At 37.9% G+C, this 72,089-nt stretch overlaps 2 protein-coding genes across 2 annotated transcripts; one reads left to right on the top strand and one right to left on the bottom strand.

Moving 5' to 3' along the window:
• Positions 1-32,989: 32,989 nt before the first annotated feature.
• LOC132059733 (protein neprosin-like) lies at positions 32,990-38,154 on the top strand. The gene is made up of 7 exons (XM_059452477.1): positions 32,990-33,700; positions 33,790-33,876; positions 34,365-34,580; positions 36,145-36,309; positions 36,479-36,532; positions 36,657-36,803; positions 37,567-38,154. Exons 1-7 carry the CDS (start codon positions 33,509-33,511, stop codon positions 37,942-37,944), a joined length of 1,239 nt encoding a protein of 412 aa, XP_059308460.1. The 5' UTR covers positions 32,990-33,508; the 3' UTR covers positions 37,945-38,154.
• Positions 38,155-39,573: 1,419 nt separating this feature from the next.
• Positions 39,574-55,272, bottom strand: LOC132059732 (AP-1 complex subunit mu-2). Its single transcript, XM_059452476.1, has 11 exons — positions 54,947-55,272; positions 52,783-52,923; positions 46,468-46,530; positions 46,190-46,366; positions 46,015-46,118; positions 41,711-41,818; positions 41,271-41,367; positions 41,087-41,184; positions 40,816-40,957; positions 40,591-40,713; positions 39,574-40,007 (listed from the first exon to the last, which is right to left on the bottom strand). The coding sequence occupies exons 1-11, from the start codon at positions 55,073-55,075 to the stop codon at positions 39,909-39,911; spliced, it is 1,281 nt and encodes a 426-aa protein (XP_059308459.1). The 5' UTR covers positions 55,076-55,272; the 3' UTR covers positions 39,574-39,908.
• Between the last annotated feature and the right edge of the window lie 16,817 nt (positions 55,273-72,089).

Below are 72,089 nucleotides of genomic sequence, written 5' to 3'. Positions count from 1 at the left end.
TCCGAGTGGCTCCCCTCCGAAAATTGATGTCGGTGCTGACCCCATTGTTAGTGTTCCGGTCAAACCTCAGGCACGCAATGTTTTGCCTTTGCAGTACCATTTTGATGTCAAGTTCATGGTCGAGAAGCCTTCGATGGTATCCGACCGAGGCTTCGACGTCAGGCTCTACCCCTCCTCGATCAAGAAGGCGAATATTACGCGAGTTCGTTTTGATTGCAGCTGGACGACTAGACTCTCTGAGATCGTAGTCCCGGGCTCGGATAATGACGTGACAACTTACAAGGAAGGGCACTCGAATGTTAACACCTATCCCTTTACACTCAACCTCGAGCCCCCCGTCGATCAAGTCATCGTTGATATGTGCAAGACGTACAACTTGTGTCTTGCACAAATTAGTCTGAATGTCTGGTGGATCGTCACTTGTCTTTGCTTTTTGGTGAATAATGTCAATGCGAATTTTACTTTGCATCATTTGATCCGACTGTACAGCCCACAGGTTTTGCGCTATCACGACCCTACTAGAGGCCGTGACGGGTACCCGATACTACTATACCGGGCACCTCTTATCTCGCATTCTATTCTTACTACTGAGTGGGCCATATGGATGATACAGTCATATTCTACTCAGCACAGTCATCAATAGCATACTCGTAAACAAATGTAAATAAGCTTTACCAACATATTATACAACAACAAGGGCGAACAAGATTGTGAAACATCTGACTGTACACGTCTGTCTACGAGCCTCTAGATAAGATACATATATTCACAAGGAGGGGTCGGGTTCTACCGTGCCCAAATATGTACACAAAAGTAGTACCGATAAACTGAAGCTCCGGAACAACTGGAGCGCTCTCAATGTGCCGCTGGTGGAGCTCCTAGGGATCAGACGCGTCTACCTGTTTACCTGCGGGCATGAACGCAGCGTCCACAAGAAGGGACGTCAGTACGAGTAATGTACCGAGTATGTAAGGCATGAATAATAACATAGTAAGGGATACAAAGCATGAATAATAACAGAATGGAAATATAGAGCATATCGTAAGTTAAAAGGGTGACCTGTACATATGAGTGCCTCTTAGGGCAGATGCCATGCATGCTTAGCTTTCTTTGAAAAGCATTTCTTGTTCATGTATACATAAAATAAAACATATCATGTTGCTGAGGCGTCGGCTCCGATCCATTTAACCACATATGTCCCGCATCCGGGCATCCCGCGTCCGGGATGATATCATGTCATATTTTACCAACTAATCAGGTGGCCATGCGTCTATAATGCCTCGCCCTTTTTCCCATATTCCCTATATATATATATATATATATATAATATTCATACATCATATAAGCAGCATGCATGAGAGCCCAAGAAAAGCTATAACTCTATCAGAGTGACGTAAGGTCGGTAACCTCCGATTATATTATGGAATAATCATGGTCGCTTTGTCTCACCTTAAAGGAACAATTATTATAAGGTGGGATTATCAATGAAGAATAACATCAACAGAAAACATAGAATAGGATCATAAATCTCATAAGGCATCAATTCATATACTTTGGAATCTTTAAAAATGGTCATCATCCATGAATAAAATTGAGAAATCAAGAAATAGCTCAACATTTTCATATCGTCATTGAAATCGTAAACTTGAAACCTTTAAACACGGAATCATCATCATCATAATCATTGTAGGAAAATATTCCCATCTTTGACATCATCATTATGATTGTGAAAACAGGTTCATCGTTGTTATCATAAGAGCTGGAGCCATAAATCTACGATTTAGAAAATACGAACATTTTGGAAAACATTTATGAATTATTAGGGAAGGAATTATGCCTTGGAGTCATATAAACATCTAACTTTTGAAAACAAGGAAGATATGGAAACATTTATGAAGTCATAACATCGGAATCATGCCTTTGAAAGAAAGGGACGAGCCTTAACCTACCTGCTCGACCTCCTATTGGATATCCTTATCCGCCCGAGCTCGTAAATCTACATTCGAGTAGATTTACACTAATGCTAGACCCTTTATCGCACACTTTTTCCAAGTTTTGAAATCAAACTATTTTATATTCTGCCAAAAATCGGGCAGCATCTCCCCTGTTTATATGCCTAGCCCGAATTCTCAATTCAACAACCAACCAACAACAACAACAACAATACCAACATCAATAACATCATTTCCAACACCAAAGTATTCCATAAAACAGCCCACACGCTGTTTTTCAACTTCCATAACTAACCAACTTACTATACAATTATTTAACCATTCTATCTTCGCGAATAAACCGGTATTAACGTAATTAGAAGGAGATTCATACCTTATTCTCATTGAAATAGCAATATCTTCAATACCCACTTTGAATCCACGCTAGAATCCACCACACAACAATACTAGAATCACGACCACGCGCTATCCGAACCTAAACTAATACTCCGTCGCTTAAAAATCACTCAATTTTATGATAGGCTTGCCTCCCTCATATGTTTTCTGGGTTTTTCTGGAAAAATTTGAGCAGAGTCTGGTGAAAAAAAGGGGTTTTTACCCTTTATATAGCTGTCAAATTCGGGGGTCACCGTAGCGATCTTCGTAGCAAGTCAATTCTCGTAGCGATCGTAGCACGCATTTCTACTTTGTCAGCTGAGCTTGTAACGTCCATAATTCTCTACTCCGATGTCCTATCGATGAGCGATTTATTGTGTTGGAAACTAGACTCGACGAACTTCATTTTAGGCCTTTGAAATGCCTAAAAACTCCTAATATACTAGGAGATATACCCCTCTAAAGTTGATTAAAAATCTGCCCAAAATTCTGCCAACTTTTTTTTTCCAATTTTTTTTTCGTTAAATCTATTTTCTTCGATTTGCTTGGTCCTGGAACCTTTAGGCATTTGCTTGACTCTTGTTAAGAGTATTCATTAACCTTATAAGGGTTCCATGACCTCTCCGAGCTTACTTTAGTTTACTTACGACGCAAATGACGCGAAATTTTTTTTGAGGTGTAACATTCCTCCCCCCTTAGGAACATTCGTCTTCGAATGTTAAGCTCTTAGGGAATTCTACGAAAATTTCACCAGAGTTTCCCCTGTAATTGTACCACTACCATCCTGTTACTACAACCCAAAACATATAATCGCCTCACCGGGCTAGAACATCAATATCCATATTGGCCACACACAACCAAGAAATCACTTTAGAGAAGCATTACATACCTGAGGGTGCTGATGGCCCTGTCTGCACGTCTTCTGGGGGTGGGAATAAATGCGGGTATCTAGATTTCATGTCATCCTCAACTTCCCAGGTTTTCTCTTCCCTGTTATTATTTCTGCATAGGACTTTGACTGAAGCTACGTCCTTGGTTCTAAGCCTTCGGACTTGCGTATCCAGTATAGCAACAGGTACTTCCTCATAGGACAGTTTCTCAGTGACTTATACATCGTCTGTAGGCACAATCCTAGAAGGGTCTCCAACACATTTGCGAAGCAAGGACACGTGAAACACTGGGTGGACAGATTCCAACTCTGAAGGCAAATCTAGTTCATAAGCTACTTGGCCTACCTTGCGCACAATCTTATAAGGTCCAACGTACCGAGGACTAAGCTTCCCTTTCTTGCCAAATCTCATCACGCCTTTCATCGGTGATACTTTCAAGAATACCTAGTCGTTAACTTTGAATTCCAAGTTTCACCGACGATTGTCTGCATAGGATTTCTGACGACTTTGAGCTATTAATAGTCGACCCTGAATAAGCCTAACCTTCTCTACTGCTTGCTGAATCAAGTCTGGGCCCACTAATTTTGTCTCTCCCACTTCGAACCATCCAATAGGCGATCTACACTTCCTCCTATACAGAGCCTCATATGGGGCCATCTGAATACTAGAGTGATAACTATTGTTATACATAAATTCAATAAGTGGCAAGTGATCATCCCAATTGCCTCCAAAATCTTGCACACATGCCCTCAGCATATCTTCAAGGGTTTGGATAGTGCGCTCCGCCTGCCCGTCAGTTTGCGGGTGGAATGCTGTACTAAGTTTCACTTGTGTTCCCAACCCCTCTTAGAAGGACCTTCAAAAATTAGCCGTAAAATGTGCTCCTCGATCAGTGATAATGGATACTGGTACACCGTGAAGTCGCACTATCTCTTTGATATATAACTTTGCATAATCTTCTGCTGAGTACGTCATTCGTGACTGCGTAAAACGGGCCGACTTTGTGAGTCTATCCACTATCACCCATATAGAATCATACTTACGCGGGAACGAGGCAAGCTCGTAATGAAGTCCATATTAATCGCCTCTCATTTCCAAGTTGGGATCTCTATAGCTTGCAGTAATCCTCCGGGCTTCTGATGCTCCATCTTGACCTGTTGACAATTAGGACATTGGGCCACGAACTCCGCTATATCCTTCTTCATGCCATCCCACCAGTATATAGATTTAAGATCATGGTACATCTTTGTCGCTCCTGTATGGGCGGAATAACGAGAATAATGGGCTTCCTCCAAGATCTGCTGATGTAGCCCTACAACATTAGGAACACATAATCTTCCTCGATATCTGAGGATTCCATCCGCAGGGACGTCAAATTATGACTTCTCCTTCTGGGAAATCACATCCCTATAATGAACTAACACAGGGTCTTCGTATTGGCGCTTCTTTACTTTCTCTATTAAGAATGAAACAACCAAGTCCTGAACAGTGACTCCCGCACTGCCTGAGTCCGTCAAGCGAACTCCTAGGCTGGCTAGTTGTTAAAGTTCCCGAGCTAGCTCTCTCTTTTTTTGCTGCACATCACATAGACTACCCATGGATTTGCGGCTGAGAGCGTCAGCTACCACATTCGCTTTCCCTGGATGGTATAGGATGTCAACATCATAATCCTTTAGCAGCTCTAGCCACCGTCTTTGGCGTAAATTCAGCTCCTTCTGTTTGAAGATATATTGTAGGCTCTTATGATCTGTATAAATGTCCACATGGACACCATATAAATAGTGCCTCCATATCTTTAATGCGTGAATAACCGCAGCCAATTCCAAGTCATGGGCTGGATAATTCTTCTCGTGTTTTCGTAACTGCCGTGAGGCATAAGCAATTACTTTGTCATGCTGCATCAACACACAACCTAGTCCGACACCTAAAGCATCACAGTAAATAACAAAGCCCTCTGATCCTTCGGGGAGTGTCAAGACTGGGGCCGAAGTCAACTTATTTTTCAATTCCTGAAAACTGCGCTCACACGCATCCGTCCACTGAAACTTAGCCGCTTTCTGAGTCAGCTTCGTTAATGGTGCTACGATGGAAGAAAATCCTTCTACAAACCTTCTATAGTAACCGGCCAAACCCAAGAAACTACGGACCTCTGTAGGCCTTGGCCAATCCTTCACAGCTTCAATCTTCTGCGTATCTACCCGAATACCATCAGCGGAAATAATGTGACCCAGAAAAGTCATAGAATTCAGCCAAAATTCACATTTTGAGAATTTGGCAATAACTCCCGAGCTCGAAGGATTCCAAGAACAATATGCAAATGGTCTGCATGCTCCGCCTCTGATCGAAAATACACCAAAATGTCATCAATGAACACGATCATGAACAAATCTAGGAAAGGCCTTAATACATTATTCATCAAGTTTATGAATATCGCCGGAGCGTTGGTCAGGACAAATGACATTACCCGAAACTCATAATGGCCGTATCTCGTTCTAAAAGCTGTCTTTGGAATGTCTTCTTCCTTTACCCTCACTTGATTGTACCCTGATCTTAGATCTATCTTCGAGAACCATTTGGCACCTTGTTGGTCAAATAAATTGTCGATCCTTGGAAGGGGGTACTTATTCTTTATGGTCACCTTGTTTAATTGCCTATAATCGATACACATTCTTAAGGAACCATCTTTCTTTCTCACGAATAACACAGGCGCTCCCCATGGCGATGAGCTTGGCCTAATAAAGCCTTTTTCGAGCAAATCCTTCAATTGCGCTTTTAACTCCTTTAATTCTGCAGGGGCCATTCGATATGGGGGAATAGATATGGGCTTAGTATCAGGCAACACATCAATAGTGAACTCAATCTCCCGCTCTGGCGGTAAACCTGGAAGCTCGTCTGGGAACACGTCTGGAAATTCATTCACTACAGGGACGGATTGAAGGGTTGGTGGTTTTGCTTCTATGTCTTGAACCCGAACCAAATGATAAATGTAGCCTTTGGCAATCATCTTTCTCGCTTTGAGGTAGCAGATAAATCAACCCCTCGGAGACGCCGTATTGCCTTTCCATTCTAACACTGGTTCCCCCGGAAACTGGAATCGGATCGCCTTTGTTCTACAATCAACGTTAGCGTAACAAGAGGCTAGCCAGTCCATTCCCATAATGATGTCAAAATCTAGCATCTCTAGCTCGTGTAGATCAACAGTAGTACGACGATCACAAACTATTATCACGCAATCCCTATATACCCGCCTGGCTATTACTGGGTCTCCTAAAGATGTGGCCACCTCAAACGGTGTAATTGGCTCCGGTTTCATCCCAATGCGATTAGCAACATAAGGAGTAATATATGATAGAGTATAACCTGGATCAATCAACGCATACACATCATAGGAGAATACCGATAATATACCTGTAACCACCTCTGGGGAAGATTCAAGATCTTGCCGTCCTGCCAGTGCATAGATACGGTTCTGAGGGCCGCTTGAACTGGGTGTTCCTCCTCTGCCTCAGCCACGGCCTGCCAGAGTCTGGGAAGTTTGTCCAAGAGGGCGCACAGACGATGATAAACCAATTTCCAATTCGGCGGGTTGAGCCTTGTCTCCATCCTTCCTCAGTGGACAATCCCGCATCAAATGGCCCATTCGACCACAGGCAAAATAAGCACCTGTATCTAGGTGAAACTGTCCAAAGTGTGGCCTGCCACACCGAGTACATCGTGGTAGGGGTGGTCTCGTCCTGCTAGAATCAGCTCTATACTGGGGCCCTGAAGCTTTAGACCTCTGGCCTGGTCCTGAATAGATAGGACGATCAAATCTTTTACTCGGGAATCGAGGAGGTGCGCGCGGCCACCGGTGGCCGAATACCGGAATTTTGTTGTGTCTGTCCTCCTCTATACTCACGGTTAGCTCCGAAAGATCTGGCCCTTTTTCTGCCCCCCCCCCCCCCTATCAGAATCACGTTACCTCTCTGCAGCTGCTGCTGTTCCTCCAGGTTTTGGGCATGAGCCTGAATATGAGCGATATCCATCCCATCTTGGAGTGAAGCCGTCAAGCAATCCTTAACTAAATGTGGTCCCAACCCACTCACGAATCGATACACATGATCCCCCATGTCAGCCACTATGGCTGGGGCATACCTGGCTAAAGAATTAAAATGGAGACTATATTTCCGGGCGCTCATATTCCCCTACTTCAGATTCAGAAACTTATCGGCTCGGCCCCGTCGAACCTCCGGTGGTAAGTAATGTCGCAGGAATGCTTCGGTGAACTCTTGCCAAACTGGGAGAGGTGCATTTGCTCCCCTCAAAGATATCCAAGCATTATACCACTGGACAGCTACATCCTGTAATCTATACGAAGCCAACTCTACTGACTCCGTATCCGAAGCATGTATTATCCGCAACATCCTCAGCATCTCGTCTATGAAGCCTTGCGGGTCTTCATCGGGTTTCGACCCATAAAACTCTGGAGGATTCAGACTGATAAAATCAGGGGCTCTTGCACTCACCGCCCTGTCACCTTGGCCCGCACCATGCCGCTGAGCTTGCGCGGCAACTAAATGGATCAGCAACTGAATAGCTTCTATTATTTGCTGGCCCGGAGCTGCTGGCGATGGAACTGGAGGTACTGGAGCTGAAACTCTTTCCTGCTCTGCTGACACGGGTGGAGCATAAGAAGTCCGAGGAGGGACTTAATTATGAGACTCGCCCTCTTCTACCTCCACCGGTGGCTCCCGTTCAACTCTTCTTCTAGCTACCGTCTTGCCCTTTTAGGCCGTCGTAGCTTTTCTCTTCACAGGCATTGCTGAAATCATATCACACGATTAAAAAAAGAATAGGAAAACCTGGTAACATGGCTCTATCGCACGATCTAGAGTACAAAGAAGGTCAGTTATTCCTAAATACCCTGCAGCCTCCTGTTTATAAGTGTGGCGCGCTTCACACCCATAAACAGGACTCTACTGGACACGGCTCGTAGACAATCCCTAGGACGAACTGCTCTGATACCACTTTTGTCACGACCCCACTAGAGGCCGTGACGGGTACCCGATACTACTATACCGGGCACCTCTTATCTCGCATTCTATTCTTACTACTGAGTGAGCCATATGGATGATACAGTTATATTCTACTCAGCATAGTCATCAATAGCATACTCGTAAATAAATGTAAATAAGCTTTACCAACATATTATACAACAACAAGGGCGAACAAGATTATGAAACATCTGACTATACACATCTGTCTACGAGCCTCTAGATAAGATACATATATTCACAAGGAGGGGACGGGTTCTACCGTGCCCAAATATGTACACAAAAGTAGTACCGATAAACTGAAGCTCCGGAACAACTGGGGCTCTCTCAATGTGCCGCTGGTGAAGCTCCTAGGGATCAGACGCGTCTACCTACTTACCTGCGGGCATGAACGCAGCGTCCACAAGAAGGGACGTCAGTACGAGTAATGTACCAAGTATGTAAGGCATGAACAATAACATAGTAAGGGATACAAAGCATGAATAATAACAGAATGGAAATATAGAGCATATCGTAAGATAAAAGGGTGACCTGTACATATGAGTGCCTCTTAGGGCGGATGCCATGCATGCTTAGCTTTCTTTGAAAAACATTTCTTGTTCATGTATACATAAAATAAAACATATCTTGTTGCCGAGGCGTCGGCTCCGATCCATTTAACCACATATGTCCCGCGTCCGGGCATCTCGCGTCCGGGATGATATCATGTCATATTATACCAACTGATCAGGTGGCCATGCGTCTATAGCGCCTCACCCTTTTTCCCATATTCCCTATATATATATATATATCAGGTGGCCATGCGTCTATAGCGCCTCGCCCTTTTTCCCATATTCCCTATATATATATATATATATATGTGTGTGTGTGTGTGTGTGTATGTATATCATATTCATATATCATATAAGCAGCATGCATGAGAGCCTAAGAAAAGCTATAACTCTATCGGAGTGACGTAAGGTCAGTAACCTCCGATTATATTATGGAATAATCATGGTCGCTTTGTCTCACCTTGAAGGAACAATTATTATAAGGTAGGACTATCAATGAAGAATAACATCAACAGAAAACATAGAACAGGATCATAAATCTCATATGGCATCAATTCATATACTTTGGAATCTTTAAAAATGGTCATCATCCATGAATAAAATTGAGAAATCAAGAAATAGCTCAACATTCTCATATCGTCATTGAAATCGTAAACTTGAAACCTTTAAACACGGAATCTTCATCATCATAATCATCGTAGGAAAATATTCCAATCTTTGACATCATCATTATGATTGTGAAAACAGGTTCATCGTTGTTATCATAAGAGCTCACGGAGCCATAAATCTCTGATTTAGAAAATACGAACGTTTTGAAAAACATTTATGAATTATTAGGAAAGGAATTATGCCTTGTAGTCATAAACATATAACTTTTGAAAACAAGGAAGATATGGAAACATTTATGAAGTCATAACATCGGAATCATGCCTTTGAAAGAAAGGGACGAGCCTTAACATACCTGCTCGACCTCCTATTGGCTATGTTTATCTGCCCGAGCTCGTAAATCTACATTCGAGAAGATTTACACTAACGTTAGACTCTTTATCGCACACTTGTTCCAAGTTTTAAAATCAAACTATTATATATTTTGCCGAAAATCGGGCAGCATCTCCCCTGTTTACATGCCTAGCCCGAATTCTCAATTCAACAACCAACCAACAACAATAACAACAATACCAACATCAATAACATCATTTCCAACACCAAAGTATTCCATAAAATAGCCCACACGCTGTTTTCCAACTTCCATAACTAACCAACTTACTATACAATTATTTAACCATTCTATCTTCGCAAATAAACCGGTATTAACGTAATTAAAAGGAGATTCATACCTTATTCTCGTTGAAATAGCAATATCTCCAATACCCACTTTGAATCCACGCTAGAATCCACCATACAACAATACTAGAATCACGATCACGCGCTATCCGAACCTAAACTAATACTCCGTCGCTTAAAAATCACTCAATTTTATGATAGGCTCGCCTCCCTCATCTGTTTTCTGGGTTTTTCTGGAAAAATCTGAGCAGAATTTGGTGAAAAAAAGGGGTTTTTACCCTTTATATAGGGGTCAAATTCGGGTCGGGGTAACTGTAGCAGTACTGTAGCAAGTCGGTACTGTAGCAGTACTGTAGCACGCGTTTCTGCTTTGTCAGCTAAACTTGTAACTATCATAATTCTCTACTCCGATATCCTATCGACAAGCGGTTTATTGCGTTGAAAACTAGACTCGACGAAATTCATTTTAGGCTTTTGAAACACCTAAAAACTCCTAATATACTAGGATATATACCCCTCCAAAGTTGACTAAAAATCTGCCCAAAATTCTGCCAACTTTTTTTTTTTCCAAATTTTTTTTCGACAAATTTATTTTCTTCGATTTGCTTGGTCCCGGAACCTTTAGGCATTTGCTTGACTCTTGTTAAGAATATTCATTAACCTTATAAGGGTTCCATGACCTCTCCGAGCTTACTTTAGTTTACTTACGACGCGAAAGTTTTTTTGAGGTGTAACATGCCCGCTGAGACCATAAAGCTTGCAAAGCTAGAAAAACTTCCGATACTTTCCAATGTGGATGAAAATAGAGATCGCGGTTGGCCAGAATGTTTTGTCCGGGTTAAAATCGCAGAGTTAGTCCTTGCAAGTTCCATGCCTTTCCCCAAACGAACGACAAACGTAAGTACCTTGGCACTTCTGACTTCGTTTTGTAATGACTCGTCCGGTCGTTATTTAATATTTCGCGAACCCATGCCCAATCTAGGTCGAGAGTCATTAATAATAAGCCCCATGATGTGTTTTAAGGGTTAAGAGTGGGAAAAATTAATTTCGAAAAGAATTAAAAATTGCGGGCCAGGGAAAAGTAGTGGACCGCTACAGCGGCATACCGACTGCCGCAGCGGTCCACACGGGGCAGTGGCCTCCTTTTCTATTACTTAGTTTATTTTCTCTCCTTTTCCTATAGGAAACTCCCAAGAGCTTCTCCTAGGGTTCCACATGAAAGAAAAACCCTTGACACTGAGAAAAAGAAACCTCTCTAATTTTCTCCCCACCAATCCCCACGAATATTTGCGCTCTTGGATTCAGATGAAGGCTAAGAAGATGAGAAATTCATGGAGATTCGATTAGCTGTTCGTCAACAAGGTAGGTTATGGTTTACTTGAGTTAGACTTTGATTAGCGAATCGTATATAGACTTTGATTAGCGAATCGTATAAACTTTTAGAGTTGATGGGAGACTATATGATTAGGTCTTCGGACATAGAGTTTGGATGGACATACTCTTTAATGTGACTAAAATATTATGTAAATGATAGCTAGGGTAATAATGAGTTATTATTGATAGAAAGTGTTGTTATCACTGAGGGGCACTTCGTGGTTAATTTATGCAACCCTAGAAGTGGGTAATTTTCGTCATTATACCCGATTGTGTTGAATATTCACATGGTTGTCTTCCTTGGAAACAAGAGATTTGTATTGAAAGAACTATATTGAGTTGGATTGGCATTACGCCCATCAAGGACAGGATGTATAATTGGTTTGATATATGGCGTCGTTGCGTTGCATTGCATGGTATATAAGGAAATACTTGTAGTAGACAAGGCTGAGTATAGGCTTTGTGTTGTCTGGTCTTGTGGTCGTTGGGTTGAATACGTGGAATATACACATATGATTTGGATCTGCGTCTAAGGTTTGTTCCAGAGCAGAGGTTTATGCTCGGATTCGAGGAGTGAATCCGGAACGAGTGGTACATGGACACCATGGGTCCCCTGCAAATCATGACTACTGAGCAATGACATCAGATAACATATATGTACAGTGTGTTTGGGACCTTGTATTTCACTACATCTCATATTTCTATGATATACATGCGTGTACTACTGTCTTAATATTGTATATTCATCTTTATGTTTTCGTTGAGAGTCTGGGTGGAGAGGGGATTAATATAAGATAGGTATAGTAGCAGATTGTCATATAGTGATCCGTTTTCCTAGGTGAATCGTATTGTAGTAAGTAATTTGAGTAGGTGAACTCTAAGACCATAAAGCGTAGAATCTAGAGTATACGATGAGCGCGGAGACAAGAGTGAATAGGTTGGATGGAAGGGAGGGAATGATTGTGAGTAAGTAGATGCCCGTAATTCTTGGAAATAAAAGAAGTGAATAGCGAGAGTGGGAAGGCAAGTTATGAGGATGTAATAACCTTTATTTAGAATCTTGAGTTTCATTGACTGATCTGCTTGTCTTATTGACTTTATATTGTGTTACGTGAACTAATCTTAGTCGACCTATGATGCTTACCAGTACGTGTGGTCTACTGATACTACTCTTGCTACGCTTTTTCTGGTTGTAGATGTGTTGCAGGTCTTACTTATCTCACTCCCGGCGAAGGCTATGTCATTTATTTTATCTTCCTGTACTATAGGAGCTCTTGTACCTGTCTAGACTAGATCCCGAAAATTTCTTTTCAGCTTTATTGTATTTTAAAATAGTCTGTACGAAGTTTTTACTTTAATTTTGTAATTTTTAAATGATGGTTGTTGTAATGGTTTAAATGTTGGGTTTGGTGGTAAGGGTTCGCCTACTAGGTTAGTAATATGGTAGGTGCACGCATGACCCGTGGGTTGGGTCGTGACATTTTCATTCTATATTCCTTCAACTATTCGTTTTAATTCTTTGTATTTGAGCCGCAGCATGGGTATCGAACAAGATAGCCAATTTCTCTAAGTGGGTAGAGGATATCAAGGCCCAATATCCTTATGAGCTTCGTACTTCGAAGGATCTAGCTGAGGGCAGGTGGGCAGCAAAAAACCATGGTAAGCCTTTTGCCTATCTCTCTTCGCATTTTTCCTCTCTTATCCACTCAATATTTTTCTTAACTTCGGTAATGCCTTTCGAAGGTCAGCCGAAGGGAAAGTCCACACCGAGGCCTATACCAGCGGTTGGTCCTCTCATGCCAGATTCGATATTTGACCCAGCGAACTCAGCAAAGGTTATCGCTGAGGCAAGAAAGAAGAAAAAACAAAGCAAGTCTTCCAGGCCCTTCGAGTGGTCAAAAAAGAAAGAGAAAATTCAAGGCTGCTTGTAGCTTCTCTCCGATTTGGGGTTGAAAAGACACCCCCGAGCACGATATTATTATAGCGGTAGTCCATCCTGATGTTGCCGCTACTACTACTGCCGAGACAGAGCCTACTTTGGTCAATAGGGTAGAGAAAAATGTGACAGGCATGACCGAACCCATGGGTGGGGATATGCCCGAAAACATATCGATCCCCAACTTAGAGTCCGTACCAGATTTTGGCCCATTATGAATTTTCACTCCCGAAGGCACCATTTTAGTTGAAGTCACCTCGCCTTCAGGTGAAGAGCCTATGGCCAAGAGGGCCAGGCAAGCCAAGGCAACTCCTTCTACCTCCTTCGAGCAGAAAGACTACGACAATATGCTTCTCGGGGAAGGAGTTGTTTCCATGTCTGCTATTATGGCGGATGCCTCGGGGTTTGGCCATCTTGCTATACCGCAACGGTTAAGGAGGTCCCCGAGGGTTACTAGGTCTGGCTCGCAAGACTATCTTGTGGATACTTTTCCAGTTCCGAGCAGAGCAAGATAAGGTCGGTCACTATTACTGTCTCAGAGGATACCCATTTCATATCCCGACCTGTCGGAGTGGCCAGCTATCTTCGACCTCTTGTGTCTGACTTCGACAAGGAGGAGATGGAGCAAATATCCTGGCAATGTCTCTTTGACGAGAGCATGCATGCCTCCAATCGGGTAAGCATTCTATTCTCTTTTATTTATCCCATATAATTTTTGCGGATTATTGATTCTCCTTTTGTGTTCTTTTTTTCCAGTCTGTTGTATTGTTGAATGAGGGCTTTGTTAGGGCCATGAAGGAGAATGAGGATTTGCAGGGTCAATTGGATGCCCAAAGCCCTGCAGCAGAAGGAAGACTAGCTGCAATGGATTGGTGACCCCTTGGCCCTTAAGGATGAACTTGATGCAGCTAAGGGGGGGGGCCCTCTGCTCCAAAAATGACCTTGAAGAATAGGCTGGAAAATATGCGACTCTCGAGGCTGATAAGGAGAGGCTTATCGAGGCTGAAGATTTTGCCAAACTATCCAAGGAGAAGGTAGCGGCCATTATTGAATTGAGGCAAGAGTTAGATTCTTTTAAAGTCGAGGCTATTAACCTTGCCGACAAATATGGTCGGATCGAAGCTGAGCGAGCCTCCGAGAAGGAAGCCTTGAGAGTGGCCCAAGAGAAGGCTGATAGACAGGCTACAAACCTTGAGGAGCTTACAGTCCAGTTCGAGGATGCTACCCCAGACCTCGATGGCCTGGGTCATATAAATGCCAAGCTGACGACCTAACTGCCCTTAACCGAGCGGGACCAGGCCTAAGCCGATGCTGAAGCTGCTGATGCCCGCTCTATATTGAAGGCTGAGTATGTGAAGTGGAATACCCTGAGGCACACTCTGGAAGAAATTCAGGGAGGGATCGAAGGTATTACCACGAAGATTGAGCCGACTGAGGTAGTCGAGGCTGAGGCTCGAAAAGCATTCCTCGGGGATAGCTCGAAAGATGATCCCAAGGGTCCTGGCTCTGATGATTTGGGTTCTTCTTCGAAGGACTAGATAGGCCCTTGGGCAAATTTATTTTGTTTTGTCTGTTGTAATTTAGCTAAGGTCAGTTTTCCCTGCTTTCTGTATATATGTAATAAAGGTTTTACTTTTTCAATCGTGTGTCCGCTTTCGACACTTAATCAATTTTTGATAGTCAATATTTAATCGAAGGGAGATGAATTGACTTGGACCAGTGTTTTGTCCAAATATTAATTGAGCTCGACCTTGAGTAAACTTTTAATAAGCTTTTCCTTTAATGGAACCAACTTTTAAGTTAAAATAGGTTCGCCATGCACCGAGCCTTTTCCTGCCGGTGATCATATATAAAGGCCTCATCTTTATGCTTGTGAATTCAGACGTCTCTGAATCACTTCAGGAATATGGGTTGAAGTTTTCAACCTTTTTAGAATTGGAAGTTTCTAGACTTGGTATTTAAATTAAGCTTAGTTCACTTGAAACTTTAACGCCTTTGTTTTGTTTGTCTGTTTCGTGACGGTAGTCCCTATTCGAGGGTAGCTCGTGAGTTTCGAAGATCAAATAACTCATACATGTGACGTATATATTCATGCAATGTTATAATTTACACGAGATTAAACTGAAGTGCTCTTCTTGTTACATACACTTGTATCGTACAAATGATCGAGGGGCAACCAATTTGTTTTTCTATTTTTGCCATAGCAAATAAACTAACCAGACATGATTCATTTGATCGTTTGGCCCTTACAATAGATCCTAGTGCAAAAATGTCAAAAAATACAAAAGATTTGGCCTCGCTGAGCTATCTCGACTCTCTCGAGGGTATGATAGTCCCCTAGTGTTTGTGTTCGAAGTATGAGAAGAAAAACACTATTCGTTAATCTTTGGGTAGTCCCCAGTGCCCAGCGCTTTGCTATTCTTCGACATGAAAGTTACACGCTGTACATTGTTGCCTCATTAAAAACCTTGCCGGAAAACCCACTTCGGGACAAAACTGAGCTAAGGGAAAAAGAGTGCAATACGTGTTTTCAGACATAATTCTAACCTTTTTAGCTTTTCTACGGTTTGTTCGTGCAAGGGTTAAGTGAGATTTTAAAGAATTCACGGAGGGTGAGCGATTCATACCTTAGCAATAGTATCCTTTCAGGTGCGCCACGTTCCAATTGTTTTCTAGCTATTGGCCATCTTCTGATTCTAGTTGGTACGAGCCTTTATCGATTACCTTGGTTACTCTGCATGGTCCCTCCCAGTTCGGACCTAGATTTCCCCCGTAAGGATTCTTGGTGTGTAAGGTGACCTTCCGTAGGACTAAGTCCCCAACTTGGAAGTGTCAAAGCTTTGCTTTCTGGTTATAATATCTTCCCATCCATTGCTTCTGTGCTACTAAACGAACCAACGCATTCTCGTGAAGTTCATCCGTTAAGTCAAGCTTCACGGCTATGGCCTAGTTGTTAATTCTTCCATTGCATACTGAAATATCAAACTCGGCTACCCAACTTCGACTGGAACTAAGCCTTCGTAGTGCTCGACCTCGAAGTCATTCTGTAAACCCAAAGTACTTCCGGCAAAACTTCTTTCCACCTTCCCTTGGACTCATCCAACCGTTTCCTTAGTTTCTGGATGATTATTTTTTTAGTTGGCTCCTCTTGCCTGTTCGCAGTTGGATGATACGGAGTATGGTCCCAGATAAAGTTAATGACCTCCTTTTCTTTGACTTTTCGAAAGCCTGTGCTTCAACTCACATAGAAAAGTAGTCAGTCATAAACAATATGAAATAAGTCTTACCTGGTGCCCAAGGTAAAGGGCCGACAATGTCCATCCCCTATTTCATGAACGACCATGGAGATAATACCGGATGAAACAATTCCCCCGATTGATGGATCATCGGAGCGTGCCTTTGGCATTCATTGCACTTCCAAACAAAGTTCTTTGCATTCTCTTCCATATGATCCCATAATAACCATCCCGAACCAATTGTTCCGCTCCGGAGTGGTCACCACAAGTCCCTCTATAGACTTCGCGCATGACGTAATCGGTTTCTCCGGGCCCCAAATATCTAGCCAAAGAGATGTAAATGATCCTCGATACAATTTTCCTTTGACCAAGCAATACCTTGCCGCTTTGGTCCGAAGAACCTTAGATTCCCTAGGATCCATGGGCAGTTTCCCATCTTCGAGATAATCAGTGTACTTGTTGCGCCAGTCCCAAATCACGCTAGTTGTGTTTACCTCGGCATGGCTGCTTTCTACCGCTGAGTTCATCAGTTGAACAACTGTTCCCGAATTAAAGTCCTTCGCCGTATCAATGAACCCAAGTTGGTTAATGCATCGGCATCGGTGTTCTGCTCCCTAGGCTCGTTTTGCATAGTCCATTCTTTGAATCGATGTAAAATCACTTGGATTTTCTCCAAGTACTTCTGCATTCTTTCGTCTTTCACTTCGAAGACCCCGTTTACTTGATTGACGACCAAAAGTGAGTCACATTTTGCTTCGATGATTTCAGCTCCCAAGCTTCTAGCCAGCTCTAAACCTGCAATCATAGCCTCATACTCGGCTTCATTGTTAGTCAATTTTAAAGTTCTTATGGACTGTCGAATAATATCGCCCGCAGGGGCTTTAAGCACTATTCCAAGTCCGGACCCTTTCACGTTCGATGCTCCATCCGTGTGGATGGTTCATGATGCTCCATCCGTGTGTAGGGTCCATGACTGCACAAAAAGAACACAAAAGCAAAATCGATAATCCGCGAAAATTCTATGGGATAAATAAAAGAGAATAGAATGCTTAACCGATTGGAGGCACGCATGCTCTCATTAAAGAGACATTGCCAGGATACTTGCTCCATCTTCTCTTTGTCGGAGTCGGACACAAGAGGTCGGAGATAGTTGTCCACTCCGACAGGTCGAGACATGAAATGGGTATCTTTCGGGATAGTGATCATGACCGACTTGTCTTGCTCGGGTCTGCGCTCGGAGCTGGAAAAGTATCCACAAGATAGGCTCGCGAGCCAGACCTAGTAACCCTCGGGGACCTCCTTGGCCGTTGTGGTATAGCAAGATGGCCAAACCCCGAGGCATCCACCATAATAGCAGATGTGGAAACAACTCCTTCCCCCGAGAAGCCTATTGCCGAAGTCTTCCTGCTCGAAGGAGGCAGAAGGAGTTTCCTTGGCTTGCCTGGCCTGGCCCTCTTGGCAGCAGGCTCTTCACCCAAAGGCCAGGTGTCTTCAACTAAAATGGTGCCCTCGGGAGCGACTATTGACACCTAATTTTTGACCTCCCGTAATTTATTTTAAGTACTCAGATTCCTTGGACAATAAATAAAATAAGTTGTGCACCCTGAAGGGTCTAATATTTCACCCCTTTAAATTGATAAAGAGATTTTTAGGATATTTTGAATTGTGTGAAAATTAATTAGGGTTTTATGACACTTAGGGGAAATTTTATTGGAATTAATCAAAGGTAAAAAAAAAAATGAATATTTATTTATTTAATTTATTAAATCAAGGAAAATCAGATTAATGAGTAATTTATTCTATTTATTGTCTAAGGCAATTGGAGTAATTGAAAGAATTGACCATTTTACCCCTCAAACTCCGATTCTGTGTGTCTACATAGTTGTTTAATTAATAAATTATCTTGATAATTAATTTGGTGAATTATTGGGGCCATGTCTGCAAAATGATTTTTAACAAGTCATGTTTTAAAACTAATTGAGTCCTGATAGGCTAATAATTGGTTTTCTTTATTTGGGACATTTATCTTCGACCCTCCATACATATATATAGACACCATGTATATACAAATATACATTGTGCATATATATATGTATATATACCAGGCCCATTGTTCTTCTTTTTTTAAAAAAAAAAAAAAAAAGACCAGGCCCAGTCAATAATGGACCAGACCTGGTCCATTAAACGTTTTAAGGAGGGGAAAGGCGTATATCCCTTCCCCATTTTATTTCAGACCCTAGGAGGATCTTATGTGCAAAGAGGAAAAGGGGAGGCGGCTACGGGCAAAACCCTAGCGCTGCCTCCACTGCCACACTCCACCTCCCGCCTGTTTTCGTAATGTCCTATCGCGTTTTTGAGCATGTAATATGGGAGAGGACGAAGCATTAATGGCTTCATCCTTTTCTCCATGAAATCATGTCAAACGACCATTTAAGATACAACTTACTTTTTTTTTTTGTGATTTACGTCGATTGCAGTAGTATAGGAGTGAATTGAACTGTTGATTTTGTTTTGCTTTTAATCTGGGCTGTGTATTGATGTTTTCAAGTGAAGACTTATGGAAATCCACAAGTCCCACATTGTTATTTTGAACAATAAGATGGGTTATGGGGTTCTATAAATAGAGCCCCATTTTCACTGAAAAATAGAGAGAGGTGGGAACACTTTTAAAAGCTTGAACTTCGATTTTGTTCAAGATTTAAGTTCCATCAGTTGTATTTAAGCTTTGACTGAAAGGTTTAAAGTTCCCTCAGTTTTAAAATTTTTTGTTTTTCTTATTTGTCGCTTGGTTAGTGGCTGAGTTTGGTATTGGAAGCAAGAAGGCATCCAAGTCCATTTCTTGCCCCCGGTTGCACTTAAAAAAAGGTAATTACTTATTAGTTTATTGCTTCCATTTAACTTCTTGTACATATTAGTGATAGTTTGATGTAATTAAGTGTCTTATGTGTGGTTTAGAATGTAGTTCAGTACTAATATGCTTATTTGATGTGTGAATAATGAGTCTTGTGTTTTGAATTATGATTAAGGTTCTATTGTGCATCATGCTTGGCTTAATTCTGTATGTTTCATTTAATAGTACTTGGTTTAGAGGTTGGCCTAAGGTTACACGGTCATTAAGTAATGTATTTGGCGTAAATTCTTGTCTGTTTTATTTAGAAATATACTTGGCTTAAAGGTTAATTCAAGGTTAAAGGTCTGTTAAGTGAGATGTTTGGTTTGGTTCTGAGCATTCTATTTGGTAATGTGCTTGGCTTAGGGATTTTTTTTAAAGTTTAAAGATTGGTTAAGTGTTGTGTTCATTCTGGTTCTGCTTATTCTACTTGGTAAGTTGTTTGGTTTAGAAGATGCTTAAAGGCTACAAATTTGCTAAGTAAGATGTTTGGTCTAATTCTGTTTATTCCATTTAGTAGCATACTTGGTTGAAAGGTTGGTTTGAAGGGTCAAAACTTGGTATTTTACTCCACACTAGTAATATGCTAAGTTGGATGCTTTAAATAATGGGGGAGGGGCCTGAACTTGATCAAGATGTTCATTAATCCTGTGCTTGTATGATTGCTTTTATTTTACCAGTTGGAATTTGTGAAATAAAAATGTGTTTGGGATGGTTTGAAGGGTCTTTTGATACTGCTAAATAAAGTGGACTTAAGACAGTCCTAAGGTGGTCTTCACTTTGCCTAAAATGGTCAACCAACTGGTAAAATAGGTCTGTCAAGAGGGATAATTGTTGTACTTGTTTTAATCTAGTAATGAGATGCATTTATCCTAAAAAATGGCATTAAGAAAGAACTCTAAGGATTGGTAGCTTGATAGGAAAACCTCTCTGTATGTAAGTCTATTTTGTTTCACCAGGTGTGGAAATTCCTATGTATGTGCTATGTGTAGAAAACTCGTTTCTCTTAAGACTGATCATATAACCTCTGACAATTATAAAGATGGGAGAAAAAGGGGACAGTGTGGAAACCTTCACACAAGTCTGTCTAGTTTGTCTTTGTGAAGCTGTTTTTGGGATGTTGTTATTTTTTATGCTGTGGATTGAGGTTTTATTTAAAGGAATAAGTAACTAGGGCTGAGAAAAGGGTTAAGGATAATGTTCAAGACTTGGTAAGGCTAGAGTAATTGGGATTTGAGTTTGTTTTGCTTCTTCATGTGTGAATTGGTCCTAATAGAGGAATATATGTGCTTTTAAGATGTAGTGTGGCATTAAAGGACAAGAAAACATTTCATAATTAGAATCGTGGTTTGAAATTGCCTTTGAACATTAATCTGAGTTTTTTTGCTTTAAATGCTTGTGTTGGGGTCTACTTTAGTGCTCATGCTTGAAACTTGCCAATAAGAGATCTTTAAAAGTTTGGACAGAGTCTCATGAGTCGACTGTGGAAGCTTTTGTGATAGGGTTAGGTTGTTCCAAGCCCTTCTATGGCCCTTAGTGTTGTCACTGGAATATGAGGATGAGGTAATGGGATGGTGGAAAAGTCTTGGGAGAGTAAAAGGTGAGCCTGGGCATGAACTGGAGTAGTGACCAGTGGAACCCAGGATCCCTTTTTACTGAAAGGAGACTCAGGAAAAGGATATGGGGAGATGATAACCCCACCCTATCCTATTTCCCTTTCAGGAGCCTGAGACTATTTTCTCATCCCTTTTTGACCTTCTCCTCATGGTCCTCGGACACACAAGGGTCTCAGGTGGGGTTAGGAGGACTTAACTATATTTAAAGGAGGGAAAGGGAGGGGGGGTACACCTAAAGTTAAATGAACTGCTGTTGGTATTTGTATAGTTTAAGTTTTTTTTTCTCATCATCTCTCCTGAAATGTTGTTTTTATCTAGGGAACTTGTCTGTATGAGTTTTATTGCTTGAACTAGTTGTTTGTAAGAAGGTGGGACTGCTAAGTGTATTGGTAGTGGTCTGAGCCCCCATCATAGGAAACTAGATACCACCCTTGTTGCTTGCCATTTGCTTCTATGTGTGATCATGCTCCTTCTAATCTTCCTCAACTTGTTCATCCATGACTTGCACCTGTGAATTTATTCCTCCCCTGTTTGTTGTTTGCTATTGTAACTTGTCTCCTTTGTGGTAATAATTGGATCCCTTGTTGCTTACCAAACCTTATCCATGTTGTGACTTGAATTAGTTTAGTTACCCTTGAGGATTTTATGAAATGGTCCTGATCCTAGTACAAATGGACAGGTCTGCTTACTTGAACATGTGCACTTGGAACCCTTTTAGATTGAATTCTAAGCTAAACAACCGTAAAGATACAAACCTCTATGTGATCATAAAGGAGGATGGAAATTAACCAAGGCCACATGACCCTAGAAAAGCCTTTTAAAGGGGCCTTGGGGAGAGGAGAAAGGGAAGGCCAATCCCAGCCTGGCTCGACATTTTCTCTCAGATAAGAGGTCCCATGGCACTTCTGTGGTTTGTGGGGTTAGGTGTTCATTGCCAAGAACTTTAGAACCACATGGATTCTGTTCCTAGGCCTAGTGAGACCCCCCAGGTTTGAGTTAGGTGTCCTGGCAAGACTGATTGTGACTTTGACCAAATAAAGAATAATTGTGCATCTGTGTTCAAGTTAGAAACAAATTGGAAGGGTAGGCAGAAGTGTAAAACTGGGTTGCTCATTTTCCTTGACCTGGTCTTGTTTACTTGTTCCTAAGAGTACATTAGCTGCCTCTAGTTGACTCTAGGTTTGGTATATAAAACTCAGACATAGGAGGACCTCAGTCTTGCCCCCTTTCCTGCCATGTCCACATCCCTTGTTTGGTTCTGTATGCTTTCTCACCGGCAAGAAGCAAAATGTTCTGGTTCATTTCATGATTGCATGTTTTAGTGTTGATCTGCCTCCCCTGTATGTCACAGCTTGTGTGTGTTTTCCCATGGTTATGTGTCTTTGATTTATTATCCCTGCTCATCCCATATTTGTATATTGCAATTTATGCCATCTCCATGATCATCTTTGCTTTGCTCCTTGTCCCATCTATGGTCCACTTGTAGGATGCAGTTGTGTTAATCCTCTATGACTATGGGTCTTATTCTTCACCTCTTTGGTTCCTTGTCCTATTTATGTTGCATTGGTGGGCTGCAGTTATGTCACCCCTATGACTGTGGGTTTGGTTTTTGTTTTCCCTGATTCATTTCAGTTTGCTTTGGGCCTCTTTCATGAGTGTGTGTTTGGCCATATATTTGCCACTGCAAGTCTATGAATTTATTTGCTCTGGTTCTTGCATTGCATTATGTTGTGAACCTGGACAGTTATGTGGTATTTTATTCTAGAATCTACTTATGTTTTTGTGGTTTAATTTGTGTAGGACAAGGTAACCTGAGGTAGGTTCTAGTCTTAGCCTTCCCGGTGACCAGCCATGCCTGGGGTTCGTGAAACCCCTTAGAACTTGTGTTGCATCCGAAATACGGGGGCGATGACTCTCCCTTCCTCTTTGTTACCAAAGACCTGCCAATAGGCCTTGTGGTATACATGTATAAGCATTTGGCATAGCTGCCTTACTTTATTAATTTGTAGAATTTGTTAATACATATGTACATACTTGATATATATTATCTTCTGCTTTCTTTTGTAATTATAATCGTGATAAGTTCAGAAAATTATAAACTAACCGGTTTCCCTTTTTCTTTTCTCCCTCACCACATGACCACTCGGGTCGGGTCAGCCTGCCTATTGGGCCACGCCCAATAAGGAAAATTCTTTCCTCGAAGATATTGAGTCCGCGAAGACGAATTAAATAGCTAGGCGCGCATAAGGCCTACCCATGGGTGAAAATGGCTTTCTAGGGGCTTGGTACGCCCCTAGTTTTTACATTTCCTTTATTTTCTTCGTCTTTCTTTCATTTTTGAGATTTTATGTATTTGTAAACTTGTAAAAACTCATGTCATAGTGGAATCCTTATTGTGTGAACTAATAATCTTAGGACGATGGTACTTATGCCGTTTATATTGACTCTAAGTCCCCAAAACCATTTCTTTTTAAAAAATCGGATTTAGCATAACTATTGTGATAACTTAAAAAGAGGATTAGTTAAATTATTTGACACGGTTTTAAAAATTAGAACGAAAAGAGTATTTCAAAAGCCATAAATACTGCAATGTGTCAAGAAAAAATGGGCTGGTTTTCAAAAGTTGAAGCATGTTTTAGTAAAAAAACAAACCAAGTTTTTGTTTTCAAACTAAGGCCAAAAAATAACAAGTGTTTTTTATCAAACTAAGTGACAAATTTGGCATGTATTGGGGCCAAAACCCCACTGATTTTAGCAGAAAATAAATAAGGCCAGAACTGGCCAAAACAAAAAAAAAAGATTTTTCGGGCCAAAGCCCATTCACAAATAAAAGGAGATGATATGGACCTCCCAAAGCCTATTTGGGCCAAAAAATAGACAGGCCTCTTCAAAAAAATATAGTATTGGCTACAAAGCTCAAACACAAGACCAATTTCATAACTTGCCTTAAAAAATGCATTTTCTAAAATAAATACCTTCGTATGTATGAGTTCTTAGATAGAAGCATTCCAAACGTACTATACGGATCGAGCCAAATAAAGTATGAGTTAAGCATGGACAAAATTGGACATTCAAAACATAACTGCATATTCTCAAATAACATGTATAAAGATGACAACTTTATACTCATTTTTTAAATGAAATACATCATCCCTATATACAAAGAAGGGAATTATTTTATCTGGATATTATAAATCCAAATCTATGTACCCTATATATAAAGGGGCGTATTCAAATTCTCTTTTTCTCAAAAAAATGATGTGCCAATGACAAGATTTTGTGAGAGTAAACACTAAATAGACAGTTCATGCAAATACTCATACATTGGAATTCGAAGGTCAACTGTGTAGTACGGATCCTTAATACTGGGGTGCCTAACACCTTCCCCAGGGGATCATCAGACCTTACTTAGAACTCTAGATTACGAAGGATTTTTTACTGCATTTGAATAAACCCTTCACCCTTAGTTTTCCTAATTTCCTAAAAATTAGGTGGCGACTCTTTTCAAAAACAAAGTCCGAAAGAGCACCAACGAGTTCATAGTAGCTTTTATGCCTTAACCCCCGTAAAAAGTAAACCGTTACAGCAATAATTCGTAACGGGCCAAATCTGGTACGGACTCTAAGTTGGGGACCGATATGTTTTCAGCCATATCACCAACCATGGGTTCGGTCATGCCTGTCACATTTTCCTCCGCCCTATTGACCGGAGCAGGCTCTGTGTCGGCAGTAGTAGCAGAGGCAGCATCAGGACGGACCATCGCTATAATAATATCGTCCTCGAGGGCTCTTTTAAACCCCGAACCAGAGAGGAGGCCCAGCAGTCTTGGATTTTCTCTTTCTTTTTTGACCACCTAGAGATCAAGTCGGGGGCCTGGAAGACTTGCTTTATTTTTTTGTCTTTCTTGCCTCAGCAATAACCTTTTCTAAGCTTGCTGGTTCAAACATCAAACCCGGCACGAGAGGAGCGACCGCTGGTGCGGACCACCTCCGTGTGGACTTGCCCTTCGGCAGACCTTCGAAAGGCATTATCGATGTTAGGAAAAATATCAAGCGAATAAGAGAGGAAAAATGCAAAGAGAGATAGGCAAAAGGCTTACCATGGTTTTTTGCTGCCCACCTGCCCTCGGATAGATCCTTCCAAGTACGGAGCTCGTGAAGATATTAGGCCTTGATATCCTATACCCACTTGGTAAAATTGGGTATCTCGTTCGATACCCATGCAGCGGCTGAATTACAAAGAATTAAAACGAATGGTTGAAGGAACATAGAATGAAAAAAGTCAGAAGGGCCAAGGTACTTACGTTTGTCGCTCTATTGCTTAGGGAAATGCATGGAACTTGCAGGGACTAACTCCGCAGTTTTAACTCGGACAAAATGTTCTAGCCAACCGCAATCTCTATTTTCATCCACACTAGAAAGTATCAGATGTTTTCCTCGCTTCGCGAGCTTTATGATCCCACCACGAAAAACCCGTGGGCTGTACAGTCGAATCAGATGATGTAAAGTAAAATCCGCATTGACATTGTTCGCCAAAAAATGGAGACAAGTGACGATCCGCCAGACGTTCGAACTAATTTGTGCAAGACACAGGTTGTACGTCTTGCACATGTCAAGTATGACTTGATCGACGGGGGGCTCAAGGTTGAATGTAAAGGGATAGGAGTAAACATTCGATTACCCTTCCTTGTAAGTCATAACATCATCACACGAGCCCAAGACTATGATCAAGGAGGGGTGCACCTGATGTCGAAACCTCCGTCAGATACCGTAGAAGGCTTCTCAACCACGAACTCAGCATTAAAATGGTACTACAAAGGCAAAACATTGCGTGCCTGAGGCTCGATCGGAACACTAACCGCGGGGGGTCGGCAACGACATCGGTTGTCGAAGAGGAGGCAGCCGGGGAGACAATTTGTGAACAGGATCTTGAGTTTGAAGCCATATCTTATGAAAATACGGAGGAAAATAAAATATTATGGAGATTTGAAGACCATGGTAAAAATGTTAAAGGACTAGATGAATGTTTGGAGGTGAAACATGAAGATTTTAAGATTATGACGGTGGTCTGGACGTCTCAAAGTATGGTTAAAAGTGAGGAAAGAATGGAGAATGAGGAGCAATTGATCAAGCTGTAAATAGTGAAAATAAAAGGAAGCGGACTTTTGTAGGCAAAGAGTAATTATGGCAAAATGCCTCGGTTAGCGAACTGAATGGACACCCAATCAGGAAGTTACATGTGGACGAAGTCAGACGGACGGAATGTGAAAAGACGTTTTGTTTTCCCGCCTATTTCAAAACTTACAAAATAAGATTCTACTGAGACCGATATTCCCCTTCTCATTAATTCGATAGAAATTCGGACAAAAGGAAAAATTCGTGCACAACAAAAATCCAATTCGATTCAAATGAAACTGAAAGCGGATAAAAGCATTCGTAATCTAAAAAGGTCCTATTCGGTCCAAATAAAAATTCTATATATTAAAAGATACGCAACCATACAAAATATGGCCAAACATATGATCTTAAACAAAAATGGGGGGAAAATCGGTCCGGTGACCCAAAGGTTAGGAGCTTTGGTTCGCGACCTTGGGCACTTTGGCAGGTTCATACTTTGGCATGGCCAAATTACTTTCGGGACTATTCGGCACAGCAACATTAACTTCGGCTGGAAAATCATCATCATCAAGGATAATCACTGGAACATGGTTCCCGCAAGAAGCTCTCTTCCTAGCCTTTGAAAGCAGGCGACGATACTGATCCGAGAGCCAATTCCTGTGGAGGCAATCAGGATGGGAGGAACATTTCTTTGCTTTAGCTTCCTGCTCGGAGGAACAATATCTTCGGTATCATCATCCTTAGCACTCTGCTTCAAAGAAAGTCTCTTCGTTGGAAACCCTGAAAATAAGGATCTTATCATAAGGCACACAACGGATGGAAATCTACGAGTGAATGTAAAGGTCAGAAACTTACCATGATTCTAACCTTTCCACCATTCAGAGAAGATACTTTGCCAAGAGCGGATCAGGACACGAGAAAAGTCTAACAAAGCGGCGACCCAATCGAAAATTCTGATTATAAGCTGCGATTCAACCAAAATCGGAGTGGGATTCCACTCTTCGAGAAAAGGCTTGGATAGAGCACGATGGAGTTGGTTCGTCCGAATCATAACAAATCTGTATAGCCAGCCTCTATCATAGTCATCTCTGGCTCAATGAGACCTCGTGCCCTATGAGGATATCGATGTACTAGGCTACCGCGGATGACACGTGGAACGTGGATGTGAATTAGATGGTCAAGGCTAAAAGAGACACCGACTATGTTGGCCGAAAGATTGATACAATACACCAATCTCTAAACTTGCGGAGCAACTTGCCCGACACAAATCCAATAATTGCGATAAAAATCCTCTATTACCTGAGAAACGGGGAAAGAATAACCGATTGCAAAAGGGTATGTGTAAATAAGGGAGTAACCTGCGATGTGATGGTTGATTCTAGTTCCATGACCAACTGGGACGACGTCGATATCGGCGTCCAAGTTATAATCATCCTGAATCTTGGGGATAGTGGCAGCATCACTAATTATTCAAAGCTCGCTACGGATTCAAGATGGTTTGAAACCTTACAATCGTTTTGGTACTTGAAGTCAGCGGGGAGAATGTCAGCGGCAAGAAACTCAAGTTCTTCTTTAGAACTAGAAGCAGCCATTGGGGATTGTGGTGAAGGAAGAGATGGCGATGCGGGATTATCAGGAGATTAAGTTAGCAAGGGAAGAGAAGACATTGTTGAAAGGGGTTTTCAAAAGCTCTGACGTAGGGTTTCTCTTTAGGGTTTTTATGTAAGGAAAATAAGTGCATGGCTGATGAGAATGAAGCACTTACCTTTTATACACAAAAGATTAGAAGTTGAAGGGTTGAAAGTCCTGATGTCACACGGTTTCTATAGTTGATCGCTTCAGTGGTGTAATAATAACTGGTCAACATCGTGCAGAGTACAGGACTGAAGAATTTATTTTCAAATGGTAGAGATGGACCTTCGGTGTTTCCATCGTGGTTCATTTTAGCTTTTGGTTCAAATCCATTCCCCGAAGTCAATGCTTTCCACTGTGAAATGGAGGGACTATCTGTATACGATATAAACTGGGGTAAAATGTTTTGGTCCGACGACAGAAGGTCGGAGCAAGATATGAGTTGGCTTTAAGATGTTACATCGGTTCGGGTTCAACCAGTCAGATAGATTAAAACTCTAGGGGTCATAAATCGAAGGGAGGCTAATTGACACGAATGCGAGAAATCCAACTTGTAATGGATTTCTCTCCGCCCGTTGCGCCGGCCATCATGCTATCAACCGTTGAGGTTCTCGAGATCATCGGGATCGTTATCTCCTTAATAGATTTAGTTACCATGTATAACTCTAACTCTTGTACTATATATACAGAGGTGGATCCTCTCATTGAGGGATTGGATTCTCATTTTACACACATATTTCATACTCTTAGATCTGTAATCACTAAAGCTATTCAAGTTCTCTTAAGATTGGCTCGGGTCCGAGACAAAAAGGCTTCAGACCGGACCAATTGACTGTGTCCCTCAATTATCAATTAAGGCTATTTCTTTTCTTGCTCTTTACGAATCTTTGCTTGCTATTGCTTATTTAATTACTTCATCAACAAATCATACTACGTATCCTTTAACCGCGTATAAATTCAATTGTTACCTTTTTAAGGGCTAAACAGTTCTTTTTCACATATATATTTTATTTAGCTTTTAAGATTATTAGTATTCTATTTATTTTAATTCTAAGTTAAAATTTTAAAAGTTAGTGTTTGTTAATACGTGAAACTAAATAAAAAGTAATATAAGTCAGCATAATTAATAATTAAATATTGTAAGACATTAAACCGTCATAATTAAAAAACTATTTAATTTCTCAAATAGTAATGTCATTCACAAAAAATACAATGGATGGAGTATGTCCAAAACTGCTCTAACAATCCGTCCGGACCTAGCTGAATGTTGCCTGACTGGCTTCCAGTATTCACGTTGTCGTTTGCTCCTATCATACCTGAAACGGATACTTAAGCAAACACGAAACTGAAGAAAATTTAGTAAAACAAACAATGGTCACAGTGACAACCACAACTGTCCAGGCCCCACGGTGGGCACCAAACTGTTTACCCGAAAACGGCTCAGTTCAATTTGTGTTTGTGGTCAAGGACACGTGGATCAAAGTGATAAGGAAAACAACGTAATATGCAAGTATAATTGATATAAACGAAATAAAAGCAAATTAAATTTAGGAATAGCCTGAGCCTTGTTAGAATCTAGTGCTAATTCCTCTGGTCAAGCTTGTGATCGGGATCATAGTAAACTAAAGATATACTTAAAATGGAGAATAGTGCGATGTATGCTATGTATTCTAGTTGAATTTCGTGTCCATACAGTGGGAATGACAATCCCTATTAATACTAAGAGTTAGGGGTACATATTCCATGTATCGCGCCCCTGCCCATAATGAGTATTAGTTACATAATAATAACAAGCAATAAGAGGACCATTAAGTCTAATAACACCATGAGGATAACGTTAAGCCCAAATCGTAATGGCAGTCCGTTGAGCTTTCTTCTGGAGCTATTCCAACGGTCTTCCAAACCTAGCGGTATCCCCGGTACAATGTGGCCACCTCCGGTGAAGATGTGTGCTGACTCATGCTTGACTTATCCCTTTTGCCATGTATCTTAACGGCATTGGTCCAGCTGTGTTATACGAATTTAGCCCAATACAAACTCCTAATGAATTTTTCCTGAAATTATAGAATATTGAAATAAAAATGAAATGGGCAGTGATTTATTTTATCGAATTACTTTGAGATTAAAGTGCAGTTATTATAATTGTAGTGAGAACTCAAGCCTTTGAAAGATGTGAAAAGTAATTAGTTGGACAGTAGTAGAAACAAAACTAACAAAAGGTTTCATTGGACTCATTTTTGGTCTGGGGGACCAGTGGAGTGTGTCAACAGACACAAACTGTGTTTTTATCTCTTTGCTGGTTATGTGTTTTCCTTTTTTTGCTTCTCTACAGTAGGTTGGCTTTTATTGTGTCCAAACTTCTAGTAATTTGGTTTTGCTTTTTTTTTTTTTTTTTTTTTGCTTTTCAATAGTATAATTTAAACACAGAAACCTAAATGATATAAGGTGCAATTGTATTATTCAGTTTTAACTGCAATTCAATACATTTTCAAGAATGTGAAAACTTACTTTTAAAAGGATGATCACGACAGCTTACTGACAAGTTGTAAACAATTATACATGAATAACTAAACTCTACATAATTAATTCTTGCAAGACTAATTCATATATTACTACTACCTGCATAAGTCTAACAAGCAACCAAATAACCTTATGATTTTAAAATGCCATGACATTGTGTGGCAAAAAGGTTATCAACTTGTCATTAAGAATAGAATGAAAGTTTATGTTAGTTTGTTTTCAAATTTAAAAAATGTGTCATTTATTAACGGACTAATAAAGAAACAATGTCATATAAAAAATGAAAGGGAGGGAGTACGTAAATGATCAAATTTGTTCTGATATTAATTATCGACCTCCTTGGTGTATCCTCTTGTCAACTCTTCACAATATACTCCCGCATGGCTCAAGTCACTTGATTAGAGTGGGTAATAGCTTAATTTTTTTGAAAAAATGCTTTAGTCGTCTGTGGTAAGAAATCACACATGATCTTATGACTATAGTGTTCCCCTCTTTTTATCAATGATGTTGTGTCCTCTATTCAGAAAACAATTTTGACTTTAGCAGCCTTACCATCAATTTTTAAAGGGTCATTTTCGCCTACTTTTGTTACTTTTCGTTCAAACTATATATAAAATAAGAATTTTATCTCGTCCATTAGAAAATAAGTAAGAAAACTAGTTGAAATGGACATGAAATTAAAGCAAATTTTGACAATCTGCAGTGACTAGTTGAGAGTAAGAGCTGCCAAGTTTAGGTAAAAGATAAAACATGTTTGAGTTTTCCTCATAAAATCATCGGCCTTAGCTATTTTTAGGTCAATCAATAGTAAATATGTGACCTAAATACATTTATGACGAATAATTTAAACATACATTTAGCAATCAATTCGAGAGGATAAGTTAACGTAAATTTGAGAGGTTAAATTCTGTTAAAATCTGATCATTTGTACTCTAATTAATCCATAATTAATCGTTTAGTCATGTTTTTCTTTTTTCACCAATTGAATTAAAGCACGACACCATATAAGAAAATTGCATAATTCCATTTACCAAAAGAAGGAATAATTTTTACAGGAAGAATAACCCCGTGTTCTTTTTTCTGCGTTTTGAGCTTCTTTCTTCATTTTAGATACGATTAAAGGAGCGCAATAAGGAATTACTCTTCGTAAATTAACTAGTAAAGATTCCCAAAGTTGTTTCAAGAAAATGCAAATGCATTGAAATTGTGAAAAACATTTCTCCAAGAAACATAAGGTCCAAACAAAAAGGGGAAAATAAATAACTCCTTCACTGATGGAGGGAAATCATTTCCTTTATAAATATATAAATAATTATATTTTATATTACTTAATTCACCTAACACGTTGTTATTGACCTTTAATACTAAAATTATCACCAAATCTTTTTTTCACGTATGCCCGATCCTTCCATTTATTAGACCACTATGTATCATGTACTTTTTTAATTACTTGATCAAACACCACAAAATGATTTAAGATAACTTTCAAAGTAAAAATGCTGTTGGTAGAAAACAATTTCCTCCTTAGCAAACATATATAAAGTCCTTTACTCCTACTATGATACAAGAGAAATTAAAAAAGAGAAAAAAAAAAAAAAAAGTCTCCATTATATGTACGCTATGTATATTATGGTTAGGTGATATGAAAAGGAAAGGAATATTTGCTCCATGAAACATAAGTAATCAAGGACGCAAGGGCATGCATGAGCATACAGTGCACATAATCAGGTGCGCGTGCCTTCCCGTTTATAAGTTTTTCTAAAATTTACGCCGAAAGTTTCTAATAAGAATATTTTATCATGTGTTCAGATGCTCAATCGAAACAAGCTATAATTTGAGTATCTAAATGAAATTTACTAACAAATTTAAGGGATGTCGATGTACTACGTCAAAGATGGCTTATGCAATAAAATATCATTTATACACACATAAAATGTATCCATTTCGGTCTTGTGAAAGTATGGTAAATTCATATGACTATTTAGGTCAAATTTAATAATTTATGCTTACTTGAGTCATTTCTATCTTTTCTTCTCAAAGTTTATCTTAATTTAAAATTGTACAATAGAAGTTATGGTAATTTTTACATAAGTGTGGCCAAATTTGAATCAAATTGGTGTGGCAGTTTAGCAACTCTCATAAAATACAATAATGGAGGGTCGAGAGAGGCTAGGTGAGGTGACACAAAGAACATTTTGGGAAGTGAGAAAGAGAAACACCTAAAGCAAAGAATAGGAAAGCACAAAATCAAGTTTAATTCCTATCTGTCTTTAAACTCAAAGTAAAGTATAATTGGCACAAAACACTCTTTCCTAGTAAACATTCTTTCTCCCTAAATCAAATTCTCGCATTCGAGTTCTGAAAATAAATACATTTTGATAAAAAGCATTTTATCTTATTTCATGAATCTGTGCGATACAAATTCAAATTAATTAAGTAAAATATACATATCGAATAATTAAATTAGGAAGAAAAAAAACGAGAACACTCCCCTCCAATCCCTCTCACTCCCATCCTTAGCCCCACCAACCACAGAACTTTATGCCCTGTGAAATTTGACACAAAAGCTAAAGGTTCAGTCTTTGTATTGTAGACTGGAAACACAAAAACTTATTTTCTCTCTCCACTCAAATCTTCTTCAATTCTTTGAAAATTTTAAGAAATTGCTATGTCTTGATTGCTACCCATGTAGTAACATTTAATTGGCCACATCCCACATGGTGTTATTATAACTCTAAGTAAGCACACAACTCATTTGTGTGTATTTTCTAGTCCTAGCTCATGCATAGGTATTGCTGTTAGTCAGAGAATATAAAAAACATAGAATCAGAAGGTCAGGGAATAGAAATAAGGGAATTTCAATTATTATTATCCATTCTTTGGGATTCTTGAAAATGTTGACAGAGTAAACAAATACTCTTCTAGTTTTCTCAAGAATTGTATTTATATACTTTTGATGGATTTGCTGGTAATAATTGTGTTGCCATTGGCAAGTGGTGAAGAAAATATTTGGTGTTAAGAAGACAACAACACCAATGTACACAACAACAAATACAGATAGATTTAGAAGAAGAAACAAGATTTCCAAATTCTTCAAGAATTATGGCTTGTAGCTGTTTCAAGATTTCCACTTTTGTTTGGTTTATGTTCTCTGTTTGTCCTGTTTGGTCATCACTGGAAAATGAAAAATTCAATCAGACATTTAAACCATGGAATAATGAGTCTCAAAAGATGAAGATGATTATTAGAGCTCATCTCATGAAGATCAATAAGCCTTCTCTCAAGACAATTCAGGTATTCCCATATTTTATTAAAGTTTCTTGATATGTTTCCTTTTCCTCTAATTAAAGTGTTTTTCTTTTTGTCTCTAAATATTGATGCAGAGTCCTGATGGAGATGTTATAGATTGTGTGCTATCTCATCAACAACCAGCTTTTGATCATCCTGAGTTAAGGGGCAAGAAGCCTTTGGTAAATCACTTGAAATTCCTCATTCCAACTTATTGGCTTCAAGTTGTTTTGGAAAACTGAATATATTCCAAAACATTTGACGTTAACCAAAAGTATATACTTTCTTTTTCAAATGCACCCTTAGTGCAACATGCTACAATTAATGTGGTGTTAATAGGAGAGACGGAGACGGGATTTGAATTATGGGTTCTAAATTACAGCACAACGACATTAGGTATTAGTAATTGGGTTCCGAATTTAATTTTTATATATATATTTAGTGAATTATGAATACAAATACAGTGTTTGAACTAAAGCTAGCTAATGAACCTGCACGGCCTCTAGCTCCGCTCCTGGTTAATTGTCACGTTTAAGAAAGAAATAAAGAATCTTATCATGATTAAAACTGTCAAATGTCTTTCTTAAGGGTAGGCAAGAACCAGACAGATAATATATATATGGACTAAGTGATAAGTTTTGGAATTTCATTAATTTTGTTGGGTTTGTAGGATCCCCCAGAGAGGCCAAATGATCACAAGTCAAACTTGATGGAATTGGAAAACTTTCAGTCATGGAGCATGTCTGGTGAAACATGTCCAGAAGGAACAATTCCAATTAGAAGAACAAGAGAACATGACATTCTTAGAGCCACTTCTCTTCAAACATTTGGCAGAAAAATCCAAAGACCAGTTCGAAGAGACATGACCACAAGTAACGGCCATGAGGTTTGTGCCCTTTATTACATGTTCTCGTTTTTCATGTTCAAGAAAATCCATGCGGGTTTCAACTAAAGCCTAACTTAGAAAGTTGGTAGAATACATTGGCAACCTCTTAAATTTGTCAGTAATTTTATTTAAATACTCAAATTACGGCATGCTGTAATAGAGGAATATATAATAAAGTGTTTCTTTTACACTTTTTTTTGGTGAAGAAAAAAATGTATTGATCAGTCACCTACAATCTATTACTTCTATTAGACACTTGCAACCTAAAAATTTGAAAAAGCTTTTATGCGTATTTTCAAGCGCCTATCACGTAGAAGTTAACCATATAAAATATATCATCTGCTTTGATTATACAAATTAATCTCAATAAGTCGTAAAACCTCATGTTCAAATTGATGTTGATATGCACTAATTAAAGGAGGAGACATATGTTATGTGATTAACTTATCTACATAATGAACACTTGTGAACATGCATAAAACTTTTCCAAATTATGAGCGGAAAGTGTCTAATTATAGAAACACTTTATCATGTATTCAAGTGTTCAATTGGAACAGATCACAATTAATTTAAGCGTTAAATAAAATTTACTGACAAGTTTAAGAGGTTGTCTATATATTCAACCTAGAAAATTCTATTTTTGAGAATAAATTTCATGAACTTCTACCTTTTTACATTTGGCTGTTCTTGCAATATTTTTCTCAACTGTCAATTTGTCAGATTTCTGGTTTAGGTTTCTACAAACTTCGATGATATCCTTTACCATATAAGTTCAATCACTTTTAAAGCAATCTAGTTTCAAGTTCGTGCATAAATGAATGCTATGCCTTTCGTTTCTCATCTTCAATCATGCGATCTTTCTATTCGAAAAATAGACCGTGAAACTTTGGTCATCAAAATCACGATTTGCCTTTTCTAGAAGGGCGATGAAATTCTTTATGTATTATCTTTTATACTTATATATATATACATGGATAATATAAAGAGTTTTATGGAATCATCATACTTTAACATATTGCAGCAGATAATACTGACGGAATGAAAACAATTATATAAGGGAATTCTAAAATGTCACACTTTGAATTTGAACCTATTAACTACACTAGCTTTTGTACTTCCTTTGCCACTTTATTAGAATTTTCTTTTTATGCCAAGCTGATACAATTTGGTTGTGTACATATATAAGTTTTGAATACCCTAAACAAATCTAAAAGGTTAGCTTAAGCGGTCCAAGGTGTTCAAAATTCTCTTCAACGTTTTAGGATCGGACAACATTATTTTTTATGTTTAGCTGCTGTTGTTTTTTTCGAACCCCCTAAATGAAAATCCTGGATTCGACACTGAGCAACAGCTCCTAGCAACATGGCTTATTTCCAGGTTACAACTTTCAAGTTTTATAGATGATTCCTGTTGTTATTTTTTATGTGACCTGATTAAAATACTTTATGCCACCAATATACTACAGTCAATCCATATATTAATCGTACAATTTTTTGGGGGTTCATTTTTTGCAAAGGTATATCTGTAGTAATGTATATTTTTATTTTCCATTTGTGGGAACCAGCATGCAGTAGGGTATGTAACTGGAGATCAATATTATGGAGCAAAAGCAAGTATAAATGTGTGGGCACCTCAAATTGCCAACCAATATGAATTCAGTTTATCACAAATGTGGGTTATTTCTGGTTCTTTTGGTGATGATCTCAACACCATTGAAGCTGGTTGGCAGGTATGTTATATCTTCTTCTTCTATTTCACTACTACCCAATCTCCATCCACTTGAATTGTAGTTTAATTGGACATGGAATTTAATCGATCATTTTTTTTAAAATTTTTCTAGTCATAATAAATAGAAATACAAGACAGCTAAAGTTTGATTATCATTAAAATGTCAACAGGTTAGCCCAGAGATATATGGAGACTATTTTCCAAGATTCTTTACCTATTGGACCGTAAGTTCTTGTATATTGCATTTTCTTCTTGTCCTTCTGATTATCAACTATAAGATAATTTCACCTGTTTAGTTAATGATGGGATAATTTAGTGACATTTTATTTGGTTAATTTAATTATACAGAGTGATGCATATCAAACGACTGGATGTTACAACTTGCTTTGTTCAGGATTTGTCCAGACCAATAATAAAATAGCTATTGGGGCTGCAATCTCTCCAACATCCTCTTATAATGGAGGCCAATATGATGTCAGCATATTGATTTGGAAGGTAATTTCACTTTTAACCCAAAAATAAAAAGGAAATGAAAGAACTTTGCATTGCAATAATAACTAGTCTCATTTAGGGTGTTTTCGGTAAAATGTTTTTCAGAAATTAGTGGATTTCTTACTTATTTTCCTCTATTTGGTACGTAAGCAAAATATACTATCTCAAAAATATTTGTATATAATATAATCTAGATAAATACTAGGGGAGATGAGGGTGGGGTGGTGGGGATGGGGGATACAGGATTGGGTGAAGATGAGGTGTGTTGAAGGGTGGGAAGCACACAGTCAATGTAAAATGTCACTTGTGGAACTTGTTTTCCATACTTCTACTACATTAGTCATTTTCTTTATTTATAAGGAACTTGTTTTCTTAGAAAAATGTTTTCCAAAAATTTTGACCAACCAAACATGAGAAAATTAAAAAATATTTTCAAAAAAATATTTTCCTCCATACCGAACAGACCCTTATTAGAGTCAAGGCCTTTGTTTTGACAGTGACTTTCTAAACATGTTTCTATAGTTGCAATTCTAATGCTCTTTTTCTTCGAAATGTATGCTAAAAGGAATTAATCATTTTATTCAGGTGGCCGGCTTAGTAATAGCTTTCAATAATGTTTATTAGTAACGTTAGTTAAGCAACAGTACTACTTCTTAAATCTTAATTAATAAAATGGACTTGGTGACTAACTTCTTCCATTTAATTAACAAATATACCCAAAAAAAAATATTATTGTCAAACTAATAATAATACTTCATGCATGCAGGATCCCAAGCATGGGAACTGGTGGCTAGAGTTTGGATCAGGAGTTCTTGTAGGATATTGGCCATCATTTTTATTTTCACATCTTAGAAATTCAGCAAGTATGATACAATTTGGTGGTGAAATAGTGAACAGTAATCCTTCTGGATTTCACACATCAACTCAAATGGGAAGTGGTCATTTTGCTGGTGAAGGATTTGGAAAAGCTTCTTATTTTCGAAATTTGCAAGTAGTTGATTCAGATAATAGCTTAGTACCTTTATCAAATCTCAAAGTTGTGGCTGATCATCCAAATTGCTATGATATTCAAGGAGGGATTAATTCTGTTTGGGGTAATTATTTTTACTATGGAGGTCCTGGTAAAAACCAACGTTGTTCTTAATTAAAACAAATAGGTATATGTTTTTTTTTTTCCTTCTTTTTTACAGTTTTGGGGTGATTGGTTCTTGAGCTTGCAAGCTTGGGTTATTCTTTCTTTTGTATTTTTGGGTCTAAAAATTATCCATTAATTAGTTATACCACATTTAATTAAAGAGTTGTGAAAATGAAAAAAGGAAATAGTGAATATAATATGCTATTGCTTTTCTGTGTTTATTATCTTTTTCAATATTTTCTTGACGGAAGTGAACTTTCAATCTTTCTGACAAACTTTAAGTAGAAATACCGAGGCATTTGGGATGCCACAAGAGCCCAAAAGCATATTCTTCGTAGTAGCATATGCCATCAATCACCTCTAAGAAATGGATTAGAAAACTGACTTGAAATATAAAGGTAAATCCAAGATGTAGAGTTTGTGGGATCCAAAGTTTAACTGTAAAAGAGCAAATGCCATTGAATCCCTTACTGTCTTGAAGTAGTGGGTTAGTCCGAACCCCTTTCGCGAGAAAAAAAATTACAATCTGTATAGTCAGAACAAATTGTAAATGATAACGGAAGAAGACGTCCATAGTGAAACAAGGTCCAACTTCAAAAACATATAAATATAATGATGTAATGAATTTTGCTATTGATAACATATCAAATTAAAGCCCGTTGAGTCTAGTTTACATAAAAGGAGAGCCTCCATCTAGATTCTCAAACGCTTTGACGCCAATGAAACTTTAAGATTCTTCAAAAAAAAAAAAAATCCTTTTAGCAGAAAATTTAGGTTTTTGTTTTCTCTGGGCTTAGAATAGATCTGCTGTTTGTAATTTTTCTTTCTACGAAGTTACTCCCTCTGTTTCAATTTATATGAACCTATTTCCTTTTTAGTCCGTGCCAAAATGAATAACCTCTTTCCTAATTTAGAAACAAATTCACTTTATGAAATGATTTACGGCCACACAAATATTCAAGACTTATTTTGAATCACAAGTTTTAAAAATCTCACTCTTTCTTAAATATCGTGTCCAATCAAATGGGTTCACATATTTGAAACAAAGGGAGTATTATACTAAAAGTGAAGACATAAAAACCATACAGTTTTCTCTGACATTCTTCTGTCGATCGTATTACTGACTCAATACCCATCTATTCATATACACACACTACACACTGTAGTGTAAAAAATCTTTACTTCGTCAGTGTAATCTAACTTGTTGTAGAATGTTTCATTTCCATTTACTCCGAGTTGCCAATCGATGTTCATTACACAGTGATAGCATGGCCTCTTCATTCATTTCATGTCAAGCATACTAGTGATTTCACTTATTTCTGCAGTGGGGGTTGTTGGTCCAGATACTTACTTCCATTTCACAAACTACCTGGTTCCAACAGCCAGCATCACAATTCATCTCCGGAAAACAATCTTTTCTTTTATTCCCGTCCAACATATCCAGCAGTAGTTATAATCCATGAAAAGATCAAACCTCCTACAGATTATGTCAGATAACTCCAAACAGAAAAATATAGGAACCAATTTATTTGCAAAGGGTCTCACACTCTAGAAATGAAATCATTGCTTCATCTTACTTCACAACAATAATCCTTTGACGCCTAGTATAAAATAACAAAAAGAAGTACCAATTCCCAATTTCTGCTATCAACGACAAGCTGCTTTAAACAAGGTTAAAACAGAATTAATATTACACAAATGGCCGGCCTGTACCAGCAGTCGTGAGTTAGACCCTCGGCTTTAAGCAAATTTGCAACACAAAATTAATCAGCAGACATCTTTATACAAGAAACTGTGCGTAGCATACAAGCAATAAAGTCAAATACGATAACAAGAAAAATTGGCACAGAAAGACAAATTGCTTTGAACTAAAGCAATTTATCTCCTGCAAAGCAGCTCAAAGCATTGGAACTCATGAGTTATCTGAGCCTCAAACAAACTTAATTGGATTGGATCATCATCTCGTTGTGGTTCTACGTAAGTCTCAATTCATATTCACCAGCCATTGTAATATATCTCACCCAAGGAAGAGCCTGATAACCACTTTTTTCGATTATCTTCAAGTAGCGAACCTAGCATGCATGAAAGGATCCGTATTGGTCACAAATTTAAAAAATAAGCTGTTCAAGCTAAAAGGAAAGCTAACAACAAAATTCCATTTAGGCTGTCGATGCGGAAATTCTATCACATAACACCTAGGTAGCACTTCTCTATTTCAACCATCCAGTTTTAATTCTCTGAGTAACATCTTCGTTTCCATTCTCTTGAAACAACGAGCCTAGATTTAAAATTGTTTACATTTTGGCACCGCCTAGTCTCACCTCAACTTCGCTCTTCTCATGCTGAATAAACTTTTGATGCATGTACCCAGTCTTACTTCTTGTCCTACTTTACTCTAAAAGTGATTTTCCAGAGTTCAAGCATTGGTCGACACCCTCGTTGGTTTTGTCAATTAACACAATATCATCAACAAGTAGCATACATCTTTTATGATCTACGCTAAAATCCCTTGACACCCATTGAATACTGAGACTCTGGTTTCACAATATGATGGGCTAAATCTGGACATGGGCATCTAGAGTATTGTAGGAATTTGGGAAAAGGAAAATACTTAACATTCCAACTCAACAACAATTACAGCTATTTAGGGCTCACCTGTATGCCAGAAACTGTAAAATATGGTATCTCAAATTTCACACGTATAGGAGCTTTTCTTTCAGGCACTGCTTCTTCTGCTGTAATGCTGGGAAGTCTAAACTCTGCTCTCAACATATACTCCTGAAAATGAAATGAGAATTGGCATAAAAGAAATCCAGTAAGAGAACAAACAGCAAAAGTAACTATGAGTTAAATCTACAGCTTGACCAAGCGCACGCTTACCTTACCACCTGGAAAAGACTTTATCTTCCAAATCAACGCATCTTTTTCAGGTGCATAAGTAGATGATCCCATTGATGTACGGACGTCTGGATTAGTTGCATCCATTGGAACGGGCAACTCAATTTCAACATTAGTTGCAGTGCTGAAATTATCAAATGAACTCAGAACTGAACCAGCAGCACATTGTTATATAATAATGCATGTCATCCAAACTCCAAAAGATTAAATGATGAACCTCCAATTAGGTATGCAGCATAATACAAAGACATACCTTCTCTCCTTGAACTGGCTTCGTGCTTTGACCAGAATTTCCACACGGCTCTTAGAATGTCTTTCTACTTGGGCTTCTACCCACAGAAGAGGCTTTACCTGAGAATAAGTAGTGCTGACGCTTTAACCTATTGGATCAGTGAAGGCACTACAGTCGGATAAAGAGCATGAAAACATTATTGTACCTGTGTACTGAGTCTGTAGGTCATAACTTCGAAAGCCCCATCAGGAGGTATAAATGATATAGTACGATCATTCTCAAACCGGGCCAAACGCACACACCTAAGTTGAAGTTATAGAATGAGAGACGGGAGGGAGAGAGGGGGAAGGGAGATTGATTGAGTGGGAGAGAGACGGTTACAACTTGAACATGATCAAGCTATATTACAGAAAAGCCTTCAGATTTTTTCATTTTAATAAGGGCAGCAAGAATTTTCAAAACTGAGGACCACCCAATCCCCCACTTGCTTACTCTATCGGAAGTTTTAACAGATTATACAGTATACATTTCGCAGAAGAACATAATTTGTCCCCTACTCCCACACCCACATCGGGCAAATTCTAGGGTAAAGCATATATGCAAAAAGATGTTATAATGCACAACAAAATTAGTTGAATCACATACTGATGAAACTTGATATCATCTAGATCAATAGCTTTCCCCTTAGCATTACGTCCCTGTGCTTCCAGCAATACTCTATCATTAAGACCAAGCTTACACTCCGGCATACCACTGCAAGAGAAAAAACATTATGGCTTTAGACCAATACCACTCATCAATCAAACGACTGGGTAAAGGACAAGATCTCAAATTTGAGAGACTAAAGAAAAGTGACGTGGTGGGATTTTGCGTCTGATTTACATTTAGAAGGAATTGCATTTAAGCTAGTGAAAACCTTATGGGAGATCAAAAGGTATGCAGTCCTTATGTCAACATTTAAATCCTAGACATTCTAGGTAGACAGGCACTAAAGATGCTACTATAGAGGCAGCTCATTAGAAAAATTGGAAGGAAATGCAGGCAAGAAGAAAGATCTCCATCAACCCGTGTAATCTAAAGTGAAAGGCTCAGGGGACAAGGTTACATGTAAATATGACCTTAGTGATGACAGAATCATAATCAGTATAGGGCATCTTCACCCTGCTAGAGAGAGCAAACATATAAAACAATATTTAAGATCAGACAGGACACAAGATTTAGAAACGTCCCAGAGGTTTTAGGCATTATTCAGAACAAACTGTTTTAAAATCTTTAGAAAAGGGGCATTAATCTCAACTTTCACTCAAGTGCCAAAAAGATTTTAAGAACACTTTTGAAGTATAATCTTGGAATAATAATCGTCATTGGACTTGTGATGGGAATATTTTAAGAACACTTCTGAAGTATGATCTTGGAATAATAATCCTCATTGGACTTGTGATGGGAATATTTCGTCTTCAACTATGTTCAACGTACCATTGATGACAATGTTACTTTCTTCCTTCCTCTCGTTGTTACCATAATCTACTTTTCATACATGATTGTTTCTGTCACATTTCATGCAACATCTTTCGTTTTTTCGTGGATGGAATAGCCTTCATTGTATCCCCCAAGCAAAGGAGATTCAGCTTTTATATACCTATCTTAAATTACTTTTCATAAAATTTTCAGTGTGTGCATCTATTTTTTGACAAAGCATACCAGTTAAAGATAAGCAAGTTTAGTTTAGAAAAGACTTCTTCAAATTGATAAAAGTTTATACTATTAGACCACTTAAAAAGCCATTGCAGGTAAAGCATTTAGTAACATCGATGCGGAATACAACTATGCTAACTTCAAATCTACTAACAAATACGGTGTTTCAAGCGCTCCAACAAGTGTATTTGTCATTATTTTTGGCAACAAGGATATTTTCTTCATTTTAAATTTTACTCATTGCAATACTGCAATTCCTTTGGGCATAGTTATAAACAATATTGTCACAAGGATATTTTCTTCAGTTTGAATTTTACTCATTGCAATACTGCAATTCCTTTGGGCATAGTTATAAACAATATTGTCACAACTCCTATTTAGTACTCTCAAGGCTAGATGTTTAGAGTGCTTATTTAGTTGGCATTTTCTTACCCCTGTAAACAGTGTGGATACGTCTTTGGATTTTGTTAGTTCCCTGTCTTTAGCTTAGCTTAGTACAATAGGCAGGATTCCTTTTGGCTGTTTTACGGGTTTTTAGTCTAAGTAAGCTTCCTGTTTTGTTTGAAGCAGCTTCTTTTGCCCACCTGTAACTTTGCATCTTCTTGATGCTTTACTAATGACATTTGATTATTTTATTAAAAAAAAAAAAAAAAAAAACAATATTGTCATTAATTGGATATCAGTGATGTTGTATGTCATATCTCAATAAATGTTTCTACAAAGACGAGGGTCTATCAGAAACAGGCTCTCTATTGTCAAGGTAGAGGTAAGGTCTGCTACGCTCTACACTCCCCAAACCCCACTTCGTGGTTATACACTGGGTATGTTGTTGTTGTTTTCTTTGTAGGCGAGAGTATTAGCATTTCTTTTTCTTTTTTTCTTTTTTTTTTTTTTTTTTTTTTTTTTTTTGGGAAACCAAAAAAATAAAAATGCATGTTCTTCTTTATTGAGCTAAGCTAAATAGGATCTACATTCATCATTTTTAGGAACTTTTTCTTTACTTTTTTCATTAATAATATTTATGTATTGTTTTGGAACTTTATACTCATTAGCTAAGTTGTGCAGACTCTTCACTTTCAATGCCGCACCTGTGTCGACACGATGTGGGTGTGGGATTCTTTCCGGATATGGTCAGACGATTTTGGGTAATTTGGCCATAATCAATAGTGAAATTTGAGACAAATACAATGATTTCTGAAATCAAAACAAAAGCTAGGGTGAAATCATAATTTAGGCATATATTGCTTTATCATTAAAAGATATTTGTATTAAAAAGTCGGAAGCTAGAAGGTTCTTTTTAAGATATTTACAAGTCAATATCACTGTTAAATGCGCAATTTTCTCAAGAAGTCTATCATGGCCTCTATATCATTTGGTATAGCCATGTTACACCCAAATAACAATAAAGAGATACGTATGTACCTAATAATAATTATAAATTCAAACTTACTCTAAAGAATTTGTGCTTTCCTTTCCTTCAATAGTCCACCATAATTTAGGCATATTTTTAGAACTCTATTTTTAGATTATTTTTAGATTTTTGAATTACTTTTAGCCGAATCCTTCACCCGTATCCATACCAAGATTCATACCCGTAATCTTATAACTTGGATAACGAAGGATCCAACTTCTATATCTGCACCCGTATCAGACACCGCAACCAAGTCCGAGCAACTTAGCTCATTAACATGAGATACACGCAAAACCTAGTACATACATAAATACAGTTATCTATACTATATTAAAAGCAGGAAGTCATAACTTAAAAGTTGAATTACCACAAAAACCTTCCAAATAATTTAATACCCTACTTATTCTCTATAATAATAATAATAATGCTATTTAAATAGAAAAGGAGGAGGAAATTATTTTGAAGGGTTGTGTATCTTAAAATGCTTCGGAGTAATATTGAATATGATTTCAACCGTTGCCTTTTAAAAAAATGCAACTGTTGGCTTTGTAAAGCCTTATCTATTTTAAACTATCTTATCCTTGCGGTTGTTCGTCTATTTGCTATATTTAGTCTTGAGCCAAGCCATTGGAGAAGCATCGACACTAAATTGGAGGGAACAAAGTGGTATCGGCAAAGCACAAAACAGGAGATAGAGCGGAAGGGAGGAATGGTGAAATGTAAGGAAATTTTGTCCAATTGTGCACAAACATTTTCTTGGTAATATTGTGATTTAATTACAAACTTTTACTTGATGCTTATGCTATGTATCTTACTTAATATTTTATGTGAATACTTCTATCACGAGATCATGAAAAAGAATACTTTTAACATACCAAATAGCCAATGAAATTGTGTTTAAATTATAAAACATGGAGACTGTAACAGTACTTTTTAACCTAAGTTGCTCAAACTCTTCAAAAATGTCAACGGGTGCATCTCGGACTCTCCAAAAGTAGTGTATTTTTGGAGAAGCCGACACGGGTGTGGCATGAAGACCATATCCAAAATAATCTCAAAATAAGATATTTTGAAATAATTACTAAATAAGATATTTTTAATTAATTATTCTGTTTATTAAGCTTACAAAATTTCTGTAAAATATTAAATTGCCTATCTAATAGTTTTTATTTCACATATCTATATATCAGCAATGAACTTATATTTCACCTTTTTAGCTACTGCATCACATTCACAAGTTATATTGTTTGGCTTAAGATAATCTATGTTTGCATAGTTTGGTACTTTTAGTGAATGAACTTTAAAATAATGCTGTTTGTTTAGAGCGCGCTTCCATTTGAAAATTGTTACTATATATATATATATTTTATTTTATTTTATTTTTACTGATTTAATATTGCATATCCAAATGTAAATTTGTTTGCTCTCTTCTAAGAATTTACTTGGATTACTCAGTCAAACAATTGGCAATTCTTCTACTATTTACTAATTAAAATTATTACAATAATAATAGCTATTTTTTTATTTTATTTTTTGAGATGGAACAATAATAATAGCTATTACCGGCACAAGATGTTCAAGTTTTAAAAATTACTTTTAAATATAGACAAGTTTTAAAAATTACTTTAAATATTCTATATTTTAGTAGAGTACCTTAACTGTTTTTAATGATTCACATACATCAATCATTCACAGAAACTTGTACTACATATTTTCATGTAAAATATTTATTCAAAGCTTTGTTCTATCAATACTAATTATTTTATAAAATCATATATTACATGACTCGATATACAGGTGCACAGCACGTGGCGAGAAACTAGTGTCTAGGATAATTGCAAACCTCAAGTATGTCCTCATCTTCAATGCACCAACAACATCCGATCTCACTATTTGCCCATTACTATTAACAAGTATATTCACGCTCTCCACAACATCCAAAAATACCTGAAAGAAAAACAATAGTCCATATAGACCACTAAAAGAAACTGCTACTGAATAAAACATGTAAGACTTACTTCATTCTTCTTGTATTGAATCCCTTCACTGCGCCAGGACACAGCATTTGTAACTGCCATTGGAGGCCTTTGTGTAACCTCCATTCTATATGCATCAGTTTTTATAAACTCACTGAGAATTTTTGCTTCAGTATATTGAGGATAACCAAAGTCCATCATTTCATCAAGTAACTCATACTGCAAAAGACAACATAATTCCAGTCACAACCAATACTATATGATTATTTTCCGGTAACATGTTTTTTTTTCTTCAAAAAGAAATAAAATGTTCCTCATACCACTACAACAAAATTATCTCGTAGGGATTCTTCTTCTAGCTCTTCAAAGTAATGCTTAAAGACCTGCCAGCAAACCAAATAAAAAGAAATAAATAATTCTCCCCAACTACTCAACAAATAAATTCATCTCAAACCCACATCCTAAGAGCACATTTTTTTAAAACGCTATTGAATTAAGTAGATATTTTTTGTGTAGTGACAGTTTGTTTGTTAGAGCTAGTCAAAAGGGCCATGTGACTGGCGTGTGTGTTGGTCAGGGAGGTGGTTAGAAGAACACTTAATAGGCTCTGTAAATGTATTAGTGTGAGGTAATTCATTTTGGCTCAGATAACAAAAGTCGCTTCTCCTCTCTTCTCATTTCTTCTCTTCTTTGTAAAGCTTCATGTACCAGAAGTTCAAATCTGGTGATTGAATTTACTTGCATGCATAGAAATTGAGCTAAATCAGGTGAATTTGACAAGGTTATAGCAGTGATTTGGGATTGAGGATGTAAATTTCGAAATCTCATGGATTGCCATTGTTTAAGATCGGAGAAGACTCAGCCATCGGAGATACAGAAACCACACAGATTGATATCACCCATTGTATTTGTAATTGTTGGACACTCCAGGTGTTGCATTGATCCCTATAAAGCTCACAGGACCTGAGAACTATGGCAAATGGAGATTCATGAGAATCGTGCATTAGTAAAAAATAAACTAGGTAGATGGCACTTGCGTGAAGAGTCCGTATAAAGGAAACCTCGCAACACATTGGAGAAATGCAATGCACTGGTACTTTCGTGGGTCAGTGCTACAGTTTCAACATAATTGGTAACTAGCATTGTCTATGCGTCTAATGCGAAGAAAGTCTGGAGTGATTTCAAGGAGAAGTTTGACAAATCAAAGCTAACCAGAATTTTTCATCAGTGGAAAGAAATAAGAACTCTAACACAAGGTACAGATTCTGTATCTGTTACGACCCATTACTCTACAATGAGCAATTTATGGGATGAATTAGATGTGCTTGTACTATCTCCTTCTTGTGATTGTGAAGAATCAAAACCGCATGTGAACACCTACAACAACATTTATTGCAATTCCTAGTAGGTTTAAATGAGAGCTAGCCATGTGAGAAGTGACATAATGCTTAAGACATCAGCACCTAGTGTAAACCAGGCTTATGTGATAGCTATGCAGGAAGAAAGTCAGAGAAACTTGGGAGTAACTGATACCAGAAGAGAACCTTTAACAATCTTGGCAGGAAAAAAATCAAGGTTTTAAAGGAAAGAAACCAAAGATGATTTGTGAGCACTGTGGATATAAGGGATACCTAAAGGAGAACTGCTACAAAATAATTGGCTATTCACCAGATTTCAAAAGCAAAAAGAAGGGTCAAACCGGAGGTTTCAAGCCCTATGCAAATAATTCAACAGCTGAAGAAGGTAGTGTATCAAAGGGACAGTCTCAAGGGCATTTCTTCTTAAAAGAGCAATACAAACAGCTTTTAGGTTTGATGGATAAGGCTCCAACAGGCGATTATAAGTCAAATATGGCAAGTATGACTTCCTTTGCTGTCCAATCCAATTGATTGTGACTAGACAGTTGACTCGGGAGCTTCACATCACATAACACCTTGTAGAGAAGTGTTAAATGATGCTAGAATTGTGGATGACATAAAGACAAATAAAATTCAAAGTGCCGACAGGGAATAGAATACAGATAGAACACACAGGAAATGCAATGATTTCAGGAAATCATTCTCTAAAGGAAGCCCTACATGTGCCAGAATTCAAATTCAATTGACTCTCAGTTTCTTTCAAAAAAAACTCACTTGCTCTGTAAATTTCTACCTTGATCTCTTTGTGTTTAGGGACTCTACAATGACATGGTGGTTGAGATTGGGAAGAAATGTCAAACTCTTCAAATAACCGTCATCAAGGAAGTTTTCTAGAGTGAATATAAAAGAAAAACTCTGTAAGAAGGACTAAAGCGCACTGAAAGAAACTACCAATTCTTGCAGTCAGAACAACCGGAATCGGGTTAGAATTCGTTTGCCCCATTGGTGAAGTCATAAGTTGCTGTGAATCCGTGTCGCTACTATAAAGTGCTTTCCGAAGTTCAATTGAGAAAAGAGAGAAAAGCAGGCCGATTTCCTTTACTTTATTATGAAACTTAAACAAAGAATCCTTTGACATTGAATGCCGAAACCTTGAGGCCTCTTTCCATCCATAGAATCTCTTCCTTATGCTAGCACTTTCAGCTATCTTTCTTAACCTGCTTTGATAAACTCCGACCATCGTCTCAGTGAAGTAGCCCATGGGTATTGGATACGAACGATGTTGAGTTCTTGCTTAAAAAAAGTGTAAGTACTAATTGAGAGTAAAATCTATGCTGACTTTCAAGTAGCGCTTGGATTGAGGGATGAACCCCGAATCCGTACTTTCCGGTACTATGCCTACTCCCCTTTCCTCTTTCAAGTGGGTTGAACTCTTTCTAAGGCAAAGGGCCAAGTGTGTGCCACGAGTGCTCAGTCTTCGAAAAGGCAGAATGCTGTTATAGAATCCGCTATTTTAGGAATAGAATAAGCTTTGTGTCCTAACCAGATGTCGTAGGGCGAGAGGCAGGAGAACTTGGCTAACTTTCCTACTCTGATAGCATCTCTGAACGGCGGGGGTAGACTGTCAGCTCACGTGTCCTATAGTGCGAATGGGGTGAGGTAGGGGAGAAGATGGAAACAGTGACGGCGAGGACAGAGCGCCCATTTAAGGGGGGAAATGGGACAGCAGGGCTGCAGATATAGGGCTTCAAAAACCCTAATTTTTGCTTAGGGTGTAGCTAGAGGGGATTATGACAAGAGAGGGACAAGGTACATGAGTAGGTCGGCATTGATATGAAAAATTGATATATTAATTTGTGCATCGATATTGGTTTTGTTTTTACGAGATTTTAAAAGTATCTTTTATTTTTGTATGAATATGGTAAAAGAAAGTTTTTCTTTTAGTTTGTTCGTATCTAGTTGAAAGGGAATGAGAAAGCTTTAAAACGAATGTAAACAGTTAGGGGTTTAGTTGAAGAAGGGAGGGATCGAACATGTAATAAGTCATAAGTAAGCAGCTAGGCTGAAAAGATGGCGAGCGCTATTCTCAACTTAGTCTCTCAGAGGCCAGCTCGTTGTAACTCTAAAACACGCGATAGCGGGGTTGGGCTCCCCCTGCAAAAATACAACAAACATGGGACAGCCGAGAACGATGACCCTTCTAGAGCATAAGGCCTAAGTTGGACCCTCTCTTTCTGCTACTTGCCACTCCTAAGTTTAGAATTGAGTTTCGAACAGACGGGATTTTTCAAATGGTAATGAAGCTTGCCATTCTGTTTATTTGGACGAATCCGACTCTGGGCCTGCCCTTTCGCTAGCTTTTTCATAATGCTGGTTCAACTACTGCTTATGCTTGAAATATCTAAACACCTGAAATCCACTCCCAATAGATGTTACCCTTTAAACAGTGTGAAAGGGTGGTAGGTAGAACTAAGGGAATAATCTTGTTTGGTTCGGTAATGGAATCAATAGCTATCCCGAACACGGATATAGGAAGAAACCAATAGCCTAAAGGATTGCCAGCAGACTTGCTTGACCTATTGAAATCCCAGTATAGACTTCTGGCACATGGTCGGCTAGCTAAAGGTTAGCTTCACTTCTAGGCAAGATCCGCCAATAGCAGTTCCTATCCAATTTCCATTCAACATTTCATTCAAAATATTCTCCTCTTGCCATGTTTCAACCAGCTGGTTTGTGGACTGCTCTTCCTCTAACTGCTCTTTCCTATGCTTCCTGCTTACGACTACTTCTCTCTCCCTCACCGTCATTGCCTTCCCGCTTGATATCTCGTTTTCCTTATCTCGTGCAATCAAAGGGAATGAGACTGGAAATCCCAAACTGAGCTCGACCGACGGGGGAATGCTTACCAATACTCAAAAGAGGTCAGCGTACTCGGAGGTTATAAAGTATAGACCTATGTAGTATTTGTCTCCCCCTATTGTGACTTATGAGAAAAAGTAGAAAAAGTGGTGATTGTACCGAAGCTAACGTTGCTCTACAAATTTTTTATTGCAAGTTGTAGGTGTCTGTTACATGTTCGATCTCCACCTCTTAAACTAAACCCCTAGCGTTTTACATTCGTTTAAGCTTTCTCATTCCCTTTCAACTAAAACCAAAAGGAAAATTTTCTTTTACTACATTCATACAAAATTAAAAGGTACTTTTAAAATTGTCTTCTTCAAAACAAAACCAATAGCGATATTAATATACCAACTTTTCACATCAACACTGGCCTACTCACTCTATCTTCTCCCTCTCTTTTCATATCTAGTAATGACCCTTCTAGCTACACCCTAAAGCAAAAATTTGGGTTATTAAAACCCTACACCTACACCCTTGTAGTGGCACCCCTATTGTCCCATCTTTTCCCCTTAAATCGGGCGCTCTTCTGTCCTCGCCGTCACTGTTTCTGTCTTCTGCCTTGCCTCACCCATTCACACTGTAGTACAAGCGAGCTGACAGTCTACCACACAAGTCATAAATAGATTTGATTTGGTGTAGATCTGTAAGATATCCCAGAATGAAAATCTCTAGAAATCTTCCTCAATGACGGTTATTTGAAGAGTTTGACATGTAAAGCGGTTTTAAAGATTCTCAAATCTCCTTTTGAGAGGAATTTGAACACCTATATTTATGGCATAAATTTCTCTGTACTTTTAGTAGTGGATTAATAAGATAGGTGCTCAAATTTCTTTAAAATTATTTTTGAGAAAAATTGATTCAAATTTTTATTAGTCCTACAGTACTATAATTTGAGAGAAAATAGGTACTTGTGAAGTGCAGCGGGAAACAGTTTATCCTCTGACACGGTTGTCGGGCAACCTTTTACATGCTTACATCCTAACATTACCTTGACATGCATCTCCTTCTTTATAATGCATCATCTACTAAAAATTACTAGCTAAATACATTCTCATTATCATTATGCGAGAAATCTCGCTAATGATGTTGAAACTGAATCAGTAAAAACTTGTTGGTCTAGAGAATTAGAGTTTGGAACCTAAATGACGGGAAAAGAATAAAAAGCCAAATGAACCGAAATAATGGCAAATAAAAACTTGTATTCAAACTACCTATAGTGCAGTAATTTAATGTGCTATAGGTGACATGGCTAACGTCCCTGGTTAAACACGTTACCTGTTACCTATAGCGCAGTATTTTAATACTTGGATGTCGGACTGAGTGGAGCAAAGTCTGTCAGCACAGCATTGGAGTTTGACCATAAGTTGACTAGTGTGACTATGATACAGATGTTGGAAACACAACTAATCCACAAATAGAAGATGTGATCAATTATCAACAATAAGTAGGGAAGCTATTGTATTTGACCATCACAAGGCCTGACATTAGCTTTGCAATTCAGGTATTGAGTCAATTCATGCAGCATCCAAAAGTTTCACACTTGGAGGCAGCTTTAAGGATGAGATACATAAAAAGGTCACCAAATGTGGGAGGTTTACTAAGCAAAGGACAGAATACACAGTTAACTGCATATTGTGATTCAAATTGGGCTGCTTGCCCCTTTACTAAGAAGTATGTGACAGGGTATGTGATTAAACTAGGGGATTCTTTGATTTCTTCGAAATCTAAGAAATAGCACACAGTTAGGAGAACCTCAGCAGAGTCAGAATTCAACATAACAGCATGGCAGCAGCAGTTGCAGAGTTAATCTAGTTAGTTGGCATGTTACAAGAACTGAATGTGACAGTTTTGCATCTTATGATGTTGTTTTCTGACAGTAAGGCAGCAATGGAAATAGCTGCAAATCCTATCTTTCATTAGTGGACAAAACATATAGCGATTGATTGTCATTTTATAAGCACTGGGTATGTTGTAGTTGTTTTCGTTTTGTCATTTTATAAGCGAGAAGGTGAAAGCAGGGTTGATTGAGCCACAGTAGTTGTGTAACAACATGCATTGCACATGTAGCTGGCAAACCTACTGACTGAGGGACTTAAAGCAGGAGAACATCAATTCTTACTTTCCAAGCTGGGAGTGTTGGATGTGACTGGCGCGTATGTCGATTAGGGAAGTGGTTAGAAGAGCACTTAAATAGGCTCTGTAAATGTATTAGCGTGAGGTAGCTCATTTTGGCTTAGATAATTAAAATTTCTTCTCCACTCTTCTTCAGAGTAAAGCTTCATGTACTAGAAGTTTAGATCTGGTGATTGAATTTACTTGCATGCCACAGAAATTGAGCTAAATCAGTTGAAGTTAACAAATGCCAATGTCACTTACATCAACAACACGGTGTAGAAACAGAAGAATACTAGCAGCATTACAATTCTGCCTTGATGCAGTCATGAGGTACACATTATTGTGCTGAATAAACATATATGTCACGCCATTATCATATGCAACAGGATCTTGAGGGTCACCCTGCAAATGATCAAATTCTAGCACCTAAATTAGTCAGAAAAAGTAAACTCATCTCTCCAAATAATACTTCATAATCAGCTGTCTAAAAATAAAGACTAATAAAAATCTGGAGAACGCGAGGAAACTATTGAAATCTATATCAATTCAATTAAAACTTCAAAACTTGACTCTTCTAGCAATTTTCTTTCATCATTTAGAAAAGAACCATCTCTAAAGAAGAGAAGAGCAACATAATCCTAACCAATGGAAATCACTCACAACCCATGCTTGCATAATTACTCAGATTTGAAGCTTCAAAGAACATATTTACCAAAATACAAGATTTCAAACGTGCTAAACCACTAATAAAACACTCTTTGCATTCCTCTTTACTTTATTTAGCATTAAAATGCAGCATTTCCAGTAAAAGCAATAACTTGGATAATGCCTATTTAGCTTTGAAATGCAGCATTTCCAGTAAAAACATTAATTGCATAATTCTAACCTCCAAAGACACTTAATGCAGTATTTCCAGTAAAAGCATTAACTAGGATAATGCCTATTTAGGTATAAAATGCAGCATCTCCAGTAAAAGCATTAATTTGCATAATTCTACTCTCCAAATACACGTAGAATGCAGTATATCCAGTAAAAGCATTAACTTGGATAATGCCTATTTAGCTTTAAAATGCAGCATCTCCACTAAAAGCATTAAATTGCATAATTCTACTCTCCAAATACACTTTGCATTCTAAGAATCCACTACTTCTCTGTCCAACCATGTGTATAAAGTTAATTAGAATTGTTATGAATTAAGCTAGCGTTTGGCCATAGATTTTGAAAATTTATCTTCAAATATCTGTTTGGCCATGAAATTTGATCCGATTTTGAAAATTTATCTTCAAAATATTTTCAACATCCAAAAACTGGCTTTTGGGAGAAATTTCATTACCACTCACAAAACTTCAAATTTTTTCCAAGTAAAACGCATATCCAAACACAACTTCATGTTTTAAAAATCACAACTTTAAAAACTCAAATTTTCCAGTTTCAAGTTTCAACTTCTACATCCAGTAAAATCATTAACTTGGATAATGCCTATTTAAGTTCAGCATCTCTAGTAAAAGCATTAATTTGCATAATTCTACAGAGTAGGCTCGAGGAGGATCAAAAGACTCATTCTCGGTCCCCTAAAGTTAGAAAGCTGGTTAGACTGCAATCTATGCCTATGGAAAGAAAAGTCAAGAAAAGCGATCCATGTGATCATAAAGAAAGGCTTGCCTATACGTCCTTTTTGTGTTGTGCTTCGCTAGGTCTAGGTAAGTAAGGTATACGAAGGAAAAGCCTATTTGACAATGAAAGTGACCAAAGATATTCGTTTTTCAAAAAACTTTAGCTTGTACACAAATACAGCATTCAGAAGACACTTGCATTCTAGGAATCCACCACTTTTTAGTACAAACAAGTGTATATACGTGAAAATTAACTTAAATTGGTATAAATTAAGAGAACCGAACATACTGATTCAAGCGAGCAGTAGCATTTGCTTCTAAAGCCAGTTAGATCCATCTTTACTTGCAGTCTAATCTTTCAATCATAGTCAAAATCCTATTAATTTGACTACATTTCGACATAAAAATCTCAAGAGAAAACGGAAAAAGAGCAAAAGAAATGGTATAAATAAAGAGAACCGAAGATACTGCTTAAAGCGAGGAGTTGCATTTGCAACTAAAGTCAGTTAGATCTCCGAACCGACTCTTCTACATCCTTTTAATTGGCAGATAAAAAACTCCTCGGAAAAAGAGCATTTCCGAACCACTTTCCCGTACAAATATGTATATATGTGTGAGAATTAATTAACAAAAGAGAAGATGTTGCTTCAAACGAGCAGTAGCATTTGCTTCTAAAGCCAGTTAGAACTCCGAACCAACTGGATCCGCCTTTAGTCGCAGTATATCTTTTGTTAATTTGCAAACATTTCGACAAAAAAATCTCTCGAGAAGACTGAAAAGAGCAAAAAATAAAATAAAATAAAAAGGAAAACCTCATTTTCAAGGAGCTTAGTGAAGAATTTTTCAGCCTGGGTGGAAGAGACATCGCCTCGGAAATCGCGCCAAACGAGTACTCTGCCTTTGATGTCAAGTAGGAACAGCGCCGATGCCGCTCCTGCCATGTGAATGTACGGACCAGATCGCGTATCAGAACCGGCGGTTATGGAAATCAACGGTGAGATCTAAATGGTGGTTGGGAGTTTGGTTTTTGTGATTGAGGGTACTGTAATTTCAGGATTTGAAGATGGGTTCTGTAACACATTGATTCATTGTTGCATTGTTAGTGGATTTATTTGTTTGCTTTGCTCTGCAGGATATCCATGTAGCTTCCGATCAAGTTAATACTATACGTTTCCAACGTGCCATACTACGAAAAATTAACTGAAGGTAAACCCGTCAACCGGTTTGGTTTAACCGGTTCAAACCGGTAACCGAATCGGCAAAATTGGAACCGGAACCGGTTCCGGTTAATCGTATATTACATACCGGTCCGGTTTCAACTTTTTTAAAACCGGAACCGGATCGATTAAACCGGTGAAATTTAAAAAAAAATTAAATAGAGCCGTTGGGGCTGGGTTGTTCACTGTTGGACCGTTGGGCAACGGTCCATTTGCAAAAATGGTAGTTGCCAAACGGTACCAAACCCCTTTTTTGCCCCCCCCCCCCCAAACCCCCAAACTTTTTTTTTAACACTTTAACCCATCCCCACTCCTATATAAACCCCTCTCCATTTCCATTTTAATCCACACCCATTCACTCTTCTCTTTCTCTCAAATCTCAATCTCTCAATTATAGTTACTTTCCAACAATTAGCCACTTTAAATTTCTCTCAAATAAATATTATAAAGTCTTATTATAGTTTCAATTATTAATTTTCCAATTATAATATTATTGGTGGAGTTAGTGATTTTGCAATACGAAGTAGCTTTGGTGGATTTACAATTCTAGCCGCCTTCACTTTGTTGGAAATTAATCCGGCAATTTGGTACCTTCGTTCCAACTCTATCTTTATTTTTTGCAATTTAATTTACGCAATTTAATTTGTTGCAATTTATTTTCTTGTGATTTATTTGAGTGTGATTTAAATTAATTCTATTTAATAATGGCGAAGAGATTTAGACGTGGTGTCGGTAGTAGTGGTATTGTTAGGGGTGGGCTTAATGAGAAAATATCTGTGGAAGAAACACCTAATTTAGGTATTGATATTGGTGGAAATAATCCACTTTTAGGTCATGAGGCAATGCAACAATATTATACCGACATTTTTAATGAAATTGATGATGATGATGATGATAATGATGAAACACAAGCCCCCAAAAATACCATAGGAAATACATGTTCTGCACAATCACATACACAAGACAAACCGCCTAGAACTCGTAAGCCAACCGCTAAAATTTGAAAATTTATGACTAAGGATAGGGAAAGCCAAACAGTTAAATGTACCCTATGTGAACAAGCATTTGCTTCTAGGTAAGGAACTCGTAAGGATGGTGGAACGGGTACACTAAATGGTCATATGAGAAAGAAACATATGGATGTTTGGGGAGAGCAAACGGATTCAAGTGTGGGGGTATTCAAATGACGATGGACCCACGAACCGGTAAAAATTTTAAGTGTGATAAGAAAAAAGAGCGTGTAGAAATTGCTAAAATGGTACCTTATGATTGTTTACCATTTTCCTTTCCTTCGGGTTTGGGGTTTGTTACTTACATTCAACGTTGTTATAATCCGTTATTGAGGGTATTCCTAGAAGTACTTGTAGAGCGGATGTTATAGATTTTATTTGCGCCATGCATTTAATTCTTTAAATTGTAATGTTTCTCTTACCGCTGATTTGGGTCTTAGTCTTAACAAGTTAGATTTTTTTGCTATTACATGTCATTGGGTTGATGACAATTGGGTTATGCAAAAAGAATTATAGCTTTTTTATATGATGAAGGAAAAGGTCGTCACGATGGAAAAATTTTAGCGGATTCAATGTCTACTATTATGAGATTTTTTAATATTTATAGAAAAACACTTTGTATTGCTTTAGATAATGCTTCTAATAATATAAAGGCGATAGGTCTTTTAAAAAGAGAATTAAACCCTCCGCTAAAAAATATTTTTCATGTGAGATGTAATTGTCACATTTTAAACTTAATTGTTAAAGATGATCTTGTGTGTTTTGACGATTCTATTCAAAAAGTTAGAGATGCGGTTGCGTTTCTTTTTTGTAATGCTAATAGGGGAAGACTTAGAGATTTTAAGAATGCTTGTGTGGAAAATAACCTTAGACCTAGAAAAATTTAAGTAGAAATTGAGACTAGGTGGAACTACACTTACATTATGCTACAACAAGCATATGAGTATAGGATTCCCATACAACAAGTTCACAACAAATATAGTATTAACAGTGATGATTGGTTAAATTTTACGCACTGGGAAGATGTTAAGGAATGTGTTGAACTCTTAGAAATTTTTTATAATGCAACTCTTATTTTTTCTAAACAATTCTATCTCACGGTAACCGAAATTTTAACCTACTTAACGAAAATAGCTAGAGTTTTACAAGAGTATAAATATAAACCCGATTATCAAGCGGCTATTTTTGATATGATAATCAAATTTAAGAAGTATTTTTTTCCCATCCCAACTTTATTTATATTAGGTTCTCTTTTAAATCCTTGTTTAAAAGTGTTTTATACTAAAGCATTGGTTGGTCAAATTTATACATTTTTAGAAATTGAAGAGGGAGTTCAACCATCTTTAGCTGAAGCCGAGCTCGCTATTGATGACGAGTTTAGAAAAGTTTTTACTCATTATTCTAATTTGGAAGAACGTGCTACACCCGTTGCTCCACGCCCTACTACTTCTCAAAGTAGCAAAAAGGGCTTGTCGGGTTTGTCGCATTTAAAAGTTTTACATTCACAGCCAACTCCTTCTTGTAGTGCAAACTTTGATGAATATAACTTTTATTTGATGCAGCCAAATGTGGATATCAAGGAACTAGATGAATTGGATTTCTTAGCATGGTGGAAAAAGTACAAGGCAAGTCATCCGATACTCTCAAGAATGGCTCGAGATATCCTTACGGTTCAAGTATCAACCGTGGCTTCGGAGAGCGCATTTAGCCAAGGAAGACAACAAATTGGAGACCATAGACACTCATTATCCGGCTTTAGCTTGCAAGTACTAGTGTGTATTCGCGATTGGATCAGATCGGAGCGACGCAACCAAAATTTAGAAGTGGAGGAAGGCGAAGAGGAAGAAATTGAAGATTTGATAGCAAGTGGACCGGACCAAATGGAAGACTTTGAAGATATCTCCATGGCCGAATATGATATGGGGGAAATTAACCAAATGATTGAGAATTGGTGATTTTATTATTCTACTATTTCTTTGCAACTCATGTATTATTTGCAAGTTAAAAAAAAACTACAACTTGCAAATAAATGTTATCCAAGAATGAATAAAATATATGGCTCATTGAGCTTTCTTCTATTTACTTGTGTTCATATTTTTACTTATATTAAGTTAGGAATATACCTAAAATATACTTAGAATATACTTATAATATACATCTACTTAAATTAAAAACTAGAAGGTTATATACTTGAAAAATAACTAAAATATACTAAGAATATACTTATAATATATAGTGTACATATAACTTAAACATATATATATATATATATATATATAATTGCTGACTTGCTATTAGTCTGTTAGTCAGTAAATATATAAACTTTACTTATAAACTTATATAACATATGTAAATATACCTACAATATACTAATAAATACTATATAATATATATATATATATATATATATACTATACAAAAAACAAAAACAAAAACAAAAAAAGGGGTTTTGGACGTGTTTGAACCGGACTGATTTCGGTTTCGGGTTTTTAACCGGTAAATCGAAAACCGGCCAGTTCTGTAACCGGTTACCGGTCCGGTCCGGTTCAAACCGGTTGACTGGTTTAACTGAAGGTGACTTTCAAGTTGTAAAATTACCGCACGTGACTTGTGGGGACCACATGAAATCAAAATCCAACTAAATTTGGGATTAAGAAGATTGAGGTTCAAAATGTATGTTTTTAAACTTTTTAATCTTTTACAAAATATAAAAAAGACACCAATCTATTTAATCCAACCCTCCATTTATTTCAAACTCAACATCAGTGCATATCAAATCAAAAGCTTTCATTCTGCACCAACACATGAACTGAACTCCTCGAACTCAATTGCTCCTTCAAGACACTGTTATATCCCGTATTTCATGCATTCGGATAATTCGAGAAAGTCATGGTAAGATAAGGACAAGGTCATTTTCAAGAATTATTTTAATGTACGAGTCGTCGGGAATATTATTTATGACTATTATAAGTATGGAAATATTGTGAATGGATAAGAGCGAGAAGAGAAATTCGCAAAATGGGCCGTGGAAATAATGCGGAAGGTTAGGGACAAAATCGTAATATTGAAAAAAATCGAGGGGCAAAATGGGAATTTCACCCAAGTTTCATGAAAATTCTAAAGAGGCCATATTGGCCATGTGACAAAAAAAAAAAAAAAAAAGAAAGAAAGATGACCAAAAAAAAAAAAAGAAAATAGATAAAGTCATCTTTTTCTTAAAAATTTAAAGAAAATTATATAGAGGCATGTGCCTCTCACATGATGGGGAAATCATATATATATATATAGAAGGGAGTGGTCATCCTTAGAAAGGAAATAAGATGAAGAACAAAAAAAAAAAAGAGAGAAAGAAGCAAGCATATTCGGCCAAGGTAGGGGGATTTTTCCCCATGGAATCTTGCCCCAAAAATTATTTTCTTTATGTATCTCCACTAATTCAAGGGTCCTACGTAACGTGGTGTAATTATTTCGGAAGATAAGTCATTTGTTTCATCGATTTAGCACTTGAGTTAAGTGAAGAAGTTGGGAGAAAAAGGTATGATTCAATTCCTTTTCTATATGTTATAAAGGTCTTGTTGATGTTGTTGAATGTAAAAATGAGTAGACTTGATGAAAATATGGAAGTTGCATGAATGTATGTATACATGAATATAGCCGTGTGCATGTGTTGGTGTATGGGCAAAGATGAATTAATTTCATGTTACATTCTATTTATGGTTATGGTGGGATTTATATTGGGAATGGAAGTTGAATGAATTTGGTTGAATTTGGAAATATAGGATATGGCCGTATGGTGCATGGAAGTAATGGGAGTGAATTAATTTTGTTAGTATGTTAGTGGTGTTGTTGTGATCATTATAATGTAAGTGAAGATGAAATGGTTTAAGTTGGCATTGAAATGAAATGTGAAAGGTTATGTCATTTTAGAATGATCCTTATGATATTATGGAAATAAAGTTGTAGGGTGCAAATTATAATTATTGTTGATGAAATGGGAAGATGGAAACATATTGTGAATATGTATGTTGAAGACTAGAAGTTTCGGATAAATTATGGTTTTGATGGAAAACTTGTATATTTTGTATGTTTGGTGAATATTTTGTAAAGTGATATGAAATATTTCCGAATCGTATTGAAGTGATCTTGATTAGTAAATTAATATGAAAATGTTAGTATTGAATTGAAAGTGTGAAGTTGGGATGGAAATTATTGAACTATGTAGAAGAGAAGAACATTTATGTTAAAAAGTATTGTGTTGTGATTCTCGATGTTATTGGTATTGCTTTGGGGATTGTTGTTGATGTTAATTTGGGCCGAGCCATATTCTCGGGATGGTGCATGTACGGGGAGGTCTTTGCCGAAATTTCGGCGGACAAGGACGAATCCAAGATTGGAATTTTAAAGCCTCATGAATAGTGGCGGCAAACATGACCAAATTGCGGATTTTGGCGAACTTGGGGTGGGATGCGGAGTAGCGTAAGCGGCGGAAAAGGTATGTAAGGCTTTCCCCTTCTGCGGCATGTCTTAGACGTCATAGGCTTGAACGTGTGCCTCGGGGGCCACTCTAATTCTAGAAATTCGAGTTTGAATTTGGTTACTATTCGCTCAGTAGTATTGAATTAAATGAGTTATGCTTTATTGTAAATAAATGCTCAAATGTTCGTAGCTCTTGAAAAGGAACCGGAATGACTTGAAATCTTCAAGGTTAATGTAATGAGACATAATGACCACATTTCTAGGTTCGTTACCTGATTTGACCCGAGGTGGGCCCACAACACCCGAGACCTATGTATATTGCTTTATTTGTCTTATTTCCGTACGATTCTTAATAGAAACTTTTGACTAATGTTCTGAGTTTGTTATAAGTATTCGGTAACTCGGACATGGGCATTACGTCCGACTATACGGTATGAACGCTCGATACGAAAGATTTGATATGAATATTTTGATATAAGCGCTCGATGTAAATATTCAAATAGAAAATCCGGTATAAGTATGCAAACATAAGAGTGATATATAAGCTTTGGATATAAGTAAGTGGATATGAATATTCTCTGTAAGTCTTAATGTTCTTCATACACGACCCGGATCGCTTGGAAAGTCCGAAGAGGTTTACGTATGTTAAATGCTTATAACGCTCCGATGCTAACTCGGAAGAACCGAGACTTGTTCGGATCTTCGGATGTTAATAAGCGTATGTATTCATCGAGTCGATTTCATATGCATATGTTTACGCACTACTACTGCTCGTGCGCGACTCAATGTATCTTTCCGAGTCCGGGCCGGGCGTATTATGATCTCGTGTGTACGTCACGATACGATTCGATTCGCGAGTCCGGGCTGGGACATGTTATCGTGCTCTTCTGCATTATTCACCGAGGTCCCTCGTACTTGCGGGCCGGGACACGTTATTTGTGCATGTTGGTGATGATATGGGGACGGCGGCGGGATGGCATTTGATATTATCCACGAGACCGCCGGTGGGCGGGACACGTTATGTATGTTTGGCGGAATTCGACTGCACGTGATTCTACATTACCGAGTCCCTTAACAAGGGCGGGACACGTTATGTACCTATGATTCGTATGCATGATTTTATCTACCGAGTCCCTTAATAAAGGGCGGGACACGTTGTTTGCGTATATGACATCGATTCGCTATACATGATCCTATTCGCGAGTCCTCGTCGTAGGGCGGGACACGTCATACACGGATATGATTTATGATTTTGACATGCATTACGTATTACGTCCGATATATGTTATCCTGCGAGCCTTACGCACGTTCGTACTACGTGCCGATATACGGTATACGTACGATACGTAAGTTCGTATTCCGTCCGGAACATGATTTCATCCAACATTACGTATGCTCGTACTTTGTACGACGTATGACGACACGGGTTCACTCGTGTTTTACGGCCTCTTTGGACACGCGATCCGTGATTTGTGAAATAACATTTACGGTACTACATTTGACTTATTTACTTTACTTGCCTTTTGGTATACGAGACAGGTAGGTATGGTGAGGTACGAAGGTAAGCGTCTCCATTCGAAGTAGGGTATTTATTTGCTAGTTAAATACATTTCGATTTATAGTTCGGTTACTTTGTGTTGTATGCTTACATACTCGAGGTACACGTTCCGTCATGACCCCCGGCTAACCGGGGGCTGCGTTTCGTACCGCGCGGTACTCCCGAGATAGTGATGTGATTATAGAAGACGTTCCGGCGGGGGTGGCAGCTCCGTCTTCCGGATGCTGCTTAGGGTCGAGGTACGTACGATTTGATTTTACGGATCTATGTTAGAGACTTTGCGAGGCAATTGTGGGTATGGTATGTTAGTACGTAAGTGGCCGTCGGTAAGCGTTTGGGTTGTGTTATGTAGTTAATTTTGTATAATTACGATTTTGTAAAATTTGAAAGCTTCGTTATGTATTTCAAGATTATTCGGTTTAGGGATTGGAAAAAATTTATGTGTGCCATAGGAGTACGCGGGTTCGCTCGGCCTCGGATATGGGGTCGGGTGCCCATCACGTCCCATCGGAATTGGGGCGTGACAGACACGAACTGAACTCGGAACTCAACTGCTTCTTCAAAACCGTCCCTCATCAACCTTTTCAAAAGCCAAATCGATGAACTGTTGCTCTCGTTTCTCTTTGTCTTCACTCCTGCTCTTCATTTCTATCAGGTAAAATCGCTCAACGTTTTCCTCTTTTAAAGTTAGGGTTTTGAAATCAAAGTGCAAAAATGATGATTTTGATCAGAGAAGAAGAAGAATAACATGGGTTTGTCTTCAATGTTATTTATTTTGTTGTTTAATGCTTGAGAAACCCTTATTTACTGTATTTGTTCTACTTGTTGGGGTTTGTGTGTTTGTAAATAGTGTATGTGATTGTGAAATTATGATTTTTGGTGTTGTTTGTGTTCTCGTTCTCCTTAGGATTTGGAAAAAAGGGCTTTGTTGGGCTTGACAAATCCCTTATTTGCTCTATTTGTTTCGCTTGTTGGGGTTTGTGTGTTTTTAAATAGTGTATGTGGTTATGAAATTATAGTTTTTGGTACTGTTTGTGTTCTTGTTCTCCTTGGGGTTTCGAAAAAAGGGTTTGAAATTTTTTTGAATTTTTTCCAACAGCTGAGTAAGTTATTACAGCAACTTCAGCACTTGTTTGACAGTTGAGGTTGGTGTATTTTGTTTAACTTATGATGGTTGTGTGTTTGTAGTGAAATAGATATTTTTTCTGGTTCAAAAGTTAGGGTTTTGAAATTAAAGTATGAAAATGATGAATTTTGGTTAAAGAAGAAAAGGAAGAACATGGGTAGGGTGTCTCTTCAATAGTGTGTATTTTGTTCAATTTTTGATGGTTGTGTGTTTGTAATACACTGATATTGCTGATAGTGAAACAGATGTTGTTGTCCGTGTAAGGCTTAGGAAAAAGGGTCTTGCCTTTGTTTTATTTTTACCCAACAGCTGAGTAATCTGTTGCAACAGATTGCTAATCTATTGGTAAAAACCCAAACAATTGAGATTGTTGCAGCAAATGAACCTGTTGTTGCAACAGATTCACAATCTGTTGGAAATTGTTAAAACAGCTACTTAGGAAGTCGGCAAAGCTATTACGATGGTTTCGAAACAAAATTGGTACATTGGAACAACTCCATCATATGTTCCAACAACTTTACCAGTTGTTGCAACAGATTATCTATCTGTTGGAACTAATCAATACAGTTGCTGAGGAAGTTTCAACACTTGTATATATCTATATAATTCAATAAGCTGTTGCAACAAGTCCTGTAATTCCTTGAACTTGTTGCAGCAAATTAACTAGTTATAGCAACAAGTCCCGTAATTTGTTGAAGATGTGGTAGCAAGTTAACTAGTTGTTGCAACAAGTCATGTAATTTGTTGAACTAGTTGCAGCAAGTTAACTAGTTGTTCCAACAAGTTCCTAAGTTGTTGCAGCAAGATACTTAGTTGTTCCAACAAGTTAACTATCTGTTGCAGCAAGTTATCTAGTTGTTTCAACAATTCCTGTAATTGTTGAACTTGTTGCAGCAAGTTAACTAGTTGTTCCAACAAGTTACTAAGTTGTTGCAACAAGATACTTAGTTGTTCCAACAAGTTAACTAACATAACAGGACAAGTATTGATGCTTTGATACTTTTCTTTATGAAGATGTAGATGAAATCTTGTTCTTTGATGCGTATGCAACTCAATTTCCCTGAGCACTATGATTCCTCTGATAGAATCATGGACCTCAACTTCTACCATCACATTCACAACAGATATTTAGAGTTGGCCGATGAGGCTACGCATGTGGGTGTTGTGCCCTATAAGGAAAGACTTACTCTCTTTAGGTGGGACGATGATGGTCTCGCTTATCCCGGAGGTAGTATACCCTACCTAGGCCGCTGAGAGTGGATTAGTGGCAAAAGGATCATATCTATCATGAATATTAATGACAACCATTTTGTCACTGTTAAGATCATCATTGAGGAGGGTATCATAAATGCTTATGATTGCAACATCCCGTATGTAATGAAGATAGTGCTTCTGCACACACGTACGACCGCTATTGGATTTGTTCCCCAAGTTGCTAAAGCAGAGTGGCACGTTCTCACACTTGCCTAAAAGGTTACTGAATGAATCATGGGAGTTTGATCGGAAGAAGGATATCCCCGCAATGAGACCAATAGGGCATGTGCTTTCTGGTGACTTGCTTTTGTTGAGGCTTTACTTACCCGCACGAATATGACCAAGCCCGATATTTTATTGAGTGACAATACTATGTAGATGATGCAATTGAGGTGGGCTTTTGGAATTATTGATAAGGTGTTGGAGCCCAAATGTGGGGACAAACAATTTCTCTTAAACTATGTTTGCATTAAACAATTTCTCTTATGTTTTGCTTGCATTTGAATTATGGTGGATGAACACATTATGTAATTTTGTTAAACATATATTCTATGCTCAGTACCCTTATATATTATTTAAGTTGTTTCAGTAGTTTTACACAAGTCACAAATATGTTGGAACAATTAGCTAATCTGTTGGTAAGAATAAAACAACTGGTGCAAATGTTACAACAGATGTGGAAAAGTTATTGCAACATATTCATTATCTGTTGGATAAAACCAGAGTTGATGTTAGAATTTGTTGCAACAGATACGTAATATGTTGCAATTGATGCGTAATTTGTTGCAAGAGATAATTAATATGTTGCAAATAATCTAACGGTTCTTTGAAGATGTTGCAACAAGTAAGTAATCTCTTGGAACATATGGATATTTTGTTGCAAATAATCCAACAACTGCTGAAGATGTTGCAACAAGTAAGTAATCTGTTGGAACATATGGATCTTCTGTGGCAAATAATCCAACAGCTGCTGAAGATTTTACAACAAGGAATATGTTGGAATATATGGATCTTCTGTTGCAACAATTTACTTAGTTGTTGCAACAATTATGTTGCATTGTGACTTAAGTATTTCACATTGATCACTAAATATACTTGATTTCCTTTGTTTGTCACTAAATATCGGTGAATCAAGGAGTTCACATCAATTCACTCTAATGATCACTCGATTTAGTGCATACTAACTTAGTAGACATCTTTCCTAACTCAAAATGCATAAAATTGATTAAGTATTTCACATTGATCACTAAATATGGTTGATTTACTTTGTTTGTCACAAAATATGAGTGAATCAAGTAGTTCACATCAATTCACTCTAATGATCACTCGAGTTAGTGCACACTGACTTGGTAGATCATCTTTCCTGGCTCAAAATACATAAAATTGATTAAGTATTTCATATTGATCATTAAATATGGTTGATTTTCTTTGTTTGTCACTAAATATGGGTGAACCAAGTATTTCACATCAATTTACTCTAATGATCACTCGAGTTAGTGCATACTGACTTGGTAGATCATGTTACATCTCGGAGATTTCGGATTGTTGCATTGTGAGTAGAATAATGCGATCTTAAGGTGAATAAGAAGTCCTTACGAGATTAAGGAAAGTATTAGATAGCTTAAAGTGTGTACCATAGGGTTTTGGAGTCATATGAATATGTGGAACTAAGTTCATTGAAGGAAGTGAGATGTAAGTCATGTTTGGAAAGGGCTTCACTATAATTGAGCTAATATTTATTTAGTAATGTCTTGAGGAGGGGCTATGGGGCCTCTTGTATGGTTAATGAAGTGTTATGCAAGTGCCAAGAAGGTTCCATAAGGATTGGGAGTCAAACGAATCGAAAGGAGCAACTTATCGGAAGATGGCACTTTGACGGATAGCCAAATGGTGGAGCACCACCGTATAACGGTCACAGTGAGCCATGTTGGGCTGGCCACTTTGACGGTGCACTTTGACAGACCGTAGGAATTTTGACGGTCTGTCAAAGTGGGTGTAGGATTGCCCGACAGGTTTTTAAGTTGCGCTTCATATATTTCATTTCACTTCATTTGGACATTTCATTTTCCCAAATCAGATCCAAGAGCTCTCCAAAAACCCTCTCTTCAACTCCATAAACTAATCTAAGCCAAGTCTAAGAGAATTAAGAGATCCAAGTGCTAAGGGGCTTGCTAGGGCTTGTGAAACTCAAGTTTTCCTTGGATGTTGATGTTAGGGTTTTCACTTTGGTATAGTAAGTTGATCCAAGACTTGTTCTTGTGTGATTAAGGTAAGTTTTCACATCATTTACATATGGTTAAGGCTATTTGATTGTTACACCATTTGGTTGAAGGAAGAAAAGGTGAAAATGTGGTCAAGCATGAATTTAAGGATATTGTGAGTTATAGGTTAACTTAAATTGTGATTCTTGGCATGTTATGAGTATAATCTTGTTGTGGATGATATTAATGATGTTGAGGAGGTATTGTATATAAATATATATATATGGTGTTGTGTTGTAGTTATTGTTATGAATGATCTTGGAAAGGAGTTTTGGGGATTGAATGATATCAAATTTGAGTGGAGTCTCTTGATTATAGTATTGTTCATAATGTCATTGTTGTTGGGGGTTGTTCTGAAATTCGGTAGAAGTAGAGGAAATAGGGGAAATGCTGCCCAATTTTCGCTAGCTTACGAATTATACTCGTTTGAACTTAAGGGTGTCTTTGAAGCCTGACCTTGGTACGGACCCTCTTAAATGTAGATTTCTCGGGCTTTGAAGGTGAACGTTAAGTAGCTAAGACAAAGAGGTATGTAAGGCTAACCCTTCTTTCCTTAAGGCATGATACCATTGTTGTATACCTTCACGTGAATTCCATAATGTCTCCCAAGATGACTTCGTTCCTAGAGTCACTAAAGCTCATGATTCTTGATATTCTCACTATACCATTGGTCTCATCCTATGATAGCTAATTCTCTAAGGAAGGGTATAGTGAAAGTGATGATGATGATGATGATGATGATGTTGAGGATACGTATGTACTCCTATGATTATTAAGAACACCGAGCTTATATATGTAGGTACATACGTACGTGTATATATATATATATATATATGTATATCAAAGTATGATTATTAAGAACACCGAGCTTATATGCCGAGTATGATATTTATCGCGCACGCACCACTGCAGTTGGGTACGGATAACACTGAGCCTTGGTAGGGCCAGGTATGTATAACACCGAGCCTATATATATCAAAGTATGATTATTAAGAACACCGAGCTTATATGGTCGGGTATGATATTTATCACGCGCGCACCACTGCAGTTGGGTACGGATAACACTGAGCCTTAGTAGGGCCAGGTATGTATTACACCGAGCCTTGTCATGGCCGGGTATGTGAGGCACCGAGCCTCTATGATCGGGTATGGTACTACTATAAATATAAGCGTATGAAATGGAGGGTTCCCATTAGATGAAGGGTAAGTGAATATAATGAACGTCGCTAGAGGTATAAATGGCTCTATCATCCCATGACTCTTCTTTCTTATGTTGTCATTCATGCTTCTATTATGTTATTGATTATGCCTAACGTACTCAGTACATTGTTCGTACTGACGTCCTTTTGTTTGTAGACGCTGCGTCATGCCTGCAGGTGGACAGGGAGATAGACTTGATCCTTAGGCTGCTTAGAGAAGCTCCACTTGATTCGGAGCTGCAGCTGTTGGTACTATTCTTTTGTGTATATATGGGCATGGCGGGGCCCTGTCCCGTCTATATGATGTCACACACTCTTTTTAGAGGCTCGTAGACAGTTGTGTACAGTTAGATGTCTTGTAGCCTTGTCGGCTCATATTTTGTATATCATTTTGTCAGCCTCGTCGGCTTGTGTATATGTATATGGGCATGTTTGTTGATGTTGATATAAAAGTGCTTTAGCCCAATGGAAATGGTATTACTCATGCGTAGAGATTGTTAGCAGGCCATGTGGCTCACCTAGATATAATTGTAAAAGTATGATGAGCGGTGCCCGGTGGGTTGGCTCCGGATACCTGTCATGGCCCTCCGGTTGGGTCGTGACAGATCATCTTTCCTGACTCAAAATACATAAAATTGATTAAGTATTTCACATTGATCACTAATATGGTTGATTTCCTTTATTCGTCACTAAATATGATCGATTTCCTTTGCTGATCACTAAATATAGGTGAGCCAAGTAGTATCTGTTGCAATAAGTGTAGTATTTGTTGGAGAATGTGTAGTATCTGTTGCTGTTGTAGTATACGGCTGTCAAACTCGTAGTATATCTGCGTTGAAGTATAGTATCTGTTGTAGCAAGTGTAAAATCTGTTGCAGCAACTATAGTATCTATTGCAACAAGTGTAGTATCTGTTGCAGCAAGTGGGTATGTTGTTGAACAAGTCCTTACTCTTGTTGGATAAAACACAAGTTGAAAAAGATAACTTAGTTGGAAAAAACCCAACATGTAACTTAGTTGTTGCAATAGATTTGATACTTCTTAAAAACTCCCATTTTTTGTAATATGTTCAACCACTTACTAGTTGCTGCAACAAGGCCTGTCAGTTGTTGGATAAAATGCAACAAGTTACTAGTTGCTGCAGCAAGTCCTGTTACTTGTTGGATAAAATCCAACAAGTTATAGAGCTGTTGCAACAGATTCATTACTTGTTGGAAACTGTTCAACAATTTATTAACAAAGAATACACACATTTGCGATTTGAACACGATCAACATATCATAAACATATAAACCAAGTTCACAAACACCAGACATAAATTACCATGCTAAGAAAGAATAACATTAAAATGTCATAAAGTTCCAACAGATAACTATTATTACAACACAATGCAATTTACAACTATGGAGCATTTCGGCTTGGACATGTTGTTTTTTTGTGGCTAGCTGTTTTGCATAAGGAGCATTTGTTTTTCCTTGTTGGAAATGATTCCCCGATTCCACGCCTCCTCTTTGTCTGCCTTCCTCCGGGTTTGCTTGAATCAATATATGGAGGAGGTCTCTCTCTCTCTAAAATCTCCAAAGGAACTTCCAAAGATTCTTCAGAACGCACAGGACAAATTTCCTCACAATATGCAATTATGTAAGTCTCCACTTTATAATATGGAGATGAGTACTCATAAATCCGCCTTCCAAAGTCGTTACCAAATTGGACCCGAAGCGCTGCAATTGCATGTGGACAAGGTATTTTATCCAAGTCAAAAACTCTACAAGTACAAGATCTACTTTTTAGATCGACTGTCGCAACTACACCGTGAACTTGTAGTTGGCAATTTGATGGGCGAATATCTTGTTCCCCAAGTTGACAAATTTTGAAAAGAAAAAAAAATCAACTGAAGGAACAAAGATGTTTGGTGAGTCGATCCATACTCCTCTCATGAAATTTTTCTGCAAACTTCCTGTTTATGGCATCAAATAAAGCAGTAATGGTAAATTCTCTTTCAACATTGAACATTGAGTTCACCGACTCAGCAATGTTTGACGTCATAAGATTATACCTGTGAAAATAAACAATAACGTATTTCATTAATGTACAAAAGATTATTGGTTTTGGAAAATATCAAACAATTGCTTAAATATGTTGCAACAACTACGTGACATGTTAGAACAAGTGAGTTATTTGTTCCAACAGATGTGTTACTTGTTGGAAACAACTTCAGTTATTGTCTTTGTGTCATAACAAAATGCAACAACTCATGAGTAGTTGGAACAAGTGACTCACTTGTTGCAACAAGTAAGTTAGTTGGTCCAACAGATGTGTTACTTGTTGGAAACAGCTTCAGTTATTTATCTCTGTCATAACAAAATGCAGCAACTAAGTGAGTTGTTGGAACAACTAACTTACCTGTTGCAACAAGTAATTTAGTTGTTCCAACAGATGTGCTACTTATTGGAAACAGTAATATATGAATACCTATTTCCGGGGAAGAATACCTTGCTCCATATGTAGAATCCAACACGTTCAAGATGTTCAGCGGCCCCAGGGACCATATCTCTGATTTGATTGAAATGGTCATTGAACTCATCTATATTGTACGATTTTGCTGCTTTATAAAACTGAGATATGACCTTCGCATTGTGAAAGCTAGTTCGGAGATTTTCCCCAAGGTGCCTCATGCTACAATTATAATGAGATAAAGGGAAGACAATTGAAACCGCCTATTTGATACTTGGATGCCTATCAGAAATTATTCACAACTCTGTGGTATTATCTACAAAGCTTCTCATTTGTTCAAAAAAATATCTGTATGAGGCATTACACTCCTTGTCCACTACACAAAATACCACAGGAAAAACATGGTTCTCCGCATCTTGTGCCACGACTGACATCAAAATTTCTTCATACTTGCTCTTCAAGAATGTCCCATCGACAGCTATGACTTTTCTCATTTGCGCAAAACCAAGCATCCAAGCCTTGTAGGCTACAAAAAAGTACTTGAACTTTCCATTATCATTAACCTTCAATGTTGTCTTACTTCTTGAATTTCCGGAACGAAGCATATAATGGTACGCATCAAGCACCACATACCCGTGCTCATGTGTTCTCCTAGTCAAAGCCTTTGCAATCTCCATGCCCTTCTAGACCTTCCAATAACTTACCTTACAACCCAATTCTGTGTAGAATGATTGGCCCATATCTTTTGTAGATGGGCCTTTACCGTCGGGAAACCTATCTTTGAAGTATTCACCAATGACTTTCTCTGTGGTGTGTGGATTATGGCTAGTAATATGCTCAGAACCACATGTGTGATACTTTACGTAAGGTGTAATACAAAATCTGTCAGAACTTAAAAGCTTCATAACCCTCAACCACCACTTGCACTCCGAATGTACACATCTAAAGCAATACACAGTGCGCGAATTAATCACCTTCTTGAGTGTACAATCTTTCTTCACGCAAGCAAGTTTCAACTTAGTTGCTAGTTCTTCCTTGTTCTTGAATGACATTCCTTTATAAAAACCTATTTCATCATCTTGAACATGGTTGGACTGTGATGATTGTGCAGCACACGTTGTATTGCTGGCAACTTCGGGTATAGGAATCGGCTCATCCCTACTTCCATTATCTGGAATATCCATATCCACCCCATCTAATTTATCACTTAACACATCTTGTTGGTCTTGACCTAAATTATGGTTCTCTACCGGGCTTCCAACCACGTATACCCTTAAAATAGGCCTAGCTAAATCATTCAAATAAGTACGCAAACGATCCTGATCGGTTATCTTAAAAGGTAAGACCCTCTGGTTTTCAAAAGAGCTATGCATGTAAGTGATGGCAAGATCTTTCGGTTC

The sequence above is a fragment of the Lycium ferocissimum genome, chromosome 6 (genome assembly GCF_029784015.1).
Source record: "Lycium ferocissimum isolate CSIRO_LF1 chromosome 6, AGI_CSIRO_Lferr_CH_V1, whole genome shotgun sequence".
Lineage (NCBI taxonomy): Eukaryota > Viridiplantae > Streptophyta > Magnoliopsida > Solanales > Solanaceae > Lycium > Lycium ferocissimum.
Note: the sequence above shows the minus strand (reverse complement) of the source record. Positions and strands in the feature narration are given on the sequence as shown.

Excerpts from the sequence above, each read along its gene's own strand:
- LOC132059733 (XM_059452477.1), top strand. The coding sequence starts at position 33,509 with ATGGCTTGTAGCTGTTTCAAGATTTCCACTTTTGTTTGGTTTATGTTC. Across the intron at positions 34,581-36,144 it reads CCACAAGTAACGGCCATGAG|CATGCAGTAGGGTATGTAAC; the intron begins GTTTGTGCCCTT and ends TGTGGGAACCAG. Across the intron at positions 36,310-36,478 it reads CCATTGAAGCTGGTTGGCAG|GTTAGCCCAGAGATATATGG; the intron begins GTATGTTATATC and ends AAATGTCAACAG.
- LOC132059732 (XM_059452476.1), bottom strand. The coding sequence starts at position 55,075 with ATGGCAGGAGCGGCATCGGCGCTGTTCCTACTTGACATCAAAGGCAGA. Across the intron at positions 40,958-41,086 it reads AGCCAGTTCAAGGAGAGAAG|CACTGCAACTAATGTTGAAA; the intron begins GTATGTCTTTGT and ends TGATAATTTCAG. Across the intron at positions 40,714-40,815 it reads AGTCTTTTCCAGGTGGTAAG|GAGTATATGTTGAGAGCAGA; the intron begins GTAAGCGTGCGC and ends TTTCATTTTCAG.